Source organism: Erpetoichthys calabaricus, chromosome 4 (assembly GCF_900747795.2).
Source record: "Erpetoichthys calabaricus chromosome 4, fErpCal1.3, whole genome shotgun sequence".
Taxonomy (NCBI): domain Eukaryota; kingdom Metazoa; phylum Chordata; class Cladistia; order Polypteriformes; family Polypteridae; genus Erpetoichthys; species Erpetoichthys calabaricus.
This window is the reverse complement of record NC_041397.2, coordinates 45,019,994-45,092,082: the sequence shown is the minus strand read 5'-3', so window position 1 is coordinate 45,092,082 and position 72,089 is coordinate 45,019,994. Positions and strand designations below refer to the sequence as shown.

General features: G+C 36.3%; 4 protein-coding genes across 4 annotated transcripts in view; all 4 read left to right on the top strand.

Annotated features, from left to right (window-relative positions):
- Positions 1 to 10,198: 10,198 nt before the first annotated feature.
- Positions 10,199 to 12,980, top strand: LOC127527530 (olfactory receptor 10A3-like). The gene is made up of 3 exons (XM_051926589.1): positions 10,199 to 10,418; positions 10,650 to 11,035; positions 12,939 to 12,980. Exons 1-3 carry the CDS (start codon positions 10,238 to 10,240, stop codon positions 12,978 to 12,980), a joined length of 609 nt encoding a protein of 202 aa, XP_051782549.1. The 5' UTR covers positions 10,199 to 10,237.
- Positions 12,981 to 32,428: 19,448 nt separating this feature from the next.
- On the top strand, positions 32,429 to 33,402 carry LOC114651085 (olfactory receptor 1-like). The gene has a single exon (XM_028801045.2). It carries the CDS (start codon positions 32,429 to 32,431, stop codon positions 33,359 to 33,361), a length of 933 nt encoding a protein of 310 aa, XP_028656878.1. The 3' UTR covers positions 33,362 to 33,402.
- A 3,958-nt stretch (positions 33,403 to 37,360) lies between these two features.
- On the top strand, positions 37,361 to 45,850 carry LOC114651084 (putative olfactory receptor 7A2). The gene is made up of 2 exons (XM_051926587.1): positions 37,361 to 37,381; positions 44,368 to 45,850. Exons 1-2 carry the CDS (start codon positions 37,361 to 37,363, stop codon positions 45,349 to 45,351), a joined length of 1,005 nt encoding a protein of 334 aa, XP_051782547.1. The 3' UTR covers positions 45,352 to 45,850.
- A 26,127-nt stretch (positions 45,851 to 71,977) lies between these two features.
- The window catches only part of LOC114651083 (putative gustatory receptor clone PTE01), a 10,671-nt gene continuing 10,559 nt past the window's right edge, over positions 71,978 to 72,089 (top strand). Inside the window, exon 1 of the mRNA XM_028801043.1 lies at positions 71,978 to 72,089. This exon is cut by the window's right edge and continues 779 nt beyond it. Coding sequence (XP_028656876.1) covers positions 71,978 to 72,089 — 112 coding nt within the window.

Here is a 72,089-nt window from a genome sequence, read left to right as displayed (position 1 = left end):
TTACATCAATCGGGGGGACAGAGGAAGGGAAGGAGGATGGGTGACAAAGATTATGAAGAATTCGCAAAGGACCATGTTAGAATCCCTTCTATTACTTTTATTTTGTATTATTTCTGATGTCATTTTTTTTTTGTTTTAATCAGTTTGTATTTGGGTGTATTGCTTTTTGTGAGTTTAGATATTATTCCATAATTGTCTTTCTTTTGCTAAAGTATTTTGTAATTGTCTTGAATATGTTTTGTAGATAAATAGATAGATAGATACTTTATTAATCCCAATGGGAAATTCACATTCTTCAGCAGCAGCATACTGATACAATAAATAATATTAAAGAATGATAATAATGCAGGTGAAAAACAGACAATAACTATGTATAATGTTAAATGTTAACGTTTACCCCCCCGGGTGGAATTAAAGAGTCGCATAGTTTGGGGGAAGAACGATCTCCTCAATCTGTCAGTGGAGCAGGACAGTGACAGCAGTCTGTCGCTGAAGCTGCTCTTCTGTCTGGAGATGATACTATTAAGTGGATGCAGTGGATTCTCCATAATTGATAGGAGCCTGCTGAGCGCCCTTCGCTCTGCCACAGATGTTAAACTGTCCAGCTCCATGCCAACAATAGAGCCTGCCTTCCTCACCAGTTTGTCCAGGCGTGAGGCGTCTTTCCTCTTAATGCTACCTACCCAGCACACCACTGCGTAGAAGAGGGCGCTCGCCACAACTGTCTGATAGAACATCTGCAGCATCTTATTGCAGATGTTGAAGGACGCCAGCCTGCTAAGGTAGTATAACCGGCTCTGTACCTTCTTTGCACAGCTCATCAGTTTTGGCAGTCCAGTCTAATTTATCATCCAGCTGCACTCCCAGATATTTATAGGTCTGCACCATCTGCACACAGTCACCTTTGATGATCACGGGGTCTATGAGGGGTCTGGGCCTCCTAAAATCCACCACCAGCTCCTTGGTTTTGCTGGTGTTCAGGTGTAGGTGGTTTGAGTCGCACCGTTTAACAAAGTCATTGATTAGGTCCCTATACTCCTCCTCCAGCCCATTCCTGATGCAGCCCACGATAGCAGTGTCATCAGCGAACTTTTGCACGTGGCAGGACTCCGAGTTGTATTGGAAGTCCGATGTATATAGGCTGAACAGGACCGGAGAAAGTACAGTCCCCTGTGGCGCTCCTGTGTTGCTGACCACAATGTCAGACGTGCAGTTTCCAAGACGCACATACTGAGGTCTGTCTTTAAGATAGATAGATAGATAGATAGATAGATAGATAGATAGATAGATAGATAGATAGATAGATAGATAGATAGATAGATAGATAGATAGATAGATAGATAGATAGATAGATAGATAGATACTTTATTAATCCCAAGGGGAAATTCACATACTCCAGCAGCACCTTACTGATACAATAGTAATTGTATTACTATTACTATTACTATAGTAATACAATTGTAATAGTTTCATTTCTGTTTTTTTGTTTTTGTTTGTATTTCTAGAGGTGCAATCCAAGGAAATGGACCCCATTAATTATACAGGTGTTCTATGTAAGGTCTTTCTTGGTCCTAACTCTTATTGCTGGGGCATTGAGACACAGAAGACACAATTTGAATGAACATGGGAAGGAGAAACTGGCATAAAGCCTAATGGAGACCGGCTGTGTCAGGAAATATATGCAGGCTTGCAGCACATGCACTCACCCAAAACCACATTCAATTATTCCCCTGCATACCCCCAATCCATTAATACTAACACTTATTAACCCACAAACCACACTCAGTAATGAACCCCGGTGCATTCTACAAAATATGCAACGAAAGCAAAACAATAAAAGTCAGGGGCCAAAATGACCTACATTCCTAAACTTTATGTCTGTAACTAAGTAAGAAAAATAAGCAATGCTTTAAGTATGGAACCTAGAAAATTAGAGTGATGCCTTAGATATCGTAAGACTTCACACTCAACCCCCAGAATCCATGAAACTATCAGAGTAAATAAGACAGAAGTTTCCAAAGAAACGAAAGTACACATAAAGTACACATGGTGTCTACCATCACAAAGGATCTACAGTCTACAAAGGATTGAAAATTCAGAACCTAGAAATAGATCTTAAAACAACAATCAAAATGTATTGAATCTATTAACCTTTAAGAAAGAGATCTTAAATTTTGCTACAGCATGAATTAGTTTAATATTGGCTGAATAAAAATACTACTGGAAGCCACCCAGGATGACTGACGATATCATCATGGCAAGAAGGAATTGAAAGACAAATACAGAATGAGCTGACGCAAAACTTATTTTCTGTTACACCTGAATAAGAAATAAAAAAACTGGCTTGTCCTTAATAGGACAAAAGGCAGGTAGATCAGAGGATGAAGGGTGTGACAAAAGAGTAGTGAAAGTACAAAAGAAAATATAAAAAAAAAGATTAAGACAACCAAACAATGAGACAAAACTGCAGGCAAAAATCACTTTAAAAAGGAACAATGAAAATTGTAAGGTAAATGAGGTAATCAACAGGTCAAGAATTTGAGATATAATTACCCAAAGGAGCTGCTGATTGTATTATGTGGTTGCATGGTTTGAATGTGGTGGGTCGGTGTACTCAGTCATATTGGTAATGTAATATGTGGCAATGATTTTCTTTATCATACCTAACATTGTGGAATTTCAAGTAGCGTGTGAAATATGTTGTGGTAACCAGGGGGCCCTATAACTGATTTTTGTTGGCTGAGCACTGAAATCTTACTCTGGTACTATGGAAAATACAATAAATCAACTATAGGGAATGGTATTACTTAAGGTGCTACATAAATAAAATTTATTATTATTATTATTACTAGGGGGATCCCCCCCTGCTTGCTTCACTCGCCAGTCACTTTGCGCCTCTGCCGCTCGCGTTGTGAAGAGGGGGGCTGAATGCATCCCGAGGAGATGCAGGCGCTCCTCCAAAACCCTCACTTAAACAGTGATATAATGGGAAACAAATACAGTTTTTTTTTAACCTCTTCTTTCCTCAATCAGCCGCTGGCTTGCTGCTGCTGCTGCTGCAGCGGTGCTGCGTGATCTGCATCTCGCACAGCGCTTCGTACATTTAAAAGCCTGTACAGCAGCTGTCCTACACTTTGTGTTTTATTTCCGGCCATGGGCATGGTTAAATCTTTTGGCACAAAGTTCTGTCTCGTGAGACGTGAGTTCTTGATATTTTTTAGTTTATAATGTTAAAAATGGAATAAGAATCTGAAAATCTAACAATATTACATTAAAGTTTGATAAACTCTGAAAACAATGATACCAAACATATATATGTAGGTTTTAAAATAAGCCCGATTTAGAACGTGACATAAAAACGTCACCATTGCACTTTTAGGCTTAGGATTTTATATATAGAGAGTAAATTATTATTATTATTATTATTAATCACATCATACAATGATACACACTCTGCAAAGAAAAGCCACATTACCTTGTCCTTCTTACCATCAAGCAGAGCATCCACTTTTTGTGACAAATGCACTCTTAGACAATGTGTGTGAAAGACTGCAGCAGCTCCACTGGAAATTCTTTCCTCTTGCTGAACAACAACTAACTGAGCGTGGAAGTTTTCCTCCCATCGATCTTTGTGTTTTTTTTTGCTAGACATTGTCCTCAGACAGAATGTTGTCAAATTAATTTTGCCATTCAAATGAACAGGAGTGCTCTTTTCACTGCACTAACCTAAAACTTTCTGCTGATTGGGTACTTAAAAGTGAATCAAGTTGAATTAGGAGGTATATAAACAATCCTCTAATGGTGCCATTAGAAGAGGCTCATTGGCACTGAAAGATAGTCTAGTACAGATTTGGTCTATTTGTAACTTATAAATTTAGATTTTGTTTTGAAAAACAACCTTATTTCTGACAAACACAAAATTACACAAAAATTAAAACAATCAAAATGTATTTCTTTTATAAAAAATAAGTATTATGTTTCAAATAATTTTATCATTCTTACATTGTGCTGGTAAAAAGTGAGGGTGTGATGTCCTAGAACAGATGAAGTGCCACTGATTATCATACCCAAGATTCAGAGCAGATAGACCAAGTGTCTGTAACTCTAAATGATCACATCTTACTGATCCATACATGATAAGTGAGTATAGAAATGCAAGCAGCTTGCTTCTCAGACATTTTGTTTTCTTTTAGTTGTCTTTTAAAAATATCTATACTAATAAAAGGCAAAGCCCTCACTGACTCACTCACTCATCACTAATTCTCCAACTTCCCGTGTAGGTGGAAGGCTGAAATTTGGCAGGCTCATTCCTTACAGCTTACTTACAAAAGTTAGGCAGGTTTCATTTCGAAATTCTACGCGTAATGGTCATAACTGGAACTTCTTTTTTGTCCATATACTGTAATGGAGGAGGCGGAGTCGCGTATCGCATCATCATGCCTCCTACGTAATCACGTGAACTGAAAACAAGGAAGAGTCCTAAAGAGCACTGAAGAAAACATTCATTACACAATTGAGAAGGCACAAGAGAGCGGCTCACGTGAACTGATTGAATGCAGCACAAGTGATCACTTCGATACTGCAGAAACAAAGCACGGTGTAAAATGAAAGTTTAAATTAAGTTTATAGAAACGCTACCACTGCCGTTTGCAATACCATATTCGCGAGATACAAGTTTAATGAGAAACGCTCCCGCTGCCGTTTGCAATACCATATTCGCGAGATACAAGTTTAATGAGAAGACACGAGGTATAAATGCAGCACGTCGGAAACAAAGCACCGTGTAAACCTAAAGTTTAAATTAAGTTCATAGACCTACAAAAGGTTGCCATTGATTTGAGGCAAAATTGCTTTTCTCCTGTACAACTATACGTTGCATTCTCAAGAGTGTGCTTGCACGGCTTGGTCATATTACAACCGGAGTGCTGAACTGACAACGTGGTATACAAACAGAACTATAACAATCGTAATAAACGAACAAAAAAACAGCGGACAACCCGTGGATTAAATAAAAAGGCTGCTTCCGTTGCCGAAGCAACGAAAAAGGAAGACCTTATATGGTGTTCGTTTATAAAACAGCGGAGAGGCTGTGTGAAGGCAGCTTCACAAAAAAACAGATCCTTAACAAATTGTTATTGGTATATTTTTCCTCAATTTAAAAAGGTTTTCTTTTCTTCTTAATAAAAATTTCAAAGCAGTACTTCGCCAGTGTGAAGCGCGGGGATTTGAGCGACTGTCGCATACAGACATATTCATGAGTGCAGGTATTTCGGAAACAAAGCACCGTGTAAACCTAAAGTTTAAATTAAGTTCATAGACCTACAAAAGGTTGCCATTGATTTGAGGCAAAATTGCTTTTCTCCTGTACAACTATATGTTGCATTCTTAATAGTAAGCTTGCACTGCTTGGTCATATTACAACCGGAGTGCTGAACTGACAACGTGGTATACAAACAGAACTATAACAATCGTAAAAAAAGAAAAGAAAAAAAAGCGAAGAACCCGTGGATTAAATAAAAAGGCTCCTTCCTTGGCGAAGCAAGGAAAAAGGAAGACCTTATACGGCGTTCGTTTATAAAACAGCGGAAAAGCAGTGTTAAGGCTGCTTCACAAAAAAACAGCAGAGCGCCTTATATGAGCAGGCAGTCAGCTAAAAAAGGGAATCAATAAATAACTATAATCGTAATAAATGAACAAAAAATAGTGGAGAATCCGCAGACTACATAAAGCAAATGGGTACCTGAACAGAACAGTGAGTCTCAAATAGCTACACAATAACTATAACAATCTTTATAAATGAACAATAAAAGAATACAGAACCGCTAAGCTAGGAGAAAGGACAGCCTTATATGGCGTTCGTTTATAAAACAGCGGAGAGGCTGTCTAAAGGCAGCTTAACAAAAAAACAGATCCTTAACAAATTGTTATTGGTATATTTTCCCTCAATTTAAAAAGGTTTTCTTTTCTTCTTAATATAAATTTAAAAGCAGTACTTCGCGGGGATTTAGATATAGATATATATAGATAGATAGATAGATAGATAGATAGATAGATAGATAGATAGATAGATAGATAGATAGATAGATAGATAGATAGATAGATAGATAGATAGATAGATAGATATATATGTATGTCTATATATATATATGTAGATATGTATATATGTGTATATATATGTAGATATGTATATATATATATATGTAGATATGTAAATATGTATATGTATATATGTGTCTGTATGTATATATATATATGTGTGTATATATATATATGTATGTATGTGTATGTATGTATGTGTATATGTATATATGTATGTGTGTGTGTATGTATGTGTGTATATGTATGTGTATATATATATGTTGATATGTGTATATATATATGTATATATATGTGGATGTGTATATGTGTGTATATATATATATATATGTGTATATATATGTATATGTAGATATGTGTATATGTAGATATGTATATATATGTATATATGTTTATGTATATACAGTAATCCCTCCTCCATCGCGGGGGTTGCGTTCCAGAGCCACCCGCGAAATAAGAAAATCCGCGAAGTAGAAACCATATGTTTATATGGTTATTTTTATATTGCCATGCTTGGGTCACAGATTTGCGCAGAAACACAGGAGGTTGTAGAGAGACAGGAACGTTATTCAAACACTGCAAACAAACATTTGTCTCTTTTTCAAAAGTTTAAAATGTGCTCCATGACAAGACAGAGATGACAGTTCTGTCTCACAATTAAAAGAATGCAAACATATCTTCCTTTTCAAAGGAGTGCGCGTCAGGAGAGAGAGAGAGAACAAAGCAAGCAGTCAAAAAAAAAAATCAATAGGGCTGTTTGGCTTTTAAGTATGCGAAGCACCGCCGGTACAAAGCTGTTGAAGGCGGCAGCTCACACCCCCTCCGTCAGGAGCAGGGAGAGAGAGAGAGCCAGAGAAAAACAAAGTCAAAAATCAATACGTGCCCTTTGAGCTTTTAAGTATGCGAAGCACCGTGCAGCATGTCCTTCAGGAAGCAGCTGCACACAGAAGGTAGCAACGTCCCTATCGTCTAGGTGTGCGAACAGCCCCCCTGCTCACACCCCCCTACGTCAGCGCAAGAGAGAGAGAGAGAGAGAAAGTAAGTTGGGTAGCTTCTCAGCCATCTGCCAATAGCGTCCCTTGTATGAAATCAACTGGGCAAACCAACTGAGGAAGCATGTACCAGAAATTAAAAGACCCATTGTCCGCAGAAACCCGCAAAGCAGTGAAAAATCCACGATATATATTTAAATATGCTTACATATAAAATCCGCGAAAGGCGAAGCGCGATATAGCGAGGGATCACTGTATATGTTTACATAACCTCTTTAACACACTACTTCTCCGCTGCGTAGCGTGGGTATTTTGCTAGTAAATAAATAAAGCAAGGTTACTTTCATATTAAAAAGGAAAATCTAGTTTGATGGTGAGAGGTTTTGGGGTGCTATGGTTGTTTTCAACTCATTTTTGGATTTGTACCTTTTGTACTTTGGACTTTTGTTTGTATTCTGAGCCAATCACATAATCTCTACATGATAAAGGTTTGAAAAATGGTACATGCCTGCATGCCATTGGTGTGCTCCTTGTTCACTGCTGCTGCCATTCTGTTTATTCTTGCTGCAAGTCACGTTTCTTTTGTAATACAGATGTTCTACTAAAATAGAAAAGTTGTAACTGAATGTAAACAGGGAGTACAAGATGAAATCAGAGTCAAAGTTCATAATCAAAAAATTGCACTAAATGACAAAGCTAAAACACTAAACCAAATTCATATTTGATAAAGTAGAGCATAGAATGTTTAAACAGGAAAGCTTTACAAACAAATCCACAGTCTCGGCTTATCAGGAAGCACATGGCACCAACCTTTATACCGTCACAACTGAGACATCATGTACAACAGTTCCTGTCAATTTCCCAGGGAATGCAATGGCAACCATCCTACAAAATGCTCATGAGAAACAGAATGGCTTCGGGTAATGACACAAAATATTTCTAACTACAGTGATCCCTCGCTATATCGCGCTTCGCCTTTCGCGGCTTCACTCCATCGCGGATTTTATATGTAAGCATATTTAAATATATATCGCGGATTTTTCGCTGCTTCGCGGGTTTCTGCGGACAATAGGTCTTTTAATTTCTGGTACATGCTTCCTCAGTTGGTTTGCCCAGTTGATTTCATACAAGGGACGCTATTGGCAGATGGCTGAAAAGCTATCCAGCTTACTTTCTCTCTCTCTCTCTCTCGCTCTCGCGCTGACGTAGGGGGGTGTGAGCAGGGGGGCTGTGTGCAGCTGCTTTGTGAAGCGACATGCTGCACGGAGCTTCGCATACTTAAAAGCTCAAAGGGCACGTATTGATTTTTTTTATCTGTCTCTCTCTCTCTCTCTCTATCTCTCTCTCTATCTCTTCCTGCTCCTGACAGAGGGGGTGTGAGCTGCCGCCTTCAACAGCTTTGTACCGGCGGTGCTTCGCATACTTAAAAGCCAAAAAGCCCTATTGATTTTTTTTTTGACTGCTTGCTTTGCACTCCTTTGAAAAGGAAGATATGTTTGCATTCTTTTAATTGTGAGACAGAACTGTCATCTCTGTCTTGTCATGGAGCACAGTTTAAACTTTTGAAAAAGAGACAAATGTTTGTTTGCAGTGTTTGAATAACGTTCCTGTCTCTCTACAACCTCCTGTGTTTCTGCGCAAATCTGTGACCCAAGCATGACATTCTAAAAATAACCATATAAACATATGGTTTCTACTTCGCGGATTTTCCTACTTCGCGGGTGGCTCTGGAACGCAACCCCCGCGATGGAGGAGGGATTACTGTATAGGAAAACAAACAAAAAAAATATAATTTGATACCAAAATGGTTGCCTTATACGCTACTCAGGCCTCAAGAAATTAGTCTCCAATTGTGGGTAAGTAATTATGAATGCAAAACCATTCATAACAGTTATAAAACATTGTGTAGGTGGTTCATCCTAGTATTTGGTTAACAAACAAAACTTGTTAATTTTATAATCTTTTTTGGCTCTTTGACTTTTTGGCCAGCATTTTGTTTCTTTTTAATGTGATTTTTGCCTTAGTCAAAATGTAATATGATGAAATGGTAATTTGAATGTTTTATGAAAAATGGTATACTCTAAGTAATTTGTTTAATAAGCCTCATTTGTATATCCAGTTTTTCACCATTAAGCTAAAAAAAAAATACTGCTGACTGTTATACACAGGCAGATTTACCCAGTGATACTAGTCTTTTTAAAATGCTAATTACGCACGCAATTGGAAGAAAAGAAAACACCAGAATTCCCTTGATTGTAATAGCTAAAAGTAGATCTAAGTGTTTCATGAAGGATATAAAAAGCTCAATGACTCTTGTTCCATCATTTGGATATAGGAAAGTCAACTGATGGATAATTTAGTTTTATTACAAAGAAAGGTAAATGATTATACTTCTCAGAGTTATTCTGTTCCTCTGTAACAAATATTGAATGTTTCATATATCTGAAAGTTTTATAAGAATACAAAAACTTAATTTGATCTGGTATTGTTGCAGTCTTTTCTGTCTAAAGTGACCTGTGATGTTTAATATTTTCAGTGACACTATATAAAACAGATTGAAAGAAGTGGAAAAATAGTAAAAAATATCTTACTTGTGCAAAATAATAGTGTATTGAGACATTGACATTGTTCCTGTATATTTCTATTTATATATATATATATATATATATCCTGAGTTCAAAACTGTGATTTTATTTAAAAGGAATTGGCATTGCCACCTAATGTTGGTTAGTAATTTCATTTAAAAACTGGTATGATCTATAAAACCTTGTATAAAACATTGTATTTGTAACAACACTATAGTTTTATTTCTTTTCCTTTTTAAACAGGCAATTGACTTACATATTGCTGACTGTTCAAATGTTTTGATAATTTTACATAGAGAGTACCTATTAGAAGTAAGATCCAGTTTTAAAACATTTTAATAAAAAAGAGTTTCATAGGTTAGGAAAAAAGGAAACTTGCATAAAGGAGACACTGAACTTGTAACTTCAATTTTAAAATGTATGCTGATTTTCACACTTGGTAGCTACATATACAGACCAGAGCATCACAAAGAAAATAATATATTTCTTTAATTTTTCTTTTTTAATTTGTAGACAGATATACAACATATTACTATTTAATGGTTTTTACCACCTGCTATAACAATGGAAAATGTATCTTATGAAATTTTTATTTTTACTGCATTCCAGGACTTTGGTAGCAAAAAGGAGGCATATTTCTGCCTTTCCCTTATAGGCTATATGTTGATAATAATTTTTAATTCATCCTTAGTTATTTTAATATACAATGAAAAAAAACTTCATGAGCCCATGTACATTTTTCTTTGTAATCTGTTGTTTTGTGAATTAGTTGGATCCACGTCCTTCTACATTAAATTTATGTTTGACCTTCAAACAGATGTTCATGTTATTTCTCGTTCGCTTTGCTTTACTCAGGTTTTTTTTATTTATATATACACATCAACAGAAGTATCTATTTTAACAGTCATGGCTCATGATAGATATATAGCAATAAATGCACCTTTACATTACATTACAATTTTCTCAACAACAAAAGTTCAAAAATTAATTTTTGTTTCCTGGATTTATCCTATTTTTATGGTGTCTATTGGAGTGATGTTATCTGCACGTTTGCCTCTGTGTGGCAATGAAATTAATAGAGTGTACTGCAACAACTGGGAAATTGTTAAACTATCCTGTACAGACACAAGTAGTAACAATATTTATGGATTTTTTGTGATCTGCACGTTTTTAATACCTTTCATTTTCATTGTTTATTCATACATGAAAATTCTGTCAGTGTGCTTGAACAGTTCTAGATCGCAAAAACATAAAGCTTTTCAAACATGTCTCCCCCATTTAGTAACACTGATCTTTTTTTTAAGCTCTATACTCTTTGAATTAATTGAGAGCAGACTTAATGCAAAGAGAATAACAAATACAGTCACTGCATTTGCTTCATTAGAATTTCTTACAGTTCCTCCTCTTTTAAATCCATTAATATATGGCATGATATTGCCTGAAATACGCAAAAGGGTTGCTTACTTATTTTTAAAAAGAAAAAAACAGTCATCCTGATTTCTTATTTTTTAACTTTATATATAGGTAGTTGAATATCTAATACAGAAATGTGTCTAATGCACAGCTATCCATTCATGCATTTTTTATCCCACTAATGGCAGGATCTCTGGGCAGCTGGAACCTATCCCAGCAATCATGGGCACGAGGCAGGATATTATCACACTAAAATTCACTTTTGCTCAAGGTCCATATTAACATTTTACTTTGCAATGATGTTGCTTTTAAATATTTAGCTAACACTTTTATTCCAGTGAGGCTTGTGAGAACAGGACAGGAATGGAATATATTACAATAATGTATATATATACAGTATATATATACACAACATGTACATTTTATAACCAGCAGAGAGCAGGCAGATTACAGTACCTCTTCAGCATCACACTGACTGTGAAAGGTGGGAACTGATCCATCAGGCTTGGAGTTTACAGTCCAGTGGCTTAGCCACTACATCACACAATCTGCTGGCGTACTTTTTAATAGATATAACTGACAATAATAATAACATTTTAAGACAATTTGAATTTAAGTTTCACAAAATTAAGGAGTAAGTTATTGAATCAATGCTGTTTGCAGGCTAGATCAAACAGTCCCAGATGCCTGGCTTTCTTCGTTCAATAGTCAAGGACACTAGGACCTCTCAGAGTGTGCTATGAACTAATGCTTTGTGGGACTATCCCTGACCCAAGAAATGCCTGAAAGTAAATGCCAGAATAGAATTAAAAGAGCAGATTATGAACACTGATTATACAGTACAGTATGAACCCTAGCAGCCATCATATGTGTACATGTGTTCATGTATATGAATTAAACAGGTGTACCTTAGGGTGACCTTAGGGTGAGTGAGAGGCTGAGTTTGGGTAAGAGGGATCAGCATTGAAGCTTCCCCACAGAAAGAAGAGTACACTTTGCAACAGTACAGATAGACTCATCAATAATGTGTTTATTGGTGTATTTATTGTTTTCACTTTGAAGTAAAAGTAATTTTAATACAAGTAAAGTGATTTCTAGCTCTTCTGATTTCTACTTTTCCCATTACATCCCAAACATATACTGAACATGTTAGGTTAATGAACAATTTTAAATTGCCTCTGAGCGCATGTGTAAGTGGGTATGTACATGAGACAGACTGGTGCTCCTTCCATGGTGGATCCCTTATCAGGCACCTCATGCTGAATCCTTTGATCTCAATCAACATCATGTAAGAGTCAGCTGAATAAAGTTATTAGAAAATGGATGGATGGATGGGATTATGGCTCTGTTTTATCTGTTTAAGCTTCTAGAAGTAAATGCTCCTACACCGGTTCATTGATAAAAAATACTTTAAAAGGAACTACAGTTAAGAAATACAAAAGTAAATATATGGGTGAATTTGTCTCTATGTCATCTTTGTATTGAAAAATAAAAATCTACTTGTGCTTGATACTGAAGAAAAGCTTTGTCACCAAGTACAGTACTTAAAATTATTGTCTAAGATATTTCTTGACATTTAATTGCCAGACGTATTTGCCTACTTTCTTTCTATGTATGAAAATAATTTTTGATTCCTTTTGATTGTTTAGTATATAAAGCATATTAAACAGGGCTGTTTAAATAAAATTATATTTGTTGATTTAATTTTCTGTATGGTATTTATTATAATCAATAACAAAAAACAAAAGCTGTAATAATGGATAAAAATATTGACAAATATATATTTCTTATATATATATATTTCTTCATGAATATGCCTGTTTACACATTATCGTCATATTTCCAATGACAGTTAAGTATTGAAGAACCTGAGGATTTCAAGATTAAAGTTTGAGTTTATTATTATGTGTACAAATTCTTACTTGTATGTCTCCTCACAATAGTGACAATGATATAATATGAGCAAAAAGACAAGTATGCTCATATTAAAACCCTGTGCTGTGCTTTATGATCTTGAGCCAAGCGGGTGCCATATCAGGATGTTAAGCAAACAGTGAGGATGGATTGGACTGCACAGCTATATAAGTTTACGGGGGAATATTTTTAATAACAGCTGAAATTCACTGTGCCCACTTTAGTTCATCAAAGATGGTCACCCTTTTAACAGCATCCTATCATATGCAGGTGAAGGTCAAATACACTTAAATTATTGATACTGAATTTGGGACTTTCATTAGTTGTCAGTTATAATTATCAACATTAAAAGAAATAAACATTTGAAATACATCAGTCTGTGTGTAATGAATGAACCTAATATACAAGTTTCACTTTTTGAATGGAATTACTGAAATAAATCAACTTTGTCATGATATTCTAATTTTATGACCAGCACCTGTAATCAATCTATAATAATATAATGTTGCAAAGAATGGCCAAACTACCATGGCTGCTTTAGTGTTTTAGATGACACTGCAAATGGAAGAATTAGAAGAGATCGCGTATTTAGAGATTATACTGATTTTTTGTCCCATGATGATGACTTGCTTATAAGTCGACTATCCTCTTGGAGCTGTGTGCTGAACAGGGGCAGGCTATACAAAGAGTGACTTTAAGGAATTGTGTTCTACCTGTTCCTTTGCAAGTTCTGTCTGCCCTCAGGTTTTTAATTACAGGAGATTTTCAATGTGAACTAGTTGATTGATCAGGTATTTCTCATTTATCACTGAGACATGCCATGCCAGCTGTATGAGATGGTATTACACACTTGTCAGCCAGACATATATGATTTCCTTACACTGTGGTTGAACAGACAAACATCAAAGTGCAATTCTCAGCAACATCCACTTTTCCAAATGTAATCAGAGCAATCGACTGCATGTACACTGTTATAAAGGTACTGTACCATCAGAAAATGAATTTGCTTATGTAAATAGAAGCATTTCCACTCTATTAATGTGAAAATTATCTGTGATGCAAAAATGTGTCTCATTAATGTTGTGGCAAAATATATTAATGTCTTGCCAATAATTACAGCTGCTCAAACAGTGTGAGCCCTGGAATTCTACTACCTCCTCCAGTGGTGTTGACACACAGGCAGTGGACTGAGACTCGCCTTTTCAAGTCGACTTTGATATCTGACAACGTCTTTTTAATTTTGGGCACTGTGCAACTTGCTGAACTTGAACTTTTGAGTCCTTCTGCCACACTGTGCTACTACATCAATGTCCTTTTGTTACTTATACCACTGCTACCAAGCCTACCAAATAGTACATTTTTCATTGTTTCCACTTCACTGAGCAGGACCTCAATTTCTCATTCGCTGAGTTCTTCTTTTTTTACATGTGCTTTTGTCATTGTCTTTCAACAAAACACTGAATGGAAGGGGCTATTTATATTGATTTGCATATTCAAATAGCCAAAATTCTGAAAGGAATTGGAGAGGGGCTGTAGGCTCGTGCACGTATGTTAAAATTCATGTTGATTTGTATTTATAAAGGGAACGTGCATAGAACTTTGCTTATGCACAGTTTTATGCATCTGAATATTTTTGCACATATGCACATTTCCAGTTTTGTCTGTGCACCATGTTTAACAAAGAATTCTACGCAAGGCGTTATACAGAAGGCCCCAGGTGTGCAGGTGCCATCAAGAAACACAAGCAATGCCCTTTTCTGAACATACAGCTGACATTATTTTCATACTTCTACTACTGATGGATTTGGGCCAGGATCTCCTTCAGTGTCTGAAGCACAAGCTCAATCAATTTCTTAAATGGCGACTCTGCCTATGTCGCCTAAAGTATTGACCGGCTCGGTCTCCAGTACAATCATGCTACCCCTGGTTACCCATAGCTACATTTTCAGCCCATTTCTGTTCACTCTGCTGACTTATGACTACATGGCTGCATACAGTTCTAACACCATCATAAAGTTCTTAAATCCATCCTCCTGCCTATTTCAAAAAAGCATTTGTTCTTTGACAAAAACTGCGTTCACATTCCATTGTCCAACAAAGCCCCATCCTTCATCCTTCCTCTTCTCGGTGTCTTGCTACCTTCTCCATCCTTCCTCCTGTCTCAGACATCAGACGCAAAAACGAGAAAAACGCAGGCTAGTCTCTTCTAAGGGTGGCATGTTATTCATCAATCCTTTCTACATGGGCGGGAAAATATTTTAAATAGCTAATCGTGATATATTCTTCCCCTTTAAACTTTTTTGTAATTTTTCCTCACTTTCCTTGCGATTATGCAGCTCTGCATATACAATGTTATTTAAATGTTGATTTTTATAATCTGTGTGAACGCTTAAGTCGAAAACAACGGGGTACAAAAACAATATATAAAAAACAATTTCTTTATTCTTGGTGAGTTAAAGAAACTGCCACATCTAAATACCTTCTTCATGTATTTAACAAAAAAAATATACATGGCAGTTCATTTTGAGGTTATACATAAATTATAACAGCTTACTGCTCCCTGAATTGGAATGTGTACATTGCTTCTTTCAGATAAAGAGGTTATCAGAGCACTCACAGTTTTAAGAAATAGGCTCAAATAACTTTAAGCAGGAATTCAGAAACTTTCACATTGATTTATAGTATCACAGGGTGTTCTGTTAGTATCAAGAGGTCAGTATTTTCTCATAAAAGAATGCAAACCAATCTCATATTCTGTGCACAAGCTTAATTCTTTTTCTACCTAAATGAAAAAAAATCATATACAAGTAAAAATCGTATAGATCTCTGCAGCATGATTAATATAAAATACAGTCCTTGGTATGTATAAGGTAACTACTTATAATCGTTACAGTTAATAATGTTTTTTCTTCCTCAGTTCCCCCCTTTGCACATAAAACGTGCACATTATATAGTCAGACTTCTGCATCATCTTAGTTATGAAAGAGTTTGGGAAAGCTGTCGGGAGATGGAAGAAAAGGAGTCAGGGTCAGCACTGAGGAAATAAGCCTTAATAATGCAGGCCTTAATAAACCTTTGTAGTAGGGCTTGGATGCACGAGATTAGTCAGCAACCAAAGAGCATGAAAACTGCCAGAGACATAAGGACAGTTATGAGAATAATTTTAATCCAACCAGCCCAAGAACCGAACCAATCTTTGGAAGAAGTCATTGAAAGAGTCAGGTGTTCCTGAGTTTTCTGCTAATTCGATAGATAGGGAGGTGAGGCCACCTAAAGCATGGGTAATGGAACTGTCCAGGGCAGTGTTGTTAGGAATAAAGGTTCAGCAACTGTTGCTGAACACAACACACACAATCCTCACTTTTCAGTTAGGAGCATTTCTAGCGTGTACTTCCTGTCATTAGGATACACTTGAAAGGGCAACCAGGAAAGTTATGTGCATCCTTAAAAATATCAAAATTAAAAAAGATTATTGGGAAGGGATACAACTAGGACATAGGGTTTAGCAGTGGCACATGCATAACAAGAATCTGGTCTTAATTTTGTAACAGTAACCTTCAACCACTTATATCGCAGTTTATCCTCTAAGAAAAAGGGAATAATCCCTTGACAGAGTCCCAACACAGAAAGTCCAAAAAAAATTGCAACAGCTTAATGATTCAGTCCACTTTTTACAGTGAGAGATGTGCTTTCAAGAAAACAGTCCTTCAACCTTCACGGCATGTGGGGTGCAGATAGCAGCACCTGGTGAAACCAAGGCTGTCTGAAAGGCACTTAAAAATTTTGGTCCAGAATGATGTTAATTTGGTGCAGGCCCAAAACATGTGACCCAGTGAGGCAGGAGCTTGGTTGCAGCGTTCGCAGGTTGGATCTTGCCCTGGAAACATTTTGGACAGTTTTAAGCGTGACAGATGAGCTCGATAAATAATTTTTAGTTGAATAATTCTATGCTTTGCGCATATGGAGCTCGAGTGAATTCTCTGCAATGCTACCTTCCACTCCTTTTTTGATATATTAATTAAGAGATCTTTTTCCCATTGTCCTCTTGGATCTTTGAAAGGAAGGGACTCTAATAGAATTTTATATAATGCGGAAATGGGGTCTAATTCCTCGAAACTGAGCAATATTTTTTCCAGCATGGTGGAGGGTATGAGATGAGGAAAATCGGGCAGTTTCTGTTTAACAAAGTTTCTAATTTGAAGATAGTGAAAGAAATGTGTAGCTGGGAGGTTGAATTTGGAACGTAATTGTTCAAAGGATGCAAAAATATTGTCTATATAAAGATCTATGAGCAATTTAATCCCAAACCATTTCCAGGTATTAAAAACTGGATATGTTTGTGAGGGTTGAAAGAGGTGGTTCTCCTGCAGGGGTGCCACAGATAAAAGATTTTCCATCTTAAAATGTTTTCTAAGTTGGTTCCATATTCTGAGTGAGTAAAGCACAATTGGGTTATTAGTACATTTGCGATAACTTGCATTTATTGGAGCGCAGAGCAGGGAGTATAAAGAAGTACTACAGGATTTTACTTCTATTCCAGACCAGGCCTGTGTATGTTCATTTATTTGTGTCCAGGTTTTTATGGCTTGTATGTTTGCTGCCCAGTAATAAAACTGAAAATTAGGTAAAGCCATGCCACCTTCTGCCTGAGGTCTCTGTAGGGTCGCTCTTCGGATACGCGAGTGTTTTGAGTTCCAAATGAATGAGGTTATAGTTGATTCTAATTGCTTAAAAAATGATTTATTGATATATATTGGAATGTTTTGAAATAAAAAAAGAAGTTTAGGAAGGATATTTATCTTAACAACGTTAATTCTTCCGGCTAGAGTGAGATGAAGAGTTGAACATCTATGCAAGTCATACTTAATTTTTTCCATACAGATGGCAAAATTTTGTTGATAAAGAGCTTTATGTTTACTTGTGATATTAACCCCTAGGTATTTAAACTGATCTGCTATGGTAAAAGGTAGGGTGTCCAATCTGATATTATATGCTTGTGAATTCACTGGAAAGAGTATACTTTTATTCAGATTGATTCTGAGACCAGATATCTTTTGAAATTCTGTAAGTGCTGTTAAAACTGCAGGCACAGTGTCTTCTGGGTCTGATATAAATAAAACCATATCATCTGCATATAGAGAAATTTTCTGTTCCAGTCCTTCTCTGATAATCCCCTTTATCTGATAAGAATTTCGACAGTGGACCGCCAGTGGTTCAATGGCAATTGCAAACAGTAGTGGTGACAAGGGGCATCCTTGTCTGGTGCCACATTCTAGCTTAAAGTAGTCTGAACAAATGTTGTTAATACAAATTGAAGCTTCTGGATTGGTATACAGTAGTTTGATCCATTCACAAATATTCGGGCCAAACCCAAATTTCTCCAATGCAGTGAAAAGGTAGTTCCATTCAATCATATCAAATGCCTTTTCTGCATCTAGTGATAATAATATCTCTGGGGTGTTTGAATTTGCTGGTGAATATATTACATTAAACAGGCGTCAGAGATTGGAAGATAAGTGTCGGCCTTTAATAAATCCAGTTTGATCCTGTGATATTACCGAAGGCAGCACTTTCTCCATCCTTCTAGCTATAATTTTTGAGAATATCTTAACATCATTATTCAGGAGTGAAATTGGTGTGTATGATGCACATTGTAACAAGTTCTTATTTTGTTTAGGAAAGATGGTGATTAATGCTTGACGAAAAGTTTGAGGTAGAATTTGATTGTCTCTAGCTTCTGTAAATGTTGCCAATAATTGGGGAGCTAGCTGAGTGGAGAATTTCTTATAAAATTCTACAGGGTAGCCATCAGGGCCTGCTGATTTCCCGCTTTGAAGTGACTTTATAGCATCTAGTAATTCTGATAGGGTCAGAGATTTATCCAGTTCCTTAGCACTTAAAGTATCTATTTGTGGTGTCTGTAATGTATCCAGAAATGCATTAGATTGTGTGTTGTCTTCTTTGAACTCAGTAGAATATAAGATTTTATAGTAATCTCTAAATGTGTGCATTATATTTTTATGGTCAATGATTTCCTCTCCATTCGTGTTGGTGATTACTGGGATTTCATTGCGAACTTCTTGCTTGTGGATTTGTTGAGCTAAAAGCTTATTAGCTTTCTCTCCGTGTTCATAGTAATAATGTCTTGACTTATAAATAAGTTGTTCAGTTTCTTTAGTTGTCAAGATGTTGAGTTCTGTATGCAGAGCCTGCCTTTTCCTATGAAGAGCCTCACTTGGACGCCTGGCTTGTTCTTCATCTATTCTAGTAATTTCGCTTCTTAGCTCTGACACTCTCTTGGTTTCTAATTTATTTCTGTGGGAAAGATATGAAATAATCTGTCCTCTTAAGAAGGCCTTTAGAGTTTCCCAGAGTGTTCTTGCAGAAACCTCTGAGGGTGTGTTTGTCTCTATGAAAAAGCTGATTTGTTTGGATATAAATTCTGTGCAGTTCTCGTCTGCTAATAGAAGAGGGTTAAGACGCCATCTGCGAGGGGAGTGTGAGGGGCTTAATGATTTTAGCTCCAAGACTAGAGGGGCATGGTCGGAGATAACGATTGTGTCGTATTTGCACGATTTAATCGTAGGCAAGAAATTATTATCTATAAAAAAATAATCAATTCTTGAGTAGCTATGATGCACTGGTGAGTAGAACAAATATGTTCTTGATTTTGGTTTAAGAAACATTCAGGGGTCTGATAAGTTGTGGTCAGTTACAAACTGTGTAATTGTCTTTGCAGTGTTAGATGTTGTCCCCCTTGTGACGGCAGTCCTATCTAAGAGTGGATTTGAAACACAAAGTCCCCAGACATTATAATTTTATGAGTGTTCACATTGGGAATGGATGTAAATAGATTTTGCATGAATTCTTTATCATCGACGTTGGGTGCATAAACATTTATCAAAATCATTTTACTGTTAAATAAGTTGCCCGTGACCATCACATATCTCCCTTCAGGGTCCGATACTATATCTGATGCTACAAATCGGACTGTTCTGTGTATGAGAATTCCCACACCTCTAGTTTTCTTTGTAAAGCTAGAATGGAACATTTGGCCAGTCCAGTCTTTTTGTAGTCTGGACTGATCCTTGCTTAGTAAATGGGTCTCCTGTAAAAATACTATTTTAGCGTTTAAGCCCGTTAGGTGAGAGCATACTTTCTTTCTCTTTAATTCGTGATTCAGGCCTTTAACATTCCAGCTCACAGAGTTAACTGTCCCATCATGGAGACATTGATTCTGAGTTTTTGATGCCATTTTATAATCTTATCTGGTAGTAAATTTCCCCACGAGTTGGATTAGAAGAATAGATTTGATATACCTGCTCTCCTTCTCTCCCCACTTTATCCCCCCCCCCCCCCCCCCCATTTTGCCTCCCCGCATGAGGCTAAATCCCACTTTGCAATGTCCCATTCCTCTGACATACTAAGAGACAGAGCACGTCCAAAACAAAACAAGCCCCCCCCAGGAGCGTTTGAGAATTAAAACAAAGTAGAGATATCTATTGCAGTCTTTAAGCTTAAAATATAATCTTCAGCAATATTAAGATATTAAGATAATAAAATAATGAACCCTGGGAATGATTTTAACAAGTAGTCTAGAATAAACATAGTAAATCCTAATGCAATAGTAGAAATAGCATTTAACCAAGGGTTTGATGTTAAACAGTCTACTTTAGGTTAGTAAAAAAAAAACAAAAAAAAAACAAAAACCTACTTTAAATATTTCCACACTTCCACACACTCACGTCTATAGCTGTAATTAAAACATAAAAATATAGTGTCCAAGTAAAGAAAAGGAGGTTTACTTATAATACCCGTCTCTTTAAAAGTGGATCAGACAGCAGATGATAAGTCCTTCCCATGCCATGACAGAATACGGCTCATTATTGACTTTCAAAATAATGTCGGGAACAGCATCTTTAATTCCTTTTCAGCTTCCTCCTTTCTGGAAAATACATAATATTTGTCTTGAACTTCCATTGTCAGTTTGGCGGGATACAAGAGGCTGTATTTGATATCTGCTTTCCGTAGTAGCTTTTTAATGACGAAGTAGGCTGCGCATTTTGCAGCTGTTAAAGGAGAGAAGTCGGGGAAAATACGAATGAGATTATTTTCAAATATAATCTCTTACTTGTGTCTGAGAAGTGTCATCACATCAAGCTTACATCGTAATCGCTCGAAGCGAACAATAAAAGACCTGGGTTTAAAGTTGCTTGATCTGAGTATGCGATAAGCTGCTGCTATCTCGGTATCTAATTTAAAGTCATCTCCAATTATTTTAGAGAGTAATTCTACTGCAAATTTCACTGGGTTTGAAATTTCTCTTTTCTCAGGTATACCTTCAATTCTTATAATATTTCTTCTGCACCCATATTCCAGGGCCGCAAGTCTGTCTCCGAGTTTTTTGCATTCTGAATTCGCAGCTGTAGCTTTTTCATCGACGTTAGATGCCAATTGTTCCGTTGTTTCAATTCGAGCCGTGAATGCCTGCTTAACGTCCTCCAGCTGATCTGTAATGTCATTCAACTGATTGGCAGTTTTTTCAGTTTGGATCCATTTTCTTCAATGTGTTCCTCTAATTTCTCCACTATGCCTTTAAAGGTCACGTCAAAACATTTAAATAGACGCATTTCCCGGATTTTGTTATCCTTCTTAAGCTCACTTATGGCCGTAGCCAGTGTAGCGATCATCTCTTTCATTTCGGACAGTTCGCTTCGGCTTTGGTGCTCCACGAGTGTAATTGCAGCTCCTGTTACAGCAGATGCTGCGGGCTCGCGATGAGTAGATGAGAGCACGTACTGCAGGGCCTTTTCTAGTCTTGAATGATCCTCAGAAATCAGTGATGTATCGTGACCTGTATCACTTGCACCCTCGCTCCCATTTTCACTCTCGACTGGAGACGACGCAATGGAGCGGGGTCCTAGGAAGTTTGCGCATCCGTCTGCCTGTTCCAGGTCAGTCTCCGAGAGACCATACCTCGTACTCAGGCCGGATGTCTGTCCAGACTTTGATGCAGCTTCAAGTTTCTTTTCCGTTTTTTTCTGACTTCTCTTTTTGTTACTCATGTTTATATATTGTAGTGGAAGTTCCTTGGGTCGGGTAAATACAGGATACCTCTAAATAATAAGAAATACTTGGGAAAATAAAGCCACTGCTAATGGAGTTCCGCTTCAGATGTCCATCTCCTGTAACGGACAAGACCAACCCTCTAATTTGGTTTTAGTACAAAGAAAGGTAAATGATCGCACTTCTCAGAGTTTTCCTGTTCCTCTTTACCTTTATTAAGTCTGCATAACTCAATGTGATATTGTATTGTAATTGTATGTACTCTGTACAGCAACTTGTGATGTTTCATATTTTCAGTGTCACTTTACAAATCAGACTGAGTGCAAAAGTATAAACAATATTTCATTTCTGCACATGTTCACAATGATGTAATTTTTGTATGTTTTGTATGTTTAGTTTGTAGCAGTGATTTTATTTAAATAGAATCATGACTGAAACATGACATTTATTAGTAATTCATATCCTACATAGTGTGGAAAATAAAACTGTCCTAAAACAGGTTTGAGCTGTAAACTTTACAGAAAAAAAACTGTAATAAGTAAAACAGTTTTATTTTCCCTTTTAACAGACCACACTGCTTATAAACATTTGGTTCATTTTGCATGAAGAGTCCTCTTTAGAATAGAGGCTCAGTTTTAGATAAACAGTAGATACATAAGTAATGAAAAGGAAACTTGCATAAATCAGGCAGGGAACTTTCAACTTTAATGTCCAAATGTATGCTGATTTTCACATGTAGTAGCTGTTTTTGAAGACCTGATTGCTTCTTTCTTTCTTTTTTTAATTTGCAGGTATATTTGCAATATTTTGCAATATGGTTTCAGTTGTCACCTGCCAGAGCAATAGAAAATATATCTTATGAAAATTTTATTCTCACTGTATTCCAAGACCAAGAACAAAAAAGATGCATATTTCTAGCTTTCCCTTATAGGCTATTTGATAATAATATTTTTAAACGTATCATTAATTATTTTAATATACCACGAAAAAAAACTCCATGAGCCCATGTATATTTTTCTTTGTAATCTGCTTTTTTGTGAGCTAATTGGATCCACATCCTTCTACATTAAATTCATGGTTGACCTTAAAGCTGATGTTCATGTTATTTCTCGCACATTTTGCTTTACTCAGATATTTCTTATTTATATATATATATATATATATATATATATATACACAGTAACAGAAATATATTTTAACAGTCATGGCTCATGACAGATATATAGCAATAAATGCACCTTTACATTACATTACAATTTTCTCAACAACAAACATTCAAAAATTAATTGTTGCTTCCTGGATTTATCCTGTTTTTATGGTAACCATTGCAATATATTTATCTACTAGCAAAATACCCGCGCTTCGCAGCGGAGAAGTAGTGTGTTAAAGAGGTTATGAAAAAGTAAAGGAAACATTTTAAAAATAACGTAACATGATTGTCAATGTAATTGTGTTGTCATTGTTATGAGTGTTGCTGTCATATATATATACATATACACATATACACACACATATACACACATATACAGATATATTATATATACATATACACATATATTTTTTATATATATATTTTTTATATATATATATATATATATATATATATATATATATATATATATACTAGCAAAATACCCGCGCTTCGCAGCGGAGAAGTAGTGTGTTAAAGAGGTTATGTAAACATATATATACATAAACATAGTGTATATACATAAATATATACATATACACATCCACATATATATACATATATCAACATATATATACACATATATATATATATATATATATATATATATATATATATATACACACATGCAGACACATATACATATATATACATATACATATTTGTATATCTACATATATATACACATATATACATATATATACATATACATATTTGTATATCTACATATATATAAACATATATACATATATATACATATTTGTATATCTACATACATACACATATATAGATATATATATATATATATACACACATATATATATACACATACATATATATATAGCTGATTAGCCAGTGGATTCGCTCACTGAGTGCAAGAGAAAAAAATAAAATGTATGTATAAAATAAGTTAAATTGCCAAATTTATTTTTCCACAAATAAAGAGCACTTACAATAACATAGAAATCAATATAAACAACATTAACATCATTATCATTTGAGAATATGAAGTAATATATAAGAAGTACATTGCATATAAATATAAATTATTAAACATTAAAATGTTCTTCTATAAAACACTACCGTGGCTATTCGTTTGTCTGTCCAGGATTTTAAATGAGCTGTAGCTCGCAAACCGTTTCACCTATTGACTTGAAATTTGGTACACAGATACTACGTCACGTCTACTATTCGCTTTCCCACACATATGAACACATATATATATATATATATATACACACATACATATACACACACATACACATATATACATATACATACATAGTGCGTTGCAACACGGGCTGTGATTGTTACATGGGAGGGAGACGACAAATCACAGCTTCCCGCTTTGTAATCGGGCTTGTGATTGCTGCTTTGACGGATGTCCAGATCCCACAGTATTTCCCCTTAGGAGAGGCGTTAGGCAAGTGTAATTGAATAGCGGTGGTGCAAGTTATTACTCTTTTTATCTTTATTTTATTTTATTGTAGAATCAAGTCACAGCTGCGCGCACCAGTGCGTGCGTGGCGGATGCGTACGGCTGACGTTTTCATTGTCTACCACCTTCGCTAATCATTCTTGAGGCAGATTGAAGACTTAAGTGCCAGCTTAACTGAAAAATTAAAGAAAACATACTAAGTTTTAAAAGAAATCAGTTTTAACGGGAAAAGATGCCGACGAAAGAAGAGAAGCAGCGGGACGCTAGGGTCAAGAGCTGCTCATTAAGCAGCAAGCGCATCAACCTCTGAGCAAACGAATGGTAAACGTACAGAGAAAGAGGATAAATACTATGAATGGTCATGTCAAGTGTATTCACTCCACGTTATCGTGGAGTGCGCTGTTACTGGTATTTTGATAAAAGAATCTGAATAACATATAAGAATCGTATAAATTATTAAACAGTAAAACATTAACATTTAAGAAGTAAAGATACATTGAGTACTACTGTAGTGCTTTCGGGTATAGTAGATTTTTTGTTTGCCTATTACATGCATAAATGTATAAATGTTTTGGTGTACCTACCCAAGAAGACGCGACATGACCCGGCAGTTAAAAATTTATCGCTCCAGCAATTTTAACTCTGTTACAAAGTCATCTAATATGGTATTGCAAACGGCAGCGGGAGCGTTTCTATAAACTCAATTTAAACTTACTGTTTACACCGTGCTTTGAAGATGCATAGTATGCGACACGTGTTTCGCCGTAATTGTGGGCTCATCAGGAGTACACAGTCACTGCACTCCCTTACGGGAATCGATCCTCGGACGTAGAGGCGAAGCCCCTAACGTTGTGCCACGGCGTGAGGTTCGTTCATTTGACAGCATGTAGATCGGGGGTAATTACATTGCAGGCATTCGTAGTCTGATTCACAATCTGATTGTATGGGTGGTTACCTACCAGGTAACGCTTGTGGTTGGTGAGCAAGTCGGCTAACTTCTGCCACGGTGCCCTCTTTCAGTTGCGAGAAGCAGATCATACAATGGTTGAAATAGTTTAATATATATAGCAAAATCACCGCGCTTCGCAGGGGCGAATATGGTATTGCAAACGGCAGCGTTTCTATAAACTTAAAGTTACGGTTTATACCGTGCCTTGTTTCATATTCTTTTCCTACCTTATCAATTGTGTAATGTGTTTTTTGAACAGGTTTGATTAATGCAAGTGATCACTCCTGCTGCGTTCAGTCACTTCACGTGAGCCACTCTCTTGTGTGATGTTGAGATGTCCACGGGTTTATTTAATGTTAGCTAAGACCCGGCAGTTAACAGTTTGTCGCTACAGCAATTTTAACTCTGTTACAAAGTGATGCAAACTGTCGTTTATACCTCGTGTCTTCTCATTAAACTTGTATCTCGCGAATATGGCATTGCAAACGGCAGCGGGACCGTTTCTATAAAGTTAAGGTTACGGTTTACACCGTGCTTTTTTATACCTCGTGTCTTCTCATTAAACTTGTATCTCGCGAATATGGTATTGCAAACGGCAGCGGGAGCGTTTCTATAAAGTTAATTTAGACTTACGGTTTACACCGTGCTTTTTTATACCTTGTGTCTTATGAAGATGCTTGTATGCGTCACTCACTCGCTTCTTATTGTTTCGCTGCCTTGTCAATTGTGTAATGAGTGTTTTCTTCAGCGCTCTTTGGGGCTCCTCCTTCTTTTCTATGTACTGAGTTCACAGTCAGTTCACGTGATTACGTGGGAGGCGTGATGGCGCGACACGCAACTCAGTCTCCTACGGCCATCTTGCTGCCTACCATTACAGTATATGGACAAAAAATAGGTTCCAGTTATGACCATTACGCGTATAATTTTGAAATGAAAACTGCCTAACTTTTGTAAGTAAGCTGTAAGGAATGAGCCTGCCAAATTTCAGCCTTCCACCTACACGGGAAGTTGGAGAATTAGTGATGAGTCAGTCAGTGAGTGAGTCAGTCAGTCAGTCAGTGAGGGCTTTGCCTTTTATTATTATAGATACATAACTCAATGTGATATTGCATTGTAGTCTTACTTGCTCTTTAAAATATCTTGTGACATTTAATATTTTTAATGGCACTTTATAAAACGGATTGAGTGAAATACAAAAAATAGTAACAATATTTCACTTAAGCAAATGTGTTCAGACTGATATAATTTTTGTATGTTTTATATGTTTAGTTTGAAACAGCAGTTTTATTTAAATGGAATCAGAATTAATGTATGATGTCGATTTCGTTGATTTTGTAAGAAGAGGCTCAACAGTAAATACATAAGTAATGGTAAAGGAGACTTACATAAATCAGATATTGAGCGTTCAACGTTAATGTCCAAATGTATGCTGATTTTCACATGGAGTAGTTTTAAGTTCCTACAGACCCGATTGCTTATTCTTTTTTATTCTTTTGAGATTGCAGATATATTTACAATTTTTGGAAATTTTTAATGATCTGCCCTAGCAATGGAAAATGTATCATATGAAATTTTTATTCTCACTGCATTCCAGGACCTTGGGAACAAAAAAGATGTATATTTCTGCCTTTCCCTTATAGGCTATTTGTTGGTAATATTTTTAAACGTATCATTATTTATTTTAATATACCAAGAAAAAAAACCCACGAGCCCATGTACATTTTTCTTTGTAATCTGTTTTTTTTGTGAGCTAATTGGATCTACATCTTTTTAAATTAAATTCGTGGTTGACCTTAAAGCCGATGTTAATGTTATTTCTCGCTCACTTTGCTTTAATCAAATATTTCTTATTTATACCCAAGGAAATGGGCCCCGCTAACTATACAGGTGCGCTATGTAAGGTCTTTCTTGGTCCTAACTCTTATTGCTGATGCACTGAGACACAAAAGATACAATTTGAATGAAAATTGAAAGGAGAAACTGGCCTAAAACTTAATGGTGACCGGCTGTGTCAGAAAATATATGCAGGCTTGCAGCACATGCACTCACCCAAAACCACATTCAATTATTCCCCTGCATATCCCCAATCCCATAATACCAACACTTATTAACCCACAGACCACACTCAGTAATGAACTCCTGTGCATTTTACAAAATATGCAATGAAAGCAAAACAAAAAAAGCCAGGGGCCACAATATCTATATTCCTAAACTTATGTCTGTAACCAAGTAAGAAAAACAAGCAATGCTTTAAGTATGGGACCTAGCAAACTAGAGGGATGCTTTAGATATCGTAAGACTTCACACTCAACCATCAGAGTAAATAAGACAGAAGTTTCCAAAGAAACGAAAGTACACATAAATGGTGTCTAACATCACAAAGAATCTACTGTCTACAAAGGATTGAAAATTCAGAACCTAGAAATAGATCTCAAAACAACAATCAAAATGTATTGAATATATCAACCTTTAAGAAATAGATCATACATTTAGCTACAGCATGAATTCATTTAATATTGCCTGAATAAAAATACTGCTGGAAGCCACCCAAGATGATTGACGATATTATAATGGCAAGAAGGAATTGAAAGACAAATACAGAGTGAGCTGACGCAAAACTTATTTTCTGTTACACTTAAATAGGACATAAAAAAACTGACTTGTCCTTAATAAGACAAAGGGCAGGTAGATCAGAGGAAGAAGGGTGTGACAAAAGAGTAGTGAAAGTACAAAAGAAGATATGAAAACAAAAGATTACGACAACCAAACAATGAGACAAAACTGCAGGCAAAAATTGCATTTAAAAAGGAACAAAGAAAATTGTAAGGTGAATGAGGTAATCAACACGTCAAGAATTTGAGATATAATTACCCAAAGGAGCTGCTGATTGTATTAGACCAGTGTTTCCCAAACTCAGTCCTGGTGAACCCCTGTGGCTGCAGGTTTTTGTTCCAACCAGCTTCTGTTTTTAATTGAACTCCTGGGCTAATTAAGTGAACTGATATTTCCCAAGTTCTGTGTTTAGGGAACAATATAGAAATTAGAAATCTAAGTTTGCTAAAAAAAAAAATATATTAAAATGTACCAAGCAGTTACATAGGAATAAGTATTTTTTTTAACAATATTTTCATCTTGATTTTCATTCTACTTTTCTAGGTGTTCTAATTGTTTAATTGATCCATTATTTACTAATTAGTGGGTCTGACTCTAAAATAGTTGCAGTCTTTGATTATTCGGTGTTGTTTGCCTGGGTGTCTGATCTGTTCGTTTTAAATTGTCATTATTAAGACACAATGAAGAGGGAAAAACTGCACAGAGAAAGGGCAAAGTATAATGAAATCAACAAAAGAGAATTAAGCATTTAAATCTATAGCAAAAGTAGAAATATTTCTAAATGTCTTATAAATATAAAAACCATGCTGCTATGCTTTTCTGAATGTCGAATAAAAGAAAAAAACCCAGCTAATTAAATGAGATCAGTGCTATCAGGTGTTGTCAATGATTAGGAATCCGGTTGGAACAAAAACCTGCAGCCACAGGGGTTCACCAGGACCGAGTTTGGGAAACACTGTATTAGGGGGTTGCATGGTTTGCTAATGTGGTGGGTCGGTATGCTCAGTCATATTGGTAATGCAATATGTCGTCAATGATTTTCTTTATCATACCTAAAATTGTGGAATTTCAAGTAGCGTGTGAAATATGTTGTGGGAACCAGGGGGCCCTATAACTGATTTTTGCTGGCTGAACACTGAAATCTTACTCTGGTACTATGGAAAATAAAATAAATCAACTATAGGGAATGGTATTAATTAAGGTGCTACATAAATAAAATTTATTATTATTAATATTATTAATAACATCATACAATGATACACACTCTGCAAAGAAAAGCCACATTACCTTGTACTTCTTACCATCAACTTTTTGTGACAAATGCACTGGTAGACAATGTGTGTGAAAGACTGCAGCAGCTCCACTGAAAATCCTCTCCTCCTGCTGAACGACAACTAACTGAGCGTAGAAGTCTTCCTCCCATCTATCTTTGTGTTTTTTTGCTAGCCATGGTGAACTGAAGCCCTATCAGTAAATTCTGCCACAAACCCATTGCAATATCGGCTTGTCCTCATACAGACAGAATGTTGTCAAATTAATTTTACCATCCAGATGGACAGGAATGTTCTCTTCACTGCCCTAACCTAAGACTTTCTGCTGATTGGCTAGTGAAAAGTGAATCAAATTGAATTAGGAGGTATATAAACAATCCTCTAATGGTGCCATTAGAAGAGGCTCATTGGCACTGAAAGATAGTCTAGTACAGATTTGGTCTATTAGTAACTTATAAATTTAGATTTTGTTTTGAAAATGACCTTATTTCTGACAAACACAAAAGTACATATAAATTAAAACAATCAAAATGTATTTCTTTTATAAAAAATGAGTATTATCCTTCAAATAATTTTACGATTCTTACATTTTGCTGGTAAAAAGTGAGGGTGTGATGTCCTAGCTCGTACAACAGATGAAGTGCCACTGATTATCACATCCAAGATTCACAGCAGATAGACCAAGTGTCTGTAACTCTAAATGATCACATCTTACTGATCCATACATGATAAGTGGGTATAGAAATGAAAACAGCTTGCTTCTCAGACTTTTTGTTTTCTTTAAGTTGATTTTTAAAAACATAAATAACTAAAGGAAGGTTACTTTCATATTAAGAAGGAAAATCTAGTTTGAAGGTGAGAGGTTTTGGGGGCACTGTGGTTGTTTTCAAATCATTTTTGGATTTGTACCTTTCGTACTTTGGACTTTTGTTTGGTTTAGTCTTTGAAGTATTGTGAGCCAATCACATAATCTCTGCACAATAAATGTTTGAAAAATGGAACATGCCTGCATGCCATTGATGTGCTCCTTGTTCACTGGTGCTGCCATTCTGTTTATTCTTGCTGCAAATCACGTTTCTTTTGTAATACAGATGTTCTACTAAAGTAGAAAAGTTGTAGCTGAATGTACACAGGGAGTACAAGATGAAATCAAAGTCAAAGTTCATAACCAAAAATTGCACTAAATGACAATGCTAAAACACTAAACCAAATTCATATTTGATAAAGCAGAGCATAGAATATTTAAACAGGAAAGCTTTACAAACAAATGCACAGATCCACAATCTCGGCTTATCAGGAGGCACATGGCACCAACCTTTATATTGTCACAACTGAGACATCACGTGCAACAGTTCCTGTCAATTTCCCAGACAATGCAATGGCAACCATTCTACAAAATGCTCATGAGAAACAGAATGGCGTCGGGAAATAACACAAAATATTTCTAACTACGGAACAACAAACAAAAAAAAAACAAACTATAATCCATCCATCCATTTTCCAACCCGCTGAATCCGAACACAGGGTCACGGGGGTCTGCTGGAGCCAATCCCAGCCAACACAGGGCACAAGGCAGGAACCAATCCCGGGCAGGGTGCCAATCCACCGCAGGACAACAAACTATAATTTGATACCAAAATGGATTTTATTATTCAAAGTTGCCTTATACGCTACTCAAGCCTCAAGAAATTAGTCTCCAAATGTGGGTAAGTAATTATGAATGCAAACCCGTTCATAACAGTTATAAAACATTGAAGTGTAATAGGTTCATCCTAGTATTGGGTTAACAAACAAAACTTGTTAACTTTATTATTTTTTTTTGGTTCTTTGACATTTTGGCCAGCATTTTGTTCCTTTTTAATGTGATTTTTGCCTTAGTCAAAATGTAATATGATGAAATAGTAATTTGAATGTTTTATGTTAAATAGTGTACTCTAAGTAGTTTGTTTAATAAGCCTCATTTGTATGTCCACTTTTTTACCATTAAACAAAAAAAAATGCTGCTGACTGTTATACACAGGCAGATTTACCCAGTGATACTAGTCTTTTTAAAATGCTAATTATGCTCACAATTGGAAGAAAACAAAACACCAGAATTCCCTTGATTTTAATGGCTAAAAATAAGTGTTTCATGAACATATAAAAAGCTCAACAACTCTTGTTCTGTCATTTGGATATAGGAAAGTCAACTGATGGATAATTTAGTTTTATTACAAAGAAAGGTAAATGATTATACTTCTCAGAGTTATTCTGTTCCTCTGTAACAAATATTGAATGTTTCATATATCTGAAAGTTTTGTAAGAATACAAAAACTTGATTTGATCTTGTATTGTTGCAATCTTTTCTGTCTAAAGTTACCTGTGATGTTTAATATTTTCAGTGACACTATATAAAACAGATTGAAAGAAGTGGAAAAATAGTAAAAAATATGTGACTTGTGCAAAATAATAGTGTATTGAGATATTGACATTGTTCCTGTATATTTTATGTATTGAGATCAAAATTGTGATTTTATTTAAAAGGAATCACCAGTGCCACCTAATGTTGGTTAGTAATTCCATTTCAAAACTGGTATGATCTATAAAACTTTCTTAAAAAAACTAAAAAATGTTGTATTTGTAACAACACTATAGTTTTATTTGTTTCCCTTTTTAAGCAGGTCATTGACTTACATATTGCCAAGTGTTCAAACATTTTGATGATTTTACATGGAGAGTACCTATTAGAAGTAAGATCCAGTTTTAAACACTTTAATAAAAAAGAGTTTCATAGGATAGGAAAAAGGAAACTTGGAGAGACTGAACTTGTAACTTCAGTTTTAAAATGTATGCTGATTTTCACACTTGGTAGCTGCACGTACAGACCAGAGCTGTTTTATGTTTTTTACCACCTGCTACAACAATGGAAAATGTATCTTATGAAATTTTTATTCTCACTGCATTCCAGGACTTTGGTACCAAAAAGGAGGCATATTTCTGCCTTTCCCTAATAGGCTATTTGTTGATAATAATTTTTAATTCATCTTTAGTTATTTTAATATACAACGAAAAAAAACTCCATGAGCCCATGTACATTTTTCTTTGTAATCTGTTGTTTTGTGAACTAGTTGGATCCACGTCCTTCTACATTAAATTTATGTTTGACCTTCAAACAGACGTCCACATTATTTCTCGTTCGCTTTGCTTTACTCAGATGTTTTTTATTTATATATACACATCAACAGAAGTATCTATTTTAACAGTCATGGCTCATGATAGATATATTGCAATAAATGCACCTTTACATTACATTACAATATTCTCAACAACAAAAGTTCAAAAGTTAATTTTTGTTTCCTGGATTTATCCTATTTTTATGATGTCTATTGGAATGATGTTATCTGCACGTTTGCCTCTGTGCGGCAATGAAATTAATAGAGTGTACTGCAACAACTGGGAAATTGTTAAACTATCCTGTACAGACACAAGTAGTAATAATATTTATGGATTTGTTGTGCTCTGTACAATTTTAATACCTTTCATTTTCATTGTTTATTCATACATGAAAATTCTTTCAGTGTGCTTGAACAGTTCTAGATCTCAAAAATATAAAGCTTTTCAAACGTGTCTCCCCCATTTGGTAACACTGATCTTTTTTTTAAGCTCTTTACTCTTTGAATTAATTGAGAGCAGACTTAATGTAAAGAGAATAACAAATGCAGTCACTGCATTTGCTTCATTAGAATTTCTTACAGTTCCTCCTCTTTTAAATCCATTAATATATGGCATGATATTGCCTGAAATACGCAAAAGGGTTGTTTGTTTATTTTTAAAGAGAAAAAAACAGTCATCCTGAACTCTTATTTTTTAACTTAAGTATTTTATATATAGGTAGCTGAATATCTAATACAAAAATGTATCTAATGAACAGTAAGGCCTTATATTCTATCTATTGATGTATTTTTGTAACCCACTAATGGCAGGATCACAGGGCAGCTGGAACCAATCCCAGCATTCATGGCCACGAGGCAGGATATTGTCACACTAAATTTCACTTTTGCTCAAGGTCCATATTAACATTTTAGTTTTCAATGTTATTTTGAAATATTTACTTGACACTTTTAATCTAGTGTGGCTATCAACTACAGGACAAGAATGGAACATATTACAATAATTTATATATATATAGGGGCGGCATGGTGGCGCAGTGGGTAGCGCTGCTGCCTCGCAGTTGGGTGATCTGGGGACCTGGGTTCGCTTCCCGGGTCCTCCCTGCGTGGAGTTTGCATGTTCTCCCTGTGTCTGCGTGGGTTTCCTCCGGGCGCTCCGGTTTCCTCCCACAGTCCAAAGACATGCAGGTTAGGTGGATTGGCGATTCTAAATTGGCCCTAGTGTGTGCTTGGTGTGTTTGTGTGTGTCCTGCGGTGGGTTGGCACCCTGCCCAGGATTGTTTCCTGCCTTGTGCCCTGTGTTGGCTGGGATTGGCTCCAGCAGACCCCCGTGACCCTGTGTTCGGATTCAGCAGGTTGGAAAATGGATGGATATATATATAATATACAGTATGTGCATTTTATAACCAGCAGAGGGCGGGCAGGTTATGTTACCTCTTCAGCATCACACTGAGAGTGAAATGTAGGAACTGATCCAGCAGGCTTGGACTTTACAGTCCAGGGGCTTAGCCACTACATCACACAATATGCTGGCCTACTTTTTAATAGATATAGCTGACAATAATAATGTGTTCATGTACAATATATAAACTAAACAGGGGAACCTTAGGGTGAGTGAGAGGCTGAGTATGGGTGAGAGGGATCAGCATTTAAGCTTTCCCACAGAAAGAAGAGTAAACTTTGCAACAGTACAGATAGACTCATCAACAATGTGTTTACTGGTGTATTATTTTCACTTTGAAGTCATTTTAATACAGATAAAGTGATTTCTGGCTCCTTTCTCTCAGAACTGAGTTTTCCCTTAACATCTCAAACATATACAGAACATGGTAGGTTAAGGAACAACTCTAAATTGCCTTTGTATGCATGTGTAAGTGGGTGTGTACATGGCACAGACTGGTGCTCCATCCATGTTGGATTCCTATCACGCACCTCATGTTGCATCCTTTGACCTCAACATCGTGTAAGATTCAGCTGAATAAAGTTATTAGAAAATGGATGGATGGATTTCTGGCTCTGTTTTATCTGGTTTAAGCTTTTGGAAGTAAGTGCTTCTTCACTGGTTGATTGATAAAAATATTGTAAAAGGAAATACATTTAAAAAATACAAAAGTAAATATATGAATGAATTTTGTGTCTGTCATCGATTTATTGAGAAATAAAAAACTACTGTACTTGTGCTTGATATTGAAGAAAGGCTTTGTCACCAACTATTTAAAATTATTGTCTCAAATATTTCTTAATTTCATTGTTAATCTTTATAGATACTGTAACAATCTATAATGTAATCTATAAACCCCAAAAGCATTTGCCTACTTTCATTCTAAGTATGGAAATAATTTTTGATTCCTTGTAATTGTTTAGTATGTAAAGCATATTGACCAGGGCTGTTTAAAATAAAATTATATTCACTAATTTAATGTTCTATATGGTATTTGTTATAATCAATAACAAAAAACAACAGCTGTAATGAATTGATAAGAAATATACTTTTCATGAATATGCCACTAAGTTCAAACATCATTGCAGTTGGTACCAGTGGTGCCTATTTACACATTATTGTCACATGGAGGAAACTCCCCTTTTTACAATGACAATTACGCCTGAGGATTTCAAGATTAAGTTTGGGTTTATTGTCATGTGTACATTGTACAATCAAATTCTTACTTGTATTTCTCCTCACAATAGTGACAGTGATATAATACCAACAAAAACACAAACACAGATTAAAACCCTGTGCAGTGCTTTATGATCTTGAGCCAACTGGGTGCCAATAGTAAGCAAATAGTGAGGATGGACTGGCTTGCACACCTGTATAAGTCACTGGTGCCTTTTCTTAATAACAGCTGAAATTCACTGTGCCCACTGTAGTTCATCAAAGATGATCACCTTATCAAGAACATCCTATCATATGCGGGTGAATTGTGTGGTCTGCTTTCTGAAGCCTATAACCAGCTCCTTGGTTTTGCTGACATTTAATGGTGAGATTGTTGCTTTGACACCATTATGTCTTCTCTGTAAGGTGTCCTGTCTTTGTTGGTGAAGTCATTATCAAATTTAATGATGGAGTCGGAGCTGTGTCTTGTCACAAAGTCATAGATGAACAAGGAATTTAAAAGGGTGCTCGGCACACTACCCTCCTGGGTGTTCAAGTTTGGATTTACTTTTATTTTTTGTCTTACATTCTGGGCTTAGTTTAATATTTTCAGGCTCACCTATGACTTTAGCTTGCTTTCCCCAACTTCGCTCTATCCCCAGAATTCCTTATTGAAAAAACCTGCTGCCATGCACACTCAGTACATGTAGTATATGAAGATGTTTCATGTAATACATGAAGACACACAAAAATATCTAACATAGCAAAAGTTGAAATTACCATGGAAACATTTGGATCTGTAATGATCCACTGACTCAATATTGGTCAAGTGGTGTAAAACCTCCAGGAATAGCAAGCCAGAATCTCCACAAGTCTTCCCAGAGGGGGTACACATAAAGGCAACTTGAGATCGACCAAGACTAACTGGCTTCGGCCTACACAGGGGCCAAAGTGCAATTGCCATATCTTAGCCAAGGTTGCTCCCCACCCTGGGGTTCATATTCATGGTTTATTTCCCTTTTAATGATTATGCATATCTTTCTTTATTACTGGTTTTGTCTATGTATATAAGCTGCCTTTGTTATGTTCCATGTGCTTTGTGGGAGGTCCCCAAGAGGCGGGTCACCTGTCAACTTTTGTTTTTGTAAGTTAATGTGGTGGACTTCCTGACAGAGAGACAGACCCCAGACAGTCTGCAATGGAAACACCACCTTCAGTCACTACTGTCAATACGCATTTGGAGCCATTTGGAAGTTGATGGATTTCTCCCCTCATTGTTCATAGGTATTATTAGACCTCGACAACCTGTGAGAGTGTCCTCCTCGGTGTGCGCAGCACACTTTAAGGAGCACACACCGCTTACACTTTTATTTTCTTAAACAGCACACACTCAGTGTTATTAAATTTTAATGACTGGGGTACCGGGGTCCCCCTCTGGTTTACTTTCATTAATGGCACGTACACATTAACATCACAGTCACAGACCAGGGGCTTTGTTTATAAATGGTACATATACATAAAAATACTGCATATGCCCATTTCCACGCTCTTGTTGAGATAGATGTATATAAACTAAACTTGGTGTAATGCCTCACACGTTTTCACAGCAGTCTCAAAGCATGCTTGTGCACATTTCTGCTCATTTTTCTAAATGGCACCCAGTGTCAAAGCATGTGCTACTGTCCTTGTGTGGTTTCCCTTTTTTGTTTGCATCCATGACACAAGCTTTCTCAAATACACTGAAATTAATTGCATATTGTTTACAAATTTAAAGCACTTGATTGCAATCAATCTTTAACAATATAATGGTGCAAGGAATGACCAAACTACCATGGTTGTTTTAGCATTGTTAGAAGGCATTGCAAATAGAATAATTAGAAGAGAGTGTGTATTTAGAGATCATACTGATTACTTGTCCCATGATGATGATTGGCTTCTAAGTCGATTTCGATTTCCAGGAGCTATCCTCTTAGAGCTGTATGCTGAACTGGGGTCAGCTATGCAAATGCAGATTTTGAGGAATTGTGCACAACCTGCTTTTTTGCAAGTTCTGTCATCCTGGGGTTTTTAGCCACAGCAGCTTTTCAACATGAACCAGCTGACCGATCAGGTACTTCTTATTACTGAGTCATGCCATACCAGCTGATTTCCTCATGCTGTGATTGAAAAGGCAAACATCAAAGCGCAATTCTCAGAAACATCAAGTTTTCCAAATGTAATCGGAGCAATCAATTGCATGCACACTGGTATAAAGACACCTTCAGAAAATGAATTTGCTTATATAAATAGAAAGCATTTCCACTCTATTAATGTGAAAAGTATCTATGTTGCCAAAATGTGTCTAATTAATGTTGTGACAAGACATATAAAGTCTCACCAATAACTGCTGAAGCTCAAAAAGTGTGAGCTCCGGAATTCTGCTACCTCCTTCAGTGGTGTTGACACTCAGATGTTGGGCTGCAACTCGCCTTTTCACATTGATTTTGATATCTGACAACTTCTTTTTAATTTTGGGCACTGTCTAAATTTGAACTTTTGAGTCCCTCTGCCACACTGTGCTACTATATCAATCTCCTTTTGTTGCTTATACCACTGTTTAAGCCTCCAAATAGTACATTTTTCTTTGCCTCCACTTCACTGAGCAGGACCTTCATTTCATATTCACTAAATTCGTCTTTTTTACAAGTGCTTTTGTCATTGTCTTTTAACAAAACACTGAACAGAAGGGGCTATTTATATTGATTTGCATATTAAAATAGGCAAATTCTGTTAGGAGTTGGAGTGGGGCTGTAGGCTCGTGCTTGTGTTAAAATTCACGTTGATTGGATTTATAAAGGGAAAGTGCGTAGAACTTTGCTTATGCATAGTTTCATACATCTGAATATTTTTGTGTGTTTGCACATTTTTACTTTTGTCTGTGCACCATGTTTTAACATGAATTCTATGCAAGGCATTATACACAATGCCCCATGTGCGCAGGTGCCATCAAGCTCGTATTGAGTATTTGGTTCACTGGTAGGACTACATCCCTGATAAATGGGCTTGTGCAAATCATTTTTAAACACCTGATTTACTAAATTAATTTCACAGAAGAATTCCTGGCAAGCCCAATAGGCAGATCTGGAGGGTTCTACTGTATGTCATAATCTGGTTTAAAGTTTGTTTCTTTTCGCTTTTTTCTTTGCCTTGATTAAAACATTTACATATGGTGTTTGGGGTTGCTGAGGCCAAAAAATCTAGTGGTTGTATTAATCTTTTTCTTTGTTGTGTTTTAAATCATATTCTCCTACAGCACCATGCTGTTTACCACATGGACACTGTCATGTTGGCGATTGATTGCTAGGATGCAAGGCAGCATTACAGGAGGACGATTCTCAGATGTTGCAAGTCATGACATCATTAATGTGATGTATTAAAAAGCCAATGCCATGCTTACCTAATTCATCCAAAGCTGTATTCCTGAAAGAAAAAACATTGTGTCATTGTATGTGTTATTAGTGTTGGATTTTCAGGCTGCAACATTTTTTTTCTGCCTTCTGATTCTGTGTCTTGGCTCTGGTTGTGTATATCCTGTTTGGGCTATTGATTTTCCTCGCTGTTTTGTGACCTTGATTGTGGCTGAACATACCAAGCTTTGATATTTAATTCTTGTCTATCCGGGTTACGATCCCTGCATAGTTAAAAGCAGAAATTGATCGGAATGAAAACCTACAGCCAAAGGGTCTTCCCCAGAACTGAAATTGACAATCATTAGTGTACAGTCATATGTCTCCATTAGTACTTAGGCTCAAACTACTTCGCTGAATTTTTGCACCATATGTTTCTGCAGGAACTTCAAATTTTCCTGAATACGGCACTATTTTGATGATAGTGGATTCCTACTACTTCCCTACTTCTACTTGGCTTTGGCTTTAGCAATCTGGAATGCTGCATTTAGGGAAAACTAGCAATTACTTTCAATGCTTCAGGTGAACATTGCCAAAATTAAACATGCAGCTTTTCAATATTTTGGGGGGGAAAATGGCATCAATTTAGTCCAATTGGGCCAAGGGTCTCCAGTTTTCCTAACAAATAAGTCTTTGGCATGCTGCACTAAATTGGATTGCTTAAATAAAACCAATACAGACACAGGGAGAAACTGCAGATCCATACAGATAATGATTAGGCTAGGGTTCAAAACTTGATCTCTCAAGCTGTGAAGCAACTATAAAAACCCAACCTGGGAGAAAGTATATGGTTTAGGGAAGGCCTGGGGCCTCATGCATAGCGGCATGTGTAGAATTCACACTAAAACATGGCATACGGACAAAAGTCGAAATGTGCGTACGTACAAAACAATTCAGATGCAGAAAACCGTGCGTAAGCCCACTTCCACTACATAAATCCCAGTCTGCATGAAATGTAATGTTTCTCAAATCCCATCGTAACTAAAGTAGCACATTAAATGCTTCATATTCTGTGTGTTCTTCTATGTGCTGTATGTGTGTGAATCACTACTTGCTTCTTAAACTGGCTTTCTCTTACGCCAACAGGACACAGAATACATTACCTTCATGATATTACAGCTCTCTGAACAATTTAAATACTAAGATGTATACTTGATATCATTTTCATTATGAAATGAATTAAAGCATGTATTAAACATGAGGCCATAGTGGCGCAATGGTAGCGACAAGATGGTGCCCCTTCCAGAGATTGTTCCTGCCTCCAGCAAGATGCTTTCTGCGCTGTGCATGACTCTCAATGAAATAATTTATTGCAGCAGTACTGTCTCTTTCAAATGTACTAACCCCCAATTCCTGTCCTTCCTTTTCTTTCTCCAAGTAACCAATTGCCACACACTCAGCTCTTTAATAAATATCAAGCCATCTGTAAGCTTAGAATGCCCATTCTTCAAAACATTAAGGAACATTGAAATATCTTCATAGTACATGTTTAATTATTCCATCGATCTATCCATCCAGGGTGGCGCCAGTCCCAACAAGCATACAGCGGCAGGCAGGAACAATCCCTGAACAGGGCGCCAGTTCAACGCTACCGCTGTCTAGCGTGTCCACTCGTTTAATAACAGTATACATTATTTAAATTAAGTCAAAAATTTATCTGTGTAGTTTAATATATATACTTTACTGCATTTCATCTGAAAAATTATATCAAGAAGATAACGCCTGGAAATCTAAATCAACTTAGAAGCTAACTGTCATCATATGTTATATTTTATATATGTTATCAAAGTTATTGTCTGTCTGTATACCTGCATTGTTATCACTCTTTAATATTTTCTTTATCAGCATGCTGCTGCTGGAGTATGTGAATTTCCCCTTGGGATTAATAAAGTATCTATCTATCTATCTATCTATCTATCTATCTATCTATCTATCTATCTATCTATCTATCTATCTATCTATCTATCTATCTATATAAATACTTGCTTTCTTCTATTGAATTGAATTTAATTCCTTTATTGTTATTGTATAGTACAATGAAATTCAATATGCAAATCCTCCATAAACTTATTTCCTATAAAATGGTAAAATTACAAAAACGGTAATAATAATATGATAAAAAAAATGAAAAATATACAATATGAAAGCATAAGTGGCTCAGATTGTGCAATATTACAACTGTAATGCAAGTTTACAGTGAGGTAATTGTACTTATAAGTTCAAACAGTTCTACCAAGAGCACTTGATGGACTGATTGAGTGCGTTTAGAGCTCTCGGGATGAAACTGTTTCTGAACCGCGAGGTTTGTGCAGGAAAGACTCTGAAGCGTTTGCTGAATGGGCGAATTTCATATAGGCTGTGTGCATATCTGAGGCAGTGTGTAGTAGAACCTGTACCCCAATAATTCTCTCCGCTCTTGACACAGTTGGCGGTAGAGCTTTCCAATCAGCTGCTGTAGAGTTGTGATTGCACACTCAGATACACTGGGTTAAAGTACTCAGTGGTGCACTGAGAGTATCAACACTAAAGCAGCTATAGTATTTAGAATAGTTTGGCCATTCCATGCACCATTATATGGTTACAGGTTGATTACAAACAGATGCGTTAAACTAAAAAACGATATGCGGTTAATTTCAGTGTATTTGATAAAACCACATCAGGGGTGTGAATCTAAAAAATTAAGGGAACCCACCCGGGAAAAGTATCACTGCTTTGACTCTGGGTGTTACCAGTTTGCAAAACCGAGCCGAAAACTTGTGTACACTATGGTTTGAGCTGGTGTGAGAATGTGTGTGGCTTTATGCAAGGTGAGCACGGAAATGGGTGTCTACCATAGCAGCATTGAGCTCAAGGAGAAAACAGCTGTGTACAGGGCACTAATCCAACAGAGAACTGGGGAGCAAAATTTACACTTGAGTTGGTACCTGTGTGAGTTATTGTCAATAGCCTGCAAACTCCACATAGATTATGACCTTGTGTAGGATTCAAATTTGCTTCACTGAATCCGTGAACTATTGAAGGCAGCTATTGAGGGAAAGTGCCACCTTCTAGTTTGTGTGTATGGAGAAAATGCTCCAACAGTTTGAAATGTCAGCAACAAACATTTCTGCTTACCTGGTATGTTCTGTTTGGTCACAAAATCAGACCAATCTTTACTATATTTCCTCTGTTGTGATATCATGGACACAAAACATCGAAAAAACATTTGTCCTGACTCCATAGTTCTAGAAGCCTCTCTTTTACTTTTTTATATTTGGTTTCATCAACTATTTGTATCTATTGGTACATTATCATTTGTAAAGCATAGAGCTGACAGACAAGGGACTTTTATGTCACATCTGCAGTATTTTGTGTATATAACACTAGAATTACCAGAGCCTACGAAAAAACTCGTACATCCGGCCCACCTTAAATCCATTCACACCTCTCCGCCAGCGCCTTTTGTCATCTAAATGTGCTGATAAAGACAAGCTGCAAGCAGTCGGCTCTAGGCACTATATGATAGGCAGACAGGGAAGCTGCTATATAATAATAAAATTACTGCTATTACTATATAGATAGACAGGGAGTTCAGGCAGAGCGGCGAAGGCTAAAAAGAAAAAAAAAAAAAACATTTTCTCCCCAGCAGGGAATCGAACTCTGGTCTCTTGGGCACGGCAAGTCTGCTGCGTCAGCAAATCTTACCAGTACGCCACAGAAGCTGTTGTAGCATTTTTGAAACTTTTGTGAAAGTGTTTATTTGATCTTTGGACTTCAGGCTTTACACATTTTATAATTTATGCCTAAATTTTGTAACATTACTAAAATATGAAAAAGTTTCTGTTGTAACACTGTGTTCACACAGATTACTGTAGAAACGGAACACACATGAAATGCGTGTGTTCCAAATAACGATCTATTATTTCCACTCCAAAACTCCACTTCACTCCCAGATAATCAATCAAGGCATGAGCTGGGAGAAGTTTGTGCACGTTCTAAGTCGGTGGGGGGATGGAATAGCCAGCTGCTTGCAGCTTGTTTTTATCAGCACATTTAGATGACAAAAGATGCTGGCAGGAGAGGTGCGAACGGATTTAAGAAGTGATTTAAGGTGGGCCAGACCTATGAGTTTTTTCGTAGACTCTGGTAATTCTAGTGATAAACAATGTTGATAGATTGGTTTTACCATGACATGATAATAGAGTAGAGATCTCACATAAGCAGTATTTTATATTTTAAAATTTGGTACCTTTCTGATTACTTTGTGCCGTCTGTCAATTGCAATATTTATACTTTTAAACAGTTTTATCATATATAGTTCATTAGAATGGCTTATTTATAGTTTCAGATTCTGGATTTCTCTATATGTTTTGGTGTACTAATTCAATTAGTTGCTTGTCTGAGTTATTACATTTCTCATTCTTGGCCTGTCAATCATTTCAGTTGCTATGCATTTCCAAACTCTAAATACATTTATGGAATAATTTGAATGAATTTATCCAAAAACAATTTAGGATCTAACTTGCCTTTAGCAAGCAGAACTGAGCTCACCAGAGTGCACTACAGTCTGATCATTTTTGACTGTTTTTACTACTAATGTTATTCCTTTAGAAGACTGTATAGGCTTAGCCCTTTAGTGGTGGACATCATAACAAATGTTTAATCAAAGTATAAAATGATTAAATAATAATATTGTTTTGTTTAAAGTATTGTGTACTCTTTGTAGTTTAGTTATTATTGCCATTTTGTATGTTTACTTTATCACTATCAAATAAATACAAATATTCCTGTGACTTTGTGGTACACATTGGCAGATTTACCCCATGATACTAATCTTTTTTAAATTTTAATTATGCAGGCAATTAGAAGATAACAATTCCAAAACTCCCTTGATTTTTAATTGCTAATAATAGATCTGAATGTTTCTTTAAACATATAAAAAAGCTTTACAGCTCTTGTTATATCATTTGGTTAAGGAAAAGTCAGCTGATGGATAATTTAGTTTTAGTACAAAGAAAGGTAAATGATCACAATTCTCAAGAGTTTTTCTGTTCCTTTTTAATGTTTCATATATTTTAACCTTTATTAAGTATACATAACTCAATGTAATATTTTATTGTAATTGTACTTGCTCTGTACAGCAACTTGTGATGTTTCACATTTTCAGTGTCACTTTATAAATAAGATTGAGTGAAGTGCAAAAGTATTAACAATATTTCACTACTGCACATGTGTTCAGAATGAGCAATTTTTGTATGTTTTATATGTTTAGTTTGAAACAGCAGTTTTATTTAAATAGAATCACAATTGAGACATAATGTTTGACAGTAATTCATATCCTACATAGTGTGGAAAATAAAACTGTCCTAAAACATGTTTGAGCTACAAAACTTTACAGAAAAAAACTAAAATAAGTAAAACAGTTTTATTTTCCTTTTTAACAGACCACACTGCTTATAAATATTTGGTTGATTGTGCATGAAGAGTACTCTTTAGAATTGAGGCTCAGTTTTAGATAAATAATAGATACATAGGTAATGAAAAAGTAGACTTGCATACATCAGGCATGGAACATTCAGCTTTAATGTACTGTACAGTATGCTGATTTTCACATGTAGTAGCTACTTTTGAAGACCTGATTGCTTCATTCTTTCTTTTTTTTAATTTGCAGGTATATTTACGATATTTTACAATATGTTTTTTGTTACCACCTGCCACAGCACTTGAAAATGTATCTTGTGAAATTTTTATTCTCACTGCATTCCAAGAATTTGGGAACAAAAAAGACACATATTTCTGGCTTTCCCTTATAGGCTATTTGCTAATAATATTTGTAAATGTATCGTTAATTATTTTAATATACCAAGAAAAAAAACTCCATGAGCCCATGTATATTTTTCTTTGTAATCTGCTTTTTTGTGAGCTAACTGGATCTACATCCTTTTACATTAAATTCATGATTGACCTTAAAATCAATGTTCATGTTATTTCTCGCACATTTTGCTTTACTCAGATATTTCTTATTTATATATATACAGTAACAGAAATATGTATTTTAACAGTCATGGCTCATGACAGATATATAGCAATACATGCACCTTTACATTACATTACAATTTTCTCATCAGCAAACATTCAAAAATTAATTGTTGCTTCCTGGATTTATCCTATTGTTATGATAACCATTGGAATGTATTTATCTATACGTTTACCTTTATGTGGCAATGAAATTGATAGAGTATACTGTAACAACTGGGAAATTGTTAAACTATCCTGTACAGACACAAGTAGTAACAATATTTATGGATCTGTTATGCTCTGTACTTTTTCAATACCTTTCATTTTTATTTTTTATTCATACTGTAAAATCCTTTCTGTGTGCTGGAATACTTCAAGATCTCAGAAATATAAAGCTTTTCAAACATGTCTTCCTCATTTAATAACACTGATCTTTTTTATAAGCTCCTTACTCTTTGAATTAATTGAGAGCAGACTTAATGTAAAGAGAGTAAAAAATGAAATCACAGCATTTGCTTCAATAGAATTTCTTACAGTTCCTCCGCTTTTAAATCCATTAATATATGGCTTGATATTGCCTGAAATACGCAAAAGGGTTGTGTATCTATTTTCAAGGAGAAGAAAACAGTTAATGTGATTTCTTTAGTTTTCATTTTGTGTATTCTGCATAAAGATAAATACAGTAAATTTCTGAAATAGAAAAATGGGACAGCATTAAAATATCACTAAATTTGCATGATATTTAACCTCTACATTGACATATACTTCTCATTATTATTGCTTTTATCCAGTGTGACTCATGCAAATAGGACATACTGTACTATAATGTTTTGCAGAAACTATGTATACACATATTATTACATTTGGAGAGTAGGCAAGTTAAGTGACACACTCAGGTTCATGGAGAGTGAAAGGCAGGAATCAAACCCGAGGCCTTGGAACTCACAGTCCAGTGATGTAGCCTCTATCTCTCTGGCTGCCTTTTCATGAATACAATAGACATTAATAAAACAGGTCTATACTAATTTTATAAAATAGAATGCTTTATATACACATATGCTAAAATTAATATTTTATGCAAAATAATGTACAAATTTGCAATCCATAATTAGTTTAATAGGGAAACAATTTATTATTTCCATCCATCCATTATCCAACCCACTATATCCTAACTACAGGGTCACAGGGGTCTGCTGGAGCCAATCCCAGCTAACACAGGGTGCAAGGCAGGAAACAAACCCCGGGCAGGGCGCCAGCCTACCTCAGACAATTTATTATTTTCATTTTCGTATTTGAAAGTGAGTACTGACCATTGTAACAGACTGTACTATAAGCTGTGGCTTAGAATCTTCATACAGACTTCCAAGCAGATGAAAAAAATGGTCTGCACAGCATGAACTCCAGAAAGGAAATAAAACAGCAACAAGGATCTGAACATGCGAACAGCTGGAAGAAGCAAAACTTTCGTGACAAGCCAAAGAGTGACCAGTGGAGTTGGAGGCCTAGCATGTGTGAGTGGGATAAGCAGGGAAAGAAGAGTGTACTTGGCACCAGTACACATGGAGCCATGAACATTATATTTATTGTTGTACTGTGATTTGCTAATCTCTCTGACAACCATTTGTTTATTTTCACATACAAGTAAATGTCGTTGCAAGATAGGCAAGGGTCTATGATATGTGTTCTTTTCACCAAAGTATTCCAGTTTTCCTTGCACACCCCAAAGATGTGTTAGACTAAATAGCAACTTTAAACTGCCTCAGTATGACAGTGTGTGTGTGTGGGTGTGTATACATATTCCTGAGATGGACTGGTGTTCCCTGTACTGCAGGTTCCCACCATGCATTCATTGTTGCCTGTGTAGGCCCTGAACTTCTTGTGACACTGAACTGGATGATACGGTAAAATGTGGTGGGGTTTTTTTTCTGTCTGTGTTTTATCTGGGATTAAGCATTCTGGAGTTAATTTAATAAAATAATAATTTAAGATATTAAGAAATACAATGCCCAATGCATTTATCTATCAATGAATTGTGTGTCACTAGCTGTCATTTCCCTATTGAAAATAACACAGTTTCAGTTTGATTTTGAAGACTAGCTTTGTCATCACATTTTTTTTGTAAACTTCTATTCTCATAATGTATCTCTTAATTTGATCTTTACTTAATAAAATCTTTAAAATATTATGTTCATTTAGCACTCAGATATTTTTGACTCTTTTAAATTGTTTAGAATATGAAACACAGGTGTTGTGTAAATAAAAGTATACTTATTAATTTTATTTTACATGCATATTATAATCAATAATGACTACAGACGTAATATAATATTAAAACGTATATGTGTCTTCATTAATATACCATCAGTTCAAACATATTTTCAAATGAAAAGTAAACAAATCCTAATATTGAAGTTTTCCTACCAAAAATCTTGGTTGGCCTATTTGCACATCTTGACTTTCTCCTGTGACAGTTAAGTATTAAATAGCTTGCTCTCTCAGACTAATATAATAAAATGGATGAGCTAACAGCAAATAAATGACACATTTTGAATGTTCTCTTAAAAGACTTGGTTTCACATATTCAAATGATTTTTTTTGCCTATCAGACAAAAATTCTGCTTTCTCTCCTAGTTCAATTGTGCAGATAACAAAAAAAGACACTTTTTTGGTTTTTGTTGGCTTTCTGGGTTGCTGAGGTTATGTGTCTAGTGGCAAAGGTCATTTAGCTAAGTGACAGGTGTTGGGCCAGTTATGAGAACACAAAAGGGCTCGCTGTATACCAACTGTTCATTCTTTATCCCACTTGACTACTGGCACTGTGTGTTTGTGAGCTACTGCTCCAATGTTTAAAGCAGCTAACCAGGAGATGCACGTTTTTTTATGAATATATAACAAAAATTTCTTAAGGGCTTGGAAACAAAGGGCAAACTTTTCTGAACACTAACATTTATTTTTGTAAACCAGAGGGCTTAACCATAATTGTTATAAGGAAAAAATAGCAAGGAGCTGTCTAATAACACTTTTTCATTGATTGAACTCTTGTCTCAGATAAAGGATCTTGTGCAGTTGCACTGTGATTTGCCAGAATTAGGAAGGTGGATGCTAGCGACCAGGCAAGACTCCCTGGCAACCAATTTTCTGCTTGTAGTGGTTTACAAAGCAATGATGTAACACAAAAATTAAAAGCTTTCTCAAACAAAGGGATAACATTCAGACTCATACATGAATGTAAAGCTTGGAGATTTAATGTTCAAAATATAAAGTGCTAATAAACTTACACAAATTATTTTAAGTAGTTAGAATCAACACCATCCTTATTGGACCACTTATGGTAGCAAACAGGTCCTCATGCAAGGTGTTTTTTTGTTAGTTTGTTAGTTTTTGCCTACCACACAGGAACATAACATAGACACACCATCTTGAGAGAGTCTGTTATCGACTCCCATCTTAAGAAGACAGATTACATGGGCATCACTTTAGTGCCCAAAATGTATATGTCCTTTTTGTCTCGTTATTACAGTGTACCAAAGAATAAAAGGTAGAATTGGCATAAGATACCCTCATTTGGGCTGTTCATAAGAAATGTAATGATTTACTTAATGAGGTAGAAGTACATAATAAACAAAAATAGCTGCATGAGATATTTGAGATCTGTGCTTCAATTTATTTATTCATTTTTAATTTAATTTAATGTATTTTATACAATCATGTCAAACTTAGCAAATTCAACCCCTGCCTGAGAGAATGAGAGGAGAGACTACAACATGAGCAACTGTTTAAAAAAAAAACAAAGAAAGGAGAATGTCCTTTTACCTGATATAAATGCTTATTCTAAGATTTGATTCATTAGATCTTGCCATATTTAAAAAAAAATGTGAACAGATTCTCTAAATGAAAACTTTATTTTTTCCAATATCAAATAGTATAGAACAGGGGTGGGCAAAGTCATTCCTGGAGGGCCGCAGTGGCTGCGGGTTTTTGTTCCAACCCAGTTGCTTAATTAGAAAACAATCCTTGCCAATAATTACATTTCATGGCATATTAGTGCTTTAACTCTGCTAAGTCAAGTCATTCTCATATCCTAGATTTTTTTCCATTCTAAGGATATCATCCAAATACTTTGAAGTATAAAATGGATGGGTAATTCTCAATCCTTCACTTTTTTCTCTTCTCTTTCCTTCCAAGTATTTAATTAAACCAAATAGTGCACGATAAATACACACAGGTGTAAAGGGTAACAAGCAAAATGGATAACTGCTGGTTTCTTTTGTCATTTGCATCTTATTGCTAATAAGGAGCAATTAAAACCCAAGAATGCAGCTGTTTAAGTCTTTAATAGATAGATAGATAGATAGATAGATAGATAGATAGATAGATAGATAGATAGATAGATAGATAGATAGATAGATAGATAGATAGATAGATATAAGCAATAAGGGTTCACAATCTTAATGAGGGAGACAACTAAAATGAAGCAAAAGTGTTTCTAGACCAATAAGTGCTTCTTATTAAGCAATTGGGTTAGAACAAAAACCTTCAGCCACTGCGGCCCTCCAGGAATGACTTTGCCCACCCCTAGTATAGAACATCAGTTACCCATTGACTTATAACAGGTGGGCTGGGATTCTTCCAGTTGAGCAAGATAAGTCTACATGTTAGTAGTGTGGTATAAGCAATTACTTTTTTTTTTTTCAAATTTTATTGATTTTATTGTAATCATTCCATACAAATAGATCAATTTTTACAAAAAGTAGGATTGAAAACAAATCAACCCACACCCCTGAGAAAGAGAGCATGGCCAATGGAGTAAAAGTTAAAACTTGTAAACATACATGAATTGATGAGTTTAATAGGTGGATAAAGATGAATGGAGAAGTAAAAGAAATGCAAAGAGAATTACTTCCTCAGTGCTTTAAGAGCTTATTCTAAAATATTATTGATTAGATCCTGCCAGTTTTGAAAAAGTTCTGCACAGATGCTCTAAGTGAGAATTTGATTTTTTCCAATTTCAAATAGTATAAAACATCAGTTACCCACTGACTTAAAAGAGGAGAGTTAGGATTCTTCCAGTTTAGCAAAATAAGTCTGCGTGCCAATAGTGTAGTAAAGGCAATCACAGTTTGTTTGTCCTTCTCCGCTTTAAGCCCATCTGGAAGAACACCAAACACAGCTGTTAATGGGTTAAGAGGGACTGTGACACCAAGGCCGTCTGAAAGGCACTTAAAAATCTTTGTCCAGAATGATGTTAATTTGGTGCAGGCCCAAAATATGTGACCCAGTGAGGCTGGGACTTGATTGCAGCGTTCGCAGGTTGGATCTTGCCCTGGAAACATTTTGGACAGATGTGCTCGATATATAATTTTGAGTTGAATAATTGTATGCTTTGCGCATTGGAGCTTGAATGAATTGTCTGCATTGCTACCTTCCACTCCTTTTCTGATATATTGAGTGAGAGATCTTTTTCCCATTGTCCTCTTAGATCTTTGAAAGGGAGGGACTGTAAAATAATTTTATATATTGCAGAAATGCTGTCTGAGTCCTCGAGACTGAGCAATATTTTTTTCCAGCATGGAGGAAGGTGCGAGATGAGGAAAATCAGGCAGGTTCTGTTTAACAAAGTTTCTAATTTGAAGATAGTGAAAGAAATGTGCTGCTGGAAAGTTACATTTGGACTGTAATTGTTTATAGGTTGCAAAGATGTTGTCTATATAAAGATCTCTAAGTAATTTAATTCCAAATCTTTTCCAGATATTAAAAACTGCATATGTTTGCAACGGTTGAAAAAGGTGGTTCTCATGCAGAGGTGCCACAGATAAAAGATTCTCTGTCTTGAAGTACTTCTTACATTGGTTCCATATTCTAAGTCATTGAAGCACAATTGGGTTATTAGTATATTGGCGATAACTTGCATTTATTAGGGTACTAAGCAAGGACTATAAAGACGTACAGCAGGATTTTATTTCTATTGCAGACCAAGCATGTGTATGTTCATCCATTTGTGTCAATGTCCAGGTTTTTATAGGTTGTATAGTTGCCACCCAGTAATAACACTGAAAGATAGGTAGAGCCATGCCGCCGTCTGCCTTAGGTGTTCGTAGGGTCAACCTTTAGATACATGGATATTTTGAATTCCAAATAAATGAGGTTATGATTAAATCAATTTCTTAAAAAATTATTTGTTAATGCATATGGGGGTGCTTTGAAATGGAAAAAGAACCTTAGGAAGGGTATTCATCTTGACAGTGTTCATTCTTTCAGCTGAAGTGAAATGAAGGGTAGACCATCTATGCAAGTCTTGCTTAAGATTTTCCATGCAGACAGCAACATTTTGTTGATAAAGCTTATGTTTACTTGTGATGTTTACCCCTAGCTATTTAAACTGATCTGCAATGATAAAAGGGAAGGTGTCCAATCTAATAATGTGTGATTGAGAGTTCACTGGCACTCTTTTATTCAGATTAATTCTGAGACCAGAAATCTTTTGAAATTCTCTTAGTGCTGTTAGGACTACAGGCACAGTATTTTGTGGATCTGATATATACTGCTCAAAAAAATAAATGAACACTTTTTAATCAGTGCATAGCATCAAGTCAATGAAACTTCTGAGATATTGATCTGGTCAGTTAAATAGCAGATGGGGGTTGTTAATCATTTTCAGCTGCTTTGGTGTTATTAAAATTAACAACAGGTGCACTAGAGGGTCAACAGTGAGACAACCCCTAAAGCAGGAATGGTTTAACAGGTGGAAGCCACTGACATTTTTCCCTCCTCATCTTTTCTGTTTTTTCACTAGTTTTGCATTTGGCTACTGTCAGTGTCACTACTGATAGCATAAGGCAATACCTTGACCCTACAGAGGTTGCACAGGTAGTCCAGCTTCTCTAGGATGACACATCAATACATGCCATTGCCAGAAGGTTTGCTGTGTCTCCCAGCACAGTCTCAAGGGCATGGAGGAGATTCCAGGAGATAGGCAGTTACTCTAGGAGAGCTGGACAGGGCCATAGAAGGTCCTTAACCATCAGCAGGACTGGTATCTGCTCCTTTGGACAAGGAGGAACAAGATGAGTACTGCCAGAGCCCTACAAATGACCTCCAGCAGGCCACTGGTGTGAATGTATCTGACCAAACAATCAGAAACAGACTTCATGTGGGTGGCCTTTAGGGCCTGATGTCCTCTAGTAGGCCCTCTGCTCACTGCCCGGCACCGTGGAGCTCGATTGGCATTTGCCATGGAATGCCAGAATTGGCAGGTCCACCATGGGCACCCTGTGCTTTTCACAGATGAGAGCAGGTTCAGCTTGAGCACATGTGACAGATGAGAAAAGGTCTAGAGAAGCAGTGGAGAACGTTATGCTGCCTGTAACATTATTCAGCATGACTGGTTTGGTTGTGGGTCAGTGATGGTCTGGGGAGGCATATCTATGGAGAGACTCACAGGCCTCTACCGGATAGACAACAGCACCTTTATTGCCATTAGGTATGGGGATGAAATCCTTGGTCCCATTGTTGACCCACTATGTTGGTGCAGCAGGTCCTGGATTCAGCCTGGTGCACGACAATACCCGGCCTCATGTGGCGAGAGTATGCAGGCAGTTCATTGAGGAACAAGGAATTGATACCATTGACCATTGAGGTTGCACCTCAGACTGTTCAGGAGCTCAGTGATGCTGTGGTCCAGATGTGGGAAGAGATCCCTCAGGACACTATCCATCATCTCATTAGGAGCATGCTCTGATGTTGTCAGGCATGCATACGAGCATGTGGGGGCAATACAAACTACTGACTGCGATTTTGAGTTGCTGCAATGAAATTTCGGCAAAATGGACTAGCCTGCCGCATCATTTTTTCACTTTGATTTTTGGGGTGTCTTTGAATTCAGTCCTCTGTAGGTTGTTAGGATATAGCGGGTTGGAAAATGGATGGATGGATCAAACACATTGCAAAACATTAACCTGTAACTAAATTGTAATGCTGTTGATATTCTACATTGACATTTACTTTTCATTATTATTACCTTTATCCTTCTGATTTATATGAATAGGACATACTATAATTGTTTACATATACTGTATATACACATTTTATTATATCTAGAGGCCAGGCAGGTTAACTGACATGCTCAGGTTCATGCAGAGAGTGAAAGCAGGAATCAAACCCGCAGCCTTTGAGTTCACAGTCCAGTGATGTAGTCAATGCCTTTCAGGCTGCCTTTTCATGAATACAGTAGACAATAATAAAGCAAATTTCCCCTTGGGATTAATAAAGTATCTATCTATCTATCTATCTATCTATCTATCTATCTATCTATCTATCTATCTAATTTTATAAAACATGAAGCTCTATTTTTACATATTCTAAAATTAATATTTTATACAAAATCATCTACAAATATACAATACAGAATTGTTGAATATAGCAACACTTTATTATTTTCATTGTCATAATTGAGAATGAATACTGGCCATTGTCACAGACTTTTGTACTGTAGAGATACAGACATGGTACAGACTTCCAAGCCGATGAAAAAAAAAAGTCTGCACAGCATGAACTCCAGAGAAGAATTAAAATACCAACAAGGATCAGATCATGTGAACAGGTGGAAGAAACAAAACTTTCCCAAGGAGTTAAAGAATAACCGGTGAGTTGGAGGCTGAGCACATGTGAGTGGGATAAGCTGGGACACTTCCCCAGAGAAAGAAGAGCCTACATGGTATCAGTACAGAGATGGCCATGAACAATATGTTTATTGCTGTATTGTATTGTGATTTGATTGATCCCTCTGACAATGATTTATTTTGTTTTTTACAAGTAAAAATCATTGCTAATTAGGCAAGGGTATGTACCATGGTTCTTTACTCTGGGTATTCAAATTTTTCTCATACAGACCTAAAATGTGTTAGATTAAATGGCAACTCTAAGCTGCCGTGTATGTGTGTGTGTGTGCACATGAGTGTCCCTGAGAGGGATTCCATGCACTCACTGCTGCCTGTGTAGGTCCTGACTTTAGGTAACACTGAACTGAATGAAGTGGTTAAATATGAGTGGGTGGGTTTCTAACTCTGCTTCATTTGGGGTTAAGCATCCAGGAGTAGCTGCTCCTTCACAGCTTGATTGAAAGGAATATTTTAAAAATTAAATACACTGAAAGTGATGTTAATGAAAATAATTTCATGTATTAAGATATATAATGCTTTGCTATAAGGAAAAACTAACTGATGCGTTAATCTATTACCCTAGGTTCTTGTCTATAAGCCGGACTCGTGTATAAGCCGGAGACCAAAAATCATACGAATTTTTAAAATAAAATCTTATCATAGATAAGCCGGACTCATGGATAAGCCGAACGTACTATAACCTATAACTAATAGAAGAGAGGGAGGTCAGTGGTCTCACTCGCACCCATTTAATTTCTTTAAGGGGGGAGAGAGTGTGAGATATTGGCGTCTCTCTCACTCCCCGCATGGCGCGGCCGGAGCGCGTTCTTTCTGCTCTGGGCGTCGCTGAGTCAACACACGCGCATAGCGGTCATTTAAATTGTGATTTTATATGTAAGCATATTTAAATATATATCGCAGATTTTTTGCTGGTTCGCGGATTTCTGCGGACAATGGGTCTTTTAATTTCTGGTACATGCTTCCTCAGTTGGTTTGCCCAGTTGATTTCATACAAGGGACGCTATTGGCAGATGGCTGAGAAGCTACCCAGCTTACTTTTCTTTCTCTCTCTCTTGCGCTGACTATCTGTGATCCTGACGTATGGGGATTGAGCAGGGGGTCTGTTCGCACACCTAGACTATACGGACGCTCGTCTAAAAATGCTGAAAGATTATCTTCACGTTGCTACCTTTTGTAAAGCTGATTCCTGAAACGACATGCTGCACAGTGCTTCGCATACTTAAAAGCTCGAAAGGCACGTATTGATTTTTGACTGAAAAACAAACTCTGTCTCTGTCTCTCTCTCTCTCTTTCTCTCTCCCTGCTCCTGACAGAGGGGGTGTGAGCTGCCGCCTTCAACAGCTTTGTGCCGCGGTGCTTCGCATACTTAAAAGCCAAACAGCACCATTGATTTGTTTGCTAGAGATTGTTTTCTCTATCTATGTGACATTCTGTGCTGCTGACACACACACCTTTGAAGAGGAAGATATGTTTGCATTCTCTTAATTGTGAGACAGAACTGTCATCTCTGTCTTGTCATGGAGCACAGTTTAAACTTTTGAAAAAGAGACAAATGTTTGTTTGCAGTGTTTGAATAACGTTCCTGTCTCTCTACAACCTCCTGTGTTTCTGCGCAAATCTGTGACCCAAGCATGACAATATAAAAATAACCATATAAACATATGGTTTCTACTTCGCGGATTTTCTTATTTCACGGGTGGCTCTGGAACGCAACCCCCGCGATGGAGGAGGGATTACTGTATAAACCGGATTTATGTATAAGCCGATATTCTATTTTTTCATTTTCACAACTTTTTTCCTTAGATAAGCTGCGGCTTATAGACAAGAACTCAGGGTAATAAATAGTGTGTCTTTAGCTGTCATTTCACTATTGAAAATAACACAACATCAGTTGGACTTTGAAGACTAGCCTTGAGATCACCTTTTCTTTGTAAACTTCTTTTCTGATAATATTTCTCTTAATATGGTTATCTAAAGGTGTATCTTTAGCTAATGAAATCATTACAAAATTATATACATTTAACCTTTTAATGTGTTAATTGTGTTAATTCAATGTATGAATGCATTTTTTTGACTTTTGTTAAGTTGTTTAGTAGATGAAGTACATGTGTTGTTTAAAATAAAATTGTACTTAATTAATTTTGCATACATGATATAATCAATAATAACAACAGTTCTAATATATATTTTGCCTTAATGAATATGCCATCAGTTCAACCATATTTCCTAACCAAAAAGTAAAAATAATGATGTTGATGTTGTTTCCTACCAAAAACTCAGGAATGCCTATTTATACTTCTTGGCTTTCTCTCTTGATAGTTTAATATTAAACAACCTGGTCTCTCAGACCAATAAAATAAAATTGATACACTAACAACATTTGAATGATGCATTTAGAAAGATTCCTTATGTGAAACTTTATTTAAAGACTTAGATTCACATATTCAAGTGAATGTGTTTGGCTCTGAGCAACAACGAAAAGCTCATAATTCAGTTGTGCAAATATTGGCTTTCAGGGTTGCTGTAATTATGTTTCTATTGCCAAAGGTTACAGTATGTGCAGTACCTAACTGACAAGTATTGTGTCAGTTACCAGAATGTGAAACAGCACAAAGGTTCTGCAGCTCAGACACCCACCGTTTCTTCTTTACTGCAAACACAGCTGATTTACTGGCATTGTGTGTTAGTGAACTACTGCTGTAATATTAAAAACAGTGTAAGAGCCATTTTCCTTGTTCTATAAGATTCATGAATGTTTATTAGATGACAATGCATAAACTATGGAAGGTTCCTATAACCCCCGTGAATAGAATCGTTTTGGTATGTTCTTGCCATTTCTAATAGCTTAGAGTAAATATTATTCTTCAGTTAGTTAGTGTCATCCTTGCCTTGTATAGGGTGTAGAGGCATACGGTTTTTAACCGTGACCGCACGTTATCGTGCCTGGGCACTTGCCTATGTGCCAACCTGCTTACGAACCTTTAAGTAGGAAAGAAGAAATTAAGAACCTTTAAGTACAGAAGAAGAAATTAAGGACCTTTAAGTAGGAAAGAAGAAATTAAGAACCTTTAAGTACAGAAGAAGAAATTAAGGACCTTTAAGTAGGAAAGAAGAAATTAAGAACCTTTAAGTACAAAAATACTAAAGTCTTTCAAGAAAATGTAAGTTTATAGAAGATTCATTTTTCCCTTTTTTTTGCCTTTTATTCTACGCGTGTAACTATTTTTTATTTTATTCTTGTTTGGATTATTCGCTTTTAACTTTCACTAAAAACCTTTAAAACGAACTCTTGGACTCCGTGAATTCTTTTGACACGCGTCTTACCGTGCCTGATGACACCTTATATTTTTGCAGCTACAAACAGCTAACTCAAAGATTCATGTTTATTTTACAAAATATAACAAACCATTTTTTTCTGAAGGTTAAAAACAAAATTGGAAACAAAGGGTAAACATCTCTGAACTAATTTTCTCTAAACTAGAGGTCTTCACAGCAGTCATTGTCATTAAATAACAGCAAGCAGTTGTCCACCATAATCCTATTCAAAAGCCAGAGCCAAAAAACTAACACAAACATCAGGTCAAGAGGACTGACCAAGAGTAAAAGTGAGAACATTGAAAATGACACTCTCTAATAGCACTTTTTCATTGATTGAATCTGTATCTTGGATAAAGGAGTCTGCTATTTCACTATGATTTATCAGAATCTGAGAAAACTATCTTCAGATTACAAAGAAGGAAGTCACAGAGCCCAGATGAGAATGCAGAACATTTCTTAATTTGCATATACCAGTCAGACTTTAAACATCACTTCCTCACATCACTAAGAAGAACTTAAAAAAAATCACCTAAAGTAATTATTTAAGCTAATCTTTGATTGTTTAGAATGACGTGTGGTAAATTTGTTTAATCATTAGAAACCAACCATACACCCATTTTTATATTTTAGGGAAGGGGGAAATTAAATTTCTCCAGGCAAACCCATTTATGCAATTCCAATATTGTCAAATACTGTGTATTGGGCCCCAGTGTGATTAGAGACAAATTTTACATAAATACTGCATGCAAAAAAAGTGTGTGTGTTTTTTTTTGTCCCAAATTGTGTGGAATTAGTATTCTGTGGGCATGTCTTTAAAGGAGAGACTTGGGTAGGACCACAAATCATTTTCATTCTGATACCTTAATGCCTTAGTTTAGGGGACCCATATTTGACCACCTTTATTTTCCCATCACTAAAATTTAGCTCTAAAAATCATGTGTGCATAGCTGATATCTACTGACACCTTTATTCTTATGGTTTTATGTGATACAAGTATCTTTTCTTAACTTTAAAACTGAGCCTGCTATAGCCTCTGTATGTGGCTGACAGTGTTGCTGCCCCAACAGCCCTATAAGGGTAAAGTGACTGATATTACTGATATAACCTAAGGTGATGAAAGTGGTTACCCTAATATTTTGCGATAGTATTTCTTAATAGAAATTATGCATGTGTGTGAGCATGCACACAGGTTAGCTAGCTCAGTAATACTTGAATCGCAGGAGAATCGATGACATTTGTTGGTTTCAAGTAGACCTAGCCAAGCTAGTTACCTAGACATATTAAAAAATGAAAACAATATCACAAAAATATCACTGTACGTTTTCTTACCATAACATGTTTTTTGAGATTAGAGGCTGAAGTATGCCAAAATCACCACAGATGGCAAACAAAGTTTGCACTGCATTAGCATGCTGTCTTCTGGGACACTCATCCTCCAGTATTTCTTAGTCATTTTCACTGTTTTGAATATTGCTGCCCTCCATGAAGTTTGTTTCTCCAAACCTTCAGTCCTTAAATTACTCCGAGCTCCTTTGCTGTGTGATTATGATCAAAACCTGCTGCAGTGGGGTGCAGAGTGCTTTTTTCCAATCCAGTCCATTGGTCCATTTGCCATCGGACACCTTTATTGGCTACTGAAATGCCAGTCAAAAGTTTGAATATTAATTCAAATTGTTGGCGTAAAAGTAGCGAAGTAGATTCCTTGTACAAGTAAAATTACAGACTTAAAAATATACTCATAAAAGTACAAGTACTGAAAAAACTACTTAATTACAGTAGCGTGAGTAGTTGAAATTCGTTACTTCCACCCGTGCTCTTAATATGTAGAACTTTATCAACTTAATCCATTGTTCTGAACACGACTTCATTAAGAGGGGTGTTTTGCGGATTGTCCCGCTGATCTCAACACAGCTGCATAGGAGGTGTGTATGGGCTTTCCCATCAGTTTATTCCCTCTTTCTGTAGGGATGTTTGTTAATTATAATATAAATAATTAAATATCAACTATAATAATTAGGTTAATAATAATAATAATAGGTTACATTTATTGAGCGCCTTTCACAAACCCAAGGTTGCTTTACATACAGAGTAAAAAAAATAATTACACAGATGACAAATGTTCATAGAAGAGGAAAGTTTTCAGTTGCGATTTAAAAGTGCAGAAACAGGAGCAATCTCAGAGAGACTGAGGAAGAGAGTTCCAGAGTTGAGGTGCTATAGCACTGAAGGACCTGCCTCCCAAAGTGGAGAGTCTGGTGCATGGTTACAGTAAGGAGATTACTGCTTGAGGACCTGAGAGAGCGACAAGGAGTATCAGGAGCTAGTAGCTGAGTGAGGTAGAGGGGGGCAAGGTTATGTAGGGCTTTGAAGGTGAGAAGCAAAATCTTGAATTTAATCCTTGATGGAACCGGTATCCAGTGAAGCTGGGAGAGAACAGGGGAGATGTGAGCAAAACGCTTTGTGTGGGTGAGGACTCTAGCTGCAGAGTTCTGAATATACTGTAGCTTCTGTATAGATTTTGCAGGGAGGCCAATGAAGAGGGAATTACAGTAATCAATATGAGGCATTGAACCAGAGTTTAAGCATCAGACAAGGACAGAAATGAACGGAGGCGGGCAGTGTTACAGAGATGATAGAATTAAATTTTGGAAAGAGACCTAATGTTTATCTTGAAGTTAAGTAATGAATCAAACAAAACACTAAGATTTCTGACAACAGGAGCAGGTTTGACAAGTGTACCATCAACAGAAATAGAGAAATTGAATGCCTTAGAAAGTTGGGATTTTGGACCTACCAGTAACACTTTAGTTTTATTGGCATTAAGTTTGAGAAAGTTATTTCCATCCATAGCTTAAGATCAGTGATGCATTCCGTGAGTGTGCTGGCAGGTGAATCTGTAGAGGAGTCTGTACGAAGATATAACTGTATATCGTCTGCATAACATTGGAAGTTAAGGCCATGTATGTGAAAAATCTGACCCAAAGGAAGGATATAAAGTAGAAAAAGTAATGGCCCAAGGACTGAACCCTGAGGGACAGCATGCGACACAGGTGAAGTGGAGGATTTATATCGGCAGAGTGTGACAAACTGCTGCCTATTAGAAAGATAAGATGTGAACCATTGAAGGGCTAAGCCAGAGATACCTACAGCAGAGAGATGTGACAAGAGGATTTCATGGTTAACAGTGTCAAATACTGCATTGAAGTCAAGAAGGAGGAGAATATTAAGGGAGCCGCAATCTGCAGACCAGAGAAGATCATTGACTACACGGAGAAGAGCTGTCTCAGTGCTGTGCTGTGTACAAAAGCCAGATTGAAAAGGCTTACAGAGTGTATTATCTACAAGAAAAGCATGGAGTTGTGTAGCAACCATGCGTTCCATCATCTTACCCAAAATAAATGAGATTAGAGATAAGCCTGTAATTGGAGAGAGAAGAAGGATCCAGGTCAGGTTTTTTAAGGATTGGGGTAACTGCAGCAGTTTTGAGGGCAGTAGAGACAGAACCTGAACTGAAACATGCATTTACCAATGAGGCAATAGGAATACTAATTATGGATGAGCATGTCTTAAGCAGAGAAGTGAGGGCAGGATCAAGCAGACAGGAGGAGGCATTAGACTTATTACCCTAAGTTCTTGTCAATAAGCCGCGGCTTATCTAAGGAAAAAAGTTGTGAAAATGAAAAAATAGAATATCGGCTTATACATAAGTCCGGCTTATACATCCATCGCGGGGGTTGCGTTCCAGAGCCACCCACGAAATAAGAATATCCGCGAAGTAGAAACCATATGTTTATATGGTTATTTTTATATTGTCATGCTTGGGTCACAGATTTGCGCAGAAACACAGGAGGTTGTAGAGAGACAGGAACGTTATTCAAACACTGCAAACAAACATTTGTCTCTTTTTCAAAAGTTTAAACTGTGCTCCATGACAAGACAGAGATGACAGTTCCGTCTCACAATTAAAAGAATGCAAACATATCTTCCTCTTCAAAGGAGTGAAGCAAACAAATCAATATGTCTGTTTGGCTTTTAAGTATGCGAAGCACCGCGGCACAAAGCTGTTGAAGGCGGCAGCTCACACCCCCTCCGTCAGGAGCAGACAAAGAGAGAGAGAGGGAGAGTTTGTTTTTCAGTCAAAAATCAATACGTGCCCTTCGAGCTTTTAAGTATGCGAAGCACTGTGCAGCATGTCTTTTCAGGAATCAGCTTTACAAAAGATAGCAACGTGAAGATAATCTTTCAGCATTTTTAGACGAGCGTCCGTATCGTCTAGGTGTGCAAACAGCCCCCCTGCTCAATCCCCATACGTCAGGATCACAGATAGTCAGCGCAAGAGAGAGAGAACAGTAAGCCGGGTAGCTTCTCAGCCATCTGCCAATAGCGTCCCTTGTATGAAATCAACTGGGCAAACCAACTGAGGAAGCATGTACCAGAAATTAAAAGACCCATTGTCCGCAGAAATCCGCGATATATATTTAAATATGCTTACATATAAAATCACAATTTAAATGACCGCTACGCGCTCGTGTTGACTCGGCGACGCCCAGAGCAGAAAGAACGCGCTCCGGCCGCTCCAACCGCGCCATGCGGGGAGTGAGAGAGACGGCAATATCTCACACTCTCTCCCCCCTTAAAGAAATTAAATGGGCGCGAGTGAGACCACTGACCTCCCTCCCTTCTATTAGTTATAGGTTATAGTACGTTCGGCTTATCCATGAGTCCGGCTTATCTATGATACGATTTTATTTTAAAAATTCGTATGATTTTTGGTCTCCGGCTAATACATGAGTCCGGCTTATAGACAAGAACTTAGGGTAATAAGTTCAGAGATGGCAAGAGAGTCAACAGGTGAGAAACAAGCGAGTCTTGATGATGGAGATGGCAGATCAGAATGAGTGAGTGACTGTGGTGTGGAGGGGAAACTGTGATAGATTTGATCAATTTTCAGTATTAATTGGATCCATAAGCTTTTATATTAAATTCAGGATTGATCTGTGAGTATTCCAGTGGTTTTTTGCTCAGTTTGTTTTATTCCAATTTTTCTGGCTTACACTTATGTCTTTGAGGAAATAACAATTTTAAATGTAATGGTATATGACAGGTATGTAGCAATAAACTGACCATTGCAATACATGACAATAATTTCAGTCACAAAAAATTGTCTATGATAACAATAAGTATTCTTTTAACTGCATGCCTCTCTTTATGTGGTAATCAGATCAATTGGCTTTACTGCAATAACTGCCTTACTGTTCCTCCATTAAAACCGTTATTGTGTGCTGGAACAATACCAGGTCTCATAAAAAGGAAGCTTTTCAAACTTGTGTCCCACACTTAATAACTTTAATTTTGCTTTTAAGCTCAGTACTCTTTGAGGTAATAGACAGCAGACTTGAGTCAAGTAGAGAAACAAGCAGTATTGTTGCCTCCTGAGAAAAAGTAGTCCTTCCTCCCCTTTTAAATCTATTAATATACGGTATCATTCTACCTGGGATTCGCAGTCGAGTCATTTTTATTTTTTCATGCAAAAACACAAAAAAAAAACCATAGGGTTAATGCAGCTTAATAGAATTTTATTTTTTACACTAAGATAAGTAATTTAGTAGTGTATCCTTTTGTATTGTTGAGATAATAAGAGCAGAATGTGCATGGTAATTATTATTTAGATATGGTAAATATTCTGTTAAGTATTGTATTTGACCCTGTACAATTTCAGTAAATGTCAATGGTAAAGCTGTAATTACTACAATTTATTAAACTTACTGTTGTCTCAGTAAATGATTGCAGGGTGCGTAACCAGTCTGAAATAATAAAGAGAAAAAGAGAACTTGGATAAAAAGAAACAAAGCAAGCTGTGGTTCAAGAAAGACCTACAGATGTCCCACATAAGAGCTATGAAGCAGTACCACATCTGTGTAAGCTTTAGTGCCACTTTCCTTCTAGGTGCAGCAGAAACATCTAGAAAGGAGAAACCGAGATTCAGTGCTTTAGTATATAAAATAGAGATGGACAAAAATGTATAAAATAAACAGGGAAAAAAATAGATATGGTACTAGATTACTATCAGGTCTGTATGGAAGAGATGAACCCAGACAGACATTTGATAGCCCTAAGATGAACACAGTAATCAGCTCACAATAAACTTACTTTAGACAATCATTACATATTTCACTGCTATAAAAATTAAAACAGTAAAGCATTCCACCATGCCTAGTTTCTGTTTTTACATTAATCACAACATATTATCAGGGTTCTTTTCAAGTATTAAACCACAAATATAGGTGAGGGTAAAGAGAGATCAGTAAAATCGTTTAGTCCTAAAAGACCTCCAGCTCTGGTCACCCATGTTGGTGAAAAAATCAGAGTGTATTACAAAAGATTTAAACACTCATTAGACACAAAAAGAGTAATTTAAATTCATCCAAAATAAACTAGAGAAATGCTTATCATTTTTTAATTTGATTCCTATCAGACAGTTATTTCTTTATAGCACTTTGTGCATGAGTGTATATATACTGGAACACTGAGTTTATCTGTGTGTGTGTGTATATTTATATATGTATATATCTATTATAATGGATGGTATGCAGGATTGGAAGGCCCAGTTAGTCCAAAAAGAGTGGCCGGATGATCCCTTCCTTACCCAGGAAGGTGACAGCAGATGCAAAACAGAAGAGGGCATGCTGGCATACCACCAGGTTTGGATCGAAGAACAATACCTGGCCAGGAGGCCATTGTGAAGGAAGGATAGGGGGAAATAACCTGTCAGGACTATGGCCTCCCCAGTACACTACATGGCCGCCTCCTGAGTCAGCATTCCCACACTGCTGGGACTTCTAATCCTGTGAGGCAGTCCTGTTGGGGGAGCTGGTCGGATTAATGATCCCTACTTTGTGGGCCTTCCGTTTGACCGTAATGAATATCAAACAGACTATGCCCCAGCACTGGAAGTACTCCCAGGTCCAAGATAAAAGAAGATGCTCAAGTCGGGTGGAAGAGGACAAAGCTTGCATGGAGGAGTGGAAACAGACAGAAATGAAGAGAAAAATTAAGAGAATTGTGCCTGTGGTTATTATAAGAATCCTTTTTGTAAGCCATTAATATGAATGAACATATACTGTATATATACACACTCACATATTTCATATATATTTATATATCGCGTCCACAATGGATGGATTCTCTGCTCTTTGACATGGATCGCTATCCTTAAAAGGACTGCTCGCCTTTTGCCACACTAGTTGGGAGTTGCCATTTTTATATGCGCTCCTGATATTGATGATGCAATGCCAACTCATTCTTTTGTTGACTCATCCCTTGCTGATGTAACTTGTCAAGCACCATTGCAATACATATATTAATACAAGATTACAGAATTCATAAAACTTACAGGGTAAAATGTTTGTTTTGACAATGGCAAGACAAAATTGAAAGGAGACAAAAGTTTAAATTGCTAATGGAGGTGATTACATCATTTGGGAGGATAGAGGAAGTGAAGGAGGATGGGTGACAAAGATTATGAAGATTTCACAAAGGGCCATGCTAGAATCCTTTCTATTACTTTTATTTTGTAGCATTTCTGATGTCATTTTTTTTTGTTTTAATAAACTTGTATTTGGGTGTATTGCTTTTTGTGAGTTTAGATATTATTCCGTAATTGTCTTTCTTTTGCTAAAGTATTTTGCAATTGTGTTGAGTATGTTTTGTAATAGTTTATAGTTTCCATTTTTTGTTTTTGTTTGTATTTCTGGAGGTGCAACCCAAGGAAATGGACCCCGCTAATTATACAGGTGTGCTATGTAAGGTCTTTCTTGGTCCTAACTCTTATTGCTGGGGTATTGAGACATAGAAGACACAATTTGAATGAACATGGGAAGGAGAAACCGGCCTAAAGCCTAATGGAGACTGGCTGTGTAAGGAAATATATGCAGGCTTGGAGCACATGCACTCACCCAAAACCACATTCAATTATTGCCCTGCATGCCCCCAATCCCATAATACTAACGCTTATTAACCCACAGACCACACTCAGTAATGAACCCCTGTGCATGCTTTAAGTATGGAACCTAGCAAACTAGAGTGATGCCTTAGATATCGTAAGACTTCAAAGTCAAACCCCAGAAGCCATGAAACCATCAGAGTAAATAAGGCAGAAGTTTCCAAACTAACAAAAGTACACATAAATGGTGTCTAACATCACAAAAGATCTACAGTCTACAAAGGATTGAAAATTCAGAACCTAGAAATAGATCTTAAAACAACAATCAAAATTTAGTGAGTCTATCAACCTTTAAGAAATAGATCTTAAATTTAGCTACAGCATGAATTAGTTTAATATTGGCTGAACATAAATACTACTGGAAGCCACCCAGGATGATTGATGATATTATCATGGAATTGAAAGACAAATACAGAGTGAGCTGACACAAAACTTATTTTCTGTTACACCTAAATAGGAAATAAAAAAAACTGGCTTGTCCTTAATAGGATGAAGGGTGTGACAAAAAAGTAGTGAAAGTACAAAAGAAAATATAAAAAAAAGATTAAGACAACCAAACAATGAGACAAAACTGCAGGCAAAAATCACATTAAAAAGGAACAATGAAAATTGTAAGGTAAATGAGGTAATCAAGAATTTGAGATATAATTACCCAAAGGAGCTGCTGATTGTATTATGGGGTTGCATGGTTTGAATGTGGTGGGTCGATATACTCAGTCATATTGGTAACTAGCAAAATACCTGCGCTTCGCAGCGGAGAAGTAGTGTGTTAAAGAGGTTATGTAAACATATATATACATATCTACATATACATATATACATTTATATATATATATACATATACACATCCACATATATATATATATATATATATATATATATATATATATATATATATACTCATATCAACATATATATACACATACATATACACACATACATACACACACACATACATATATACATATACACATACATACATAGTGCGTTGTAACACAGGCTGTGATTGTTACATGGGAGGGAGACGACAAATCACAGCTTCCCGTTTTCTAATTGGGCCTGTGATTGGTGCTTTGACTGATGCCCAGATCCCACAGCATCTCCCCTTAGGAGAGGCATTAGGCAAGTATAATTGAATAGCGGTGCTGCAAGTTTAGCTTTACACCTGTTTTTAAAGCTTATTGACTGAAAGGGGCTTTCATGAAAAAAGTTAGGGCTTTGCTACAGGATACACCCTCCACAAGTTAAGGAAGTAAAAATAAAGGTATATATTTCTGTTTTATTTAAACCTTTTAAGTTTGTATGCGGGCGGCATGGTGGCACAGTGAAAGGTGCCAGTTAGGAGACCCGGGTTTGCTTCCCTGCGTGGAGTTTGAATATTCTCCCCGTGTCTGTCTGGGTTTCCTCCGGGTACTCCGGTTTCCTCCCACAGTCCAAAGACATGCAGGTTAGGTGCATTGGCGATTTTAAATTGTCCCTGGTGTGTGGGTGTGTGTGGGTGTGTGCGCCCTGCGGTGGGCTGGCACCTTGCCCGGGGTTTGTTTCCTGCCTTGTGCCCTGTGTTGGCAGGGATTGGCTCTTGTTTTTAGGATATAGCGGGTTGGATAATGGATGGATGGACATTTGTATGCATAGCCCCATTTGCCCGTTTTCATTTTTTTTCTTTCTTCAGTAATATTTCAGCAAACCCGGAGCTTGTCAGTTCAAATCCTGGTACTGACACCACTGTGTGACCCTGAGGAAGTCACTTCACCTGCCTGTGCTGCAAAAAACAAAAGTAATGTAACAAATTGTACCTCAGATGTTGCAAGTTGCTGGAATAAAGGCATAAGTCAAATAGATAAATATGTATTATACACATAGGAACTATTCATTTATTTTCAGTTAAGTCATCTGCAGCAAACCTTTATAAATGAGGGTTTCTCCTTTTTAGATAGTGCAAACTGTTTCTTCTTCATTGAGGTTTTCTCTTGGAGAGCTTTTTTCATTTCATTGAAAATTAAAGCAGCAGCTGCCAAAATATGTAGCTTTCTTATTAATTTTTCAACATTGTGTAAAATAACCTTATAAAGTAACATAAAAGGTTTAAATACTGGTTATCCTTTTACACTAAAATATTATTAAAGAGATACAAAAAAAGTAAAATGCATATGTTGTTTTTCTTTAAGGAGATTAAATATTACTGAAGAAAGAAAAAAAAAAACTAAAACAGCCAAATAGGGCTATGCATACGAACTTAAAAGGTTTAAATAAAACAGAAATATATACCTTTATTTTTACTTCCTTAACTTGTGGAGGGTGTATCCTGTAGCAAAGCCCTAACTTTTTTCGTGAAAGTCCATTTCAGTCAATAAGTCTTAAAAACAGGTGTAAACATATTGACAATAAGTTACACAAACCCACCAAGACATGGAATCGTTTAAATCAAGGCGCTGCGCTACCTTCTTCCAGATCGGCCCCAAGGCGTTCATATTTTTCCAAAGCAGTTCTGGTCTCCATCGGCATCTGTAGCTGAGTTGAAAAACACCATCCCATACTATTAGTTAACGATTAACACATTTCTATATGTATTGTAAGCATACAATACAACTGATAATATGTTGCGCTTATTTATCTGGTGCACCAACATTTTTGCGCGTTTAATGGCTGAAATCCAACGTGGTTTGTGCCCTTCAGAATGAAAACAGTTTGCATTTACCTTTTTAATAAAAGGCGAGCTTTTAAGTCTGAGAAATCACCCCGTAAATGCACACGTTTAATTGCACATGTGTTAATATGTATGCTTACACACTGTTTCTTCTTCATTGAGGTTTTCTCTAGCATGTAGATCGGGGTAATCACATTCACGGCATTCATAGTCTGAAATCACAATCTGATTGTATGGGTGGTTACCTACCAGGTAACGCTTATGGTTGGCCAGCAAGTCAGCTAACATCAGCCACGGTGCCTTCAGTTGTGAGAAGCAGATCATAGAATGGTTGAAAATAGTTTACTGTCAAATAATGCAAAGAGTACGCAACACGTGTTTCGCCCTAATTCTTGGCTCATCAGGCGTACACACTCACTGCACTCGCTTACGGGAATCGAACCTCGGACGTCAGCACTAGAGGGGCTTCGCAGCGGTGAAGTATTGCTTTTAAATTTTAATTGGCTCATCAGGCGTACACACTCACTGCACTCCCTTACGGGAATCGAACCTTGGACGTCAGCGCTAGAGGGGCTTCGCAGCTGTGAAGTATTGCTTTTAAATTTTAATTAAGAAGAAAAGAAAACCTTTTTAAATTGAGGGAAAATATACCAATAACAATTTGTTAAGGATCTGTTTTTTGTGAAGCTGCCTTTACACAGCCTGTCCGCTGTTTTATAAACGAACGCCATATATGGCCGTCCTTTCTCCTTCACAGTCAGTTCACGTGATTACGTGGGAGGCGTGATGACGCGATACGCAACCCCGCCTCCCACGGCCAGCGAGCTGCAGTCCATTACTGTATATGGACAAAAAAGAGGTTCCAGTTATGACCGTTACGCTTTGAATTTCGAAATGAAACCTGCCTAACTTTTGTAAGTAAGCTGTAAGGAATGAGCCTGCCAAATTTCAGCCTTCCACCTACACGGGAAGTTGGAGAATTAGTGATGAATGAGTGAGTGAGTGAGTGAGGGCTTTGCCTTTTATTAGTATAGATGTAATATGTGGCAATGATTTTCTTTATCATACCTAACATTGTGAAATATGTTGTGGTAACCAGGGGACCCTATAACTGATTTTTGTTGGCTGAGCACTGAAGTCTTACTCTGGTACTATAGAAAATACAATGTCAACTATAGGGAATGGTATTACTTAAGGTTAGGGGGTTCCCCCCTGCTCGCTTTGCTCACCAGTCACTTCGCGTCTCTGCCACTCTCTTTGTGAAGAGGGGGGGCTGAATGCATCCCAAGGAGATGCGGTCGCTCCTCCAAAACCCCCACTTAAACAGTGATACAATGGGAAACAAATACAGTTTTTTTTTAACCTCCTCTGTGTTCGATCAGCTGCTGGCTTGCTGCTGCTGCCGTGCTGCGTGATCTGCATCTCGCACAGCGCTTTGAACATTTAAAACCCTGTACAGCAGCTGTCCTACACTGTGTTTTATTTCCGGCTGGGGCGTGGTTAAATCTTTTGGCACAATGTCCTGTCTTGCGAGACATGAGTTCTTGATATTTTTTAGTTTATAATTTAAAAACGGAATAAGAATCTGAAAATCTACCAACATCACATTAAAGTTCGATAAATTCTGAAAAGAATGATACCAAACATATATATGTAGGTTTTAAAATGAGCCCAATTTAAAGCGTGACAAAAAACGTGACATAAAAACATCACAGTTGCACTTTTACGCTTAGGATTTTATATAGAGAGAGTAGATTACTATTATTATTATTATTATTATTATTATTATTATTATTATTAATCACATCATACAATGATACAAACTCTGCAAAGAAAAGCCACATTACCTTGTACTTCTTACCATCAAGCAGAGCATCCACTTTTTGTGACAAATGCACTATTAGACAATGTGTGTGAAAGACTGCAGCATCTTCACTGGAAATCCTTTCCTCCGGCTGAACGACAACTAACTGAGCGTGGAAGTTTTCCTCCCATCAATCTTTGTGTTTTTTGCTAGCCATTGTCCTCAGACAGAATGTTGTCAAATTAATTTTGCCATTCAAATGAACAGGAGTGCTCTCTTCACTGCCCTAACCTAAACCTTTCTGCTGATTGGGTAATGAAAAGTGAATCAAGTTGAATTATGAGGTATAGAAGCAGTCCTCTAATTGTGCCATTAGGAGAGGCTCATTGGCACTGAAAGATAGTCTAGTACAGATTTGGTCTATTAGTAACTTATAAATTTAGATTTTGTTTTGAAAAACAACCTTATTTCTGACAAACAGAAATTTACACAAAAATTCAAACAATCAAAATATATTTCTTTTATAAAAAATAAGTATTATCTTTCAAATAATTTTATGATTCTGATGTTGTGCTGGTAAAAAGTGAGGGTGTGTCACTGATTATTACACCCAAGATTTACAGCAGATAGACCAAGTGTCTGTAACTCTAAATGATCACGTCTTACTGATCCATACATGATAAGTGAGTATAGAAATGCAAGCAGCTTGCTTCTCAGACTTTTTGTTTTCTTTTAGTTGTCTTTTAAAAATATAAATAAATAAAGCAAGGTTACTTTCATATTAAGAAGGAAAATCTAGTTTGATGATGAGAGGTTTTGGGGTGCTATGGTTGTTTTCAACTCATTTTTGGATTTGTACCTTTTGTACTTTGGACTTTTGAATGTATTGTGAGCCAATCACATAATCTCTACATGATAAAGGTTTGAAAAATGGTACATGCCATTGGTGTGCTCCTTGTTCACTGCTGCTGCCATTCTGTTTACTCTTGCTGCAAGTCACTTTTCTATTGTAATACAGATGTTCTGCTAAAGTAGAAAAGTTGTAACTGAATGTAAACAGGGAGTACAAGATGAAATCAGAGTCAAAGTTCATAACCAAAAAATTTCACCAAATGACAAAGCTAAAACACTAAACCAAATTCATATTGGATAAAGCAGAGCATAGAATTTTTAAACAGGAAAGTTTACAAACAAATGCACAGATCCACAGTCTCGGCTTATCAGGAAGCACATGGCACCAACCTTTACAGTATATCGTCACAACTGAGACATCATGTGCAACAGTTCCTGTCAATTTCCCAGGGAATGCAATGGCAACCATCCTACAAAATGCTCATGAGAAACAGAATGGCTTCGGGTAATGACACAAAATATTTCTAACTATAGGAAAACAAACAAAAAAAAATATAATTTGATACCAAAATGGTTGCCTTATACGCTACTCAGGCCTCAAGAAATTAGTCTCCAATTGTGGGTAAGTAATTATGAATGCAAAACCATTCATAACAGATATAAAACATTGTGTAGGAGGTTCATCCTAGTATTGGGTTAACAAACAAAACTGGTTAATTTTATAATCTTTTTTGGCTCTTTGACTTTTTGGCGAGCATTTTGTTTCTTTTTAATGTGATTTTTGCCTTAGTCAAAATGTAATATGACGAAATAGTAATTTGAATGTTTTATGAAAAATGGTATACTCTAAGTAATTTGTTTAATAAGCCTCATTTGTATATCCAGTTTTTCACCATTAAACTAAAAAAAATACTGCTGACTGTTATACACAGCCAGATTTACCCCACAATACTAGTCTTTTTAAAATGCTAATTACGCACGCAATTGGAAGAAAACAAACACCAGAATTCCCTTGATTGTAATAGCTAAAAGTAGATCTAAGTGTTTCAGGAAAGATATAAAAAGCTCAATGACTCTTGTTCCATCATTTGGATATACTGTAGGAAAGTCAACTAATGGATAATTTAGATTTATTACAAAGAAAGGTAAATGATTATACTTCTCAGAGTTATTCTGTTCCTCTGTAACAAATACTGAATGTTTCATATATCTGAAAGTTTTGTAAGAATACAAAAACTTGACTTGATCTTGTATTGTTTTCTTTTCTGTCTAAAGTGACCTGTGATGTTTAATATTTTCAGTGACACTATATAAAACAGATTGAAAGAAGTGGAAAAATAGTAAAAAATATCTGACTTGTGCAAAATAATAGTGTATTGAGACATTGACATTGTTCCTGTATATTTATATATATATATATATATATATATATATATATATATATATATATATATATATATATATATAATATACTGTATATATCCTGAGTTCAAAACTGCGATTTTATTTAAAAGGAATCGGCATTGCCACCTAATGTTGGTTAGTAATTTCATTTCAAAACTGGTATGATCTATAAAACCTTGTATAAAACATTGTATTTGTAACAACACTATAGCTTTATTTCTTTTCCTTTTTAAACAGGCAATTGACTTACATATTGCTGACTGTTCAAACGTTTTGATAATTTTACATAGAGAGTACCGATTAGAAGTAAGATCCAGTTTTAAAACATTTTAATAAAAAAGAGTTTCATAGGTTAGGAAAAAAGGAAACTTGCATAAAGGAGACACTGAACTTGTAACTTCAGTTTTAAAATGTATGCTGATTTTCAAACTTGGTAGCTACATATACAGACCAGAGCATCACAAAGAAAATAATACATTTCTTTAATTTTTCTTTTTTAATTTGTAGACAGATATACAACATATTACTATTTAATGGTTTTTACCACCTGTTATAACAATGGAAAATGTATCTTATGAAATATTTATTCTTACAGCATTCCAGGACTTTGGTAGCAAAAAGGAGGCATATTTCTGCCTTTCCCTTATAGGCTATATGTTGATAATAATTT

Bases quoted from the DNA above. Each gene is read 5' to 3' on its own strand.
- LOC114651084 (XM_051926587.1), top strand. From the start codon at position 37,361: ATGAACCAGCTGACCGATCAG. The intron at 37,382-44,367 runs GTACTTCTTATT...TTTAATTTGCAG, and splicing joins TGAACCAGCTGACCGATCAG to GTATATTTACGATATTTTAC.
- LOC114651085 (XM_028801045.2), top strand. From the start codon at position 32,429: ATGGAAAATGTATCTTATGAAATTTTTATTCTCACTGCATTCCAGGAC.
- LOC127527530 (XM_051926589.1), top strand. From the start codon at position 10,238: ATGGAAAATGTATCTTATGAAATTTTTATTTTTACTGCATTCCAGGAC. The intron at 10,419-10,649 runs GTAATCTGTTGT...CAACAACAAAAG, and splicing joins GCCCATGTACATTTTTCTTT to TTCAAAAATTAATTTTTGTT. The intron at 11,036-12,938 runs GTCACTGCATTT...TTCCAATGACAG, and splicing joins CAAAGAGAATAACAAATACA to TTAAGTATTGAAGAACCTGA.